The sequence below is a fragment of the Eretmochelys imbricata genome, chromosome 18 (genome assembly GCF_965152235.1).
Source record: "Eretmochelys imbricata isolate rEreImb1 chromosome 18, rEreImb1.hap1, whole genome shotgun sequence".
Lineage (NCBI taxonomy): Eukaryota > Metazoa > Chordata > Testudines > Cheloniidae > Eretmochelys > Eretmochelys imbricata.
This window is the reverse complement of record NC_135589.1, coordinates 16,629,432-16,699,746: the sequence shown is the minus strand read 5'-3', so window position 1 is coordinate 16,699,746 and position 70,315 is coordinate 16,629,432. Positions and strand designations below refer to the sequence as shown.

The 70,315-nt window shown below is 47.3% G+C and overlaps 3 protein-coding genes across 5 annotated transcripts in view; all 3 read left to right on the top strand.

Annotated features, from left to right (window-relative positions):
* The window catches only part of CCNL2 (cyclin L2), an 11,238-nt gene extending 9,148 nt beyond the window's left edge, over positions 1–2,090 (top strand). Inside the window, 1 exon segment of the mRNA XM_077837048.1 lies at positions 711–2,090. Within this exon segment, the coding sequence (XP_077693174.1) occupies positions 711–1,062 (352 nt within the window). The 3' untranslated portion in view covers positions 1,063–2,090.
* Positions 2,091–31,855: 29,765 nt separating this feature from the next.
* LOC144276909 (C-signal-like) lies at positions 31,856–46,462 on the top strand. The gene is made up of 6 exons (XM_077837350.1): positions 31,856–31,996; positions 42,001–42,052; positions 43,046–43,233; positions 43,919–44,074; positions 45,300–45,410; positions 45,687–46,462. The coding sequence occupies exons 1-6, from the start codon at positions 31,856–31,858 to the stop codon at positions 45,798–45,800; spliced, it is 762 nt and encodes a 253-aa protein (XP_077693476.1). The 3' UTR covers positions 45,801–46,462.
* Positions 46,463–50,926: 4,464 nt separating this feature from the next.
* On the top strand, positions 50,927–58,259 carry AURKAIP1 (aurora kinase A interacting protein 1). Of its 3 annotated transcripts, none has more exons than XM_077837270.1 (4): positions 50,927–50,980; positions 51,578–51,670; positions 53,109–53,560; positions 54,651–54,944. In XM_077837270.1, the coding sequence occupies exons 2-4, from the start codon at positions 51,619–51,621 to the stop codon at positions 54,750–54,752; spliced, it is 606 nt and encodes a 201-aa protein (XP_077693396.1). In that variant the 5' UTR covers positions 50,927–50,980; positions 51,578–51,618; the 3' UTR covers positions 54,753–54,944. The 3 variants fall into 3 exon arrangements, with proteins under 3 accessions (XP_077693396.1, XP_077693395.1, XP_077693394.1); XM_077837269.1 differs by lacking the exon at positions 50,927–50,980 and adding an exon at positions 56,268–58,259 and having other exon boundaries at positions 51,506–51,670; positions 54,651–54,797; XM_077837268.1 differs by lacking the exon at positions 50,927–50,980 and having other exon boundaries at positions 51,506–51,670.
* Positions 58,260–70,315: the final 12,056 nt, after the last annotated feature.

Sequence of the window (70,315 nt, the reverse complement as noted above, 5' to 3'; positions counted from 1 at the left end):
GAACTGAGGTCCAAATTTGGCCTGCAAAGCCTCTTACTGATGGTGATGCTCAGGCTAGGAAATTAGAAGAAAAATCTATGGTAAATTGGCTCAATTTAATCATGGGAACCCCCCCAAATCCATACATCTTCTAAAATTCTTACAGAAAGAAATCAGCTTCATAATTACAGCAAAAGGTTTTGGATTGTTAATAAAGTGTGTTGTGAAAGATACTGTTCAGTATTCCAAAGGATCTCAGTTTTTTACCCATCCAACAACAGATATAATGATTACAAATGTTACCTATTATTTTAGTCCTACAGGAAATTACTTGCACTGTGTTTTAATTCGTTATGGGGTGTGAGCTGGGGAAGTATTCTGTTTGAAGGCAGGTGACACAGACAAAAGCTAAAATCTGTTGTTGAAATAAGTTCTAAGGTTTGCTGGTTCAACTAATCAAATTAGTAGCTCTCTGTTTGGAGAAGCGGCTTTTGCTTGTAAGATCTGTTTTGAGGGCAGTTTTCAACCTCAGTTGTAGCTGACAAGTAAGTAAGGGTAGCATTTTAAAGGACAGTGTCAAATCATTTTCTTCTGAAACCTTTTTCCTTGTGTTCCAAGTAGCACCTAAGATTATAGTAATCTGTCTTGCTTTTAATGCTGTAAAGTAATCGGGCATTGATTTTTAAAGCACTCACTGTTTGTTCTCGTCTCCTCCTGCTTCCCTGTCTTAGAAAAAGTGAAAGCTACTCGACATCGAGTGGTTCCAAATCCCACAGCCGCTCCAGGAGTCGCAGTGATTCTCCCCCAAGACAGTTCAACCATAGTGCTAGTTACAAAGGCTCTAAAATGAGGAGTTACAAAAAGTCAAAGGACTACAAATATTCGACACACAAGCCGAGGAAGTCCCGCAGCAGGAGCTCATCACGTTCCCGAAGCCACTCGCGGGAGCGTTCTGATCATTCTGGGAAGTACAAGAAAAAAAGTCACTACTACAGAGAGAGACACGAGCGTTCCCGCTCCTATGAGCGTGCAGGTCATCGTTACGACCGAGACCACCCTGGCCACAGCAGGCACAGGAGATGAGCGCTACAAGGGCTTCTCCTCTGTCCTTGGGGATTCAGAGTGGAGCCCGGCTTCCCCCATTTTGCCCTTGTAGCATAGGGTTAGCCTGAGTCTAAACCACTTAGCAGCAGTAATCTTTTCTAACCTTGTGCTTGTTAGCATGATCCAAATACAAAGACACTGAACAGACATGATGATGTGGAAGACTTGATCTGGTAGATGGCTTGGTTGTTCTGCTGCTGGAGTGTCTCTTAGGAAACACTGAAGAGCCTCTCTATTGTAGTGGCTGCTCCTATGCCTGCTCTTTGGGAATAGGTATATTTGCATACTGTAGTGCAATGGTGTTAGTATATTTCTGGACTTGGAGTACTGAGAGCACCAATTTCCTTGCTCAGCAATTAGAGAATTCTGCTGAACCAGCCCTTCCTGGTGGAACTAGAAGAAAGCTCAAATGTTTCATGAACACCATTAGTGGCTTGGTGCTAACAAAGCTGTCGTTTCATACTGACTCAATTATGTTGTACAAATGTAAGGTGATATTTCTAGAACTGATGCCTATATTAGGTTACACTTGTGTATATATTTTGCAGTGTTTAACAATACAATATGGGAATATGGCCTTATTAGCCCTTATACTTTCTCCACCATGTAAATAAGCATTTGTTTAATACAAGTGAAAGCTATATACTGAAAAGTCAAAACTTGAATTCTATCAATTTAAGATTTGTTTAGAGAATTCTGATAAATGTGAAAGTATTTAGCTCTGTGTATTGAAAGTAGTATATTTTTATCCGTGCAATGCTGTGTGCAGGCCACCAGCTCATAGAGAAGTTTCATATATATACATTTTTATGTGTTTTGAAAACTCTATACTCAGGATCTTTGACACTCTGAAGAATTGGTAGTTTGTCAGTCTGCTTGCTTGTTTAAAAACAGAAGGTGTAAAAAAACAGCCCAAGTACACAGCTCAGAGGTATCCGTTTTAGTGGTATATCTGAGCTGTTCCTGTGCTCCCTAATTTCATTAAAGTATTTGATTTTGTATTTAAACTCTATGATGTTACTGTCTATTGTAGTTCAGAGACTTCTAAGTTGTACTGCCATGCTAATCAAAAAGGGGACAAACAACCTGACTTTAAATAGGGGTAAATGAATAGGTTATAAGGTTTTTATTTTTAAACTGGCGTATACCATTGCAAATATAAATACTGTTTCAGAGTAATTTTGTAGCACATGGTTACAGGGGATGCGAGTAATGGTAAAACAGATCTCTTCCTTTCCCGCGGGAGGGAGTTAAACGCTGTGCAACCTAGGTCCATAAGAGTTTTCATCAGTGCAGGTGTAATAGAGGGTTAGCTGCCTGAAGTGGTGTGTTTTCCTACCCTTGGAAAGAAAGTAATGGTGGCTGCTGATAGGTTGAAGTGGTTCCTGTGAATTTCAAGCCACTGAGGGTATGTCGACACAGCCCGCAGCAGCGAGCTCCTGAGCCTGGGTTGACCGGTTCACACGCTGTAGCACTAAAAATAGCTGTGTAGACATCATGGCTTGGGCTCTGAAGTCAACAGCATTATTTTTAGTGCAGTAGTGAGAGCCTGAATCTGTTGACCCAGGCTTGGAGGCTCACAGCCAGAGGCTGTATAGACATAGCCTGATACAGCATAGATTAGCTTTAGTTGCCTAGATACTAAAGTGAGGGTGGGGCAAATGCCCTCATATGTCTTCGAGGGATCTGCTGGCAGGCTCATCCCAGGAGCATTTACAAAGATTTTCAGTGTCCCATCAACAGGTGTGCACAGCATGAGGGGTGAGTCAGCCATTGGTATGGCATTAAAGTTCCTTGTTCCTGTATCCCAGAACAGAATTGTGCAAGCAGTGCAGTATAACATGCAAATTTGCCTTGGAAGAAGGGTGCTCCTGGGTTCCACCCCACGAATCACAGTTGGGTGGGGGGGGGGAATAAACAAAATGCTGTAGTTTCTAGAGCTGAACAGCAGCAGCCTCCCCTTCCTGCTGTTTTTGCCCTGGCCCTTCTCACGCCCTAATGAATCTCATGGCAGCTTCTTCATGTTGCCACCGTTTCCCATGTACTGCTCTGGAGCAGGGGAAGCAGAGCAACCACAAGGACCTGAAGCAGGGCTGTTCCCGGTGGATCACCTAGGAAGTGCTGAGCACCCCAAGCTCTGACAATCAGGCCTCCCCAAAGTGCCTCAGATTGGGATAAAAGGGGAGGCACCCAGAGTAACTCATCACACATGCTGCCCTGCGTGTGCCACAATGTATCGTGAACGTTGCTGTCTATCACTGCAGCCAGGGTTAAACGTTGCTTGCTCTGCCATCTGACCTCAGTGAGTTTCTAAAAAAAAAAAGTAATAAAAATCCTTTGTTTTTAAAGCAAAATCACTTGAAACTAATTGAGCTGACCACTGAGGTAAACTAGTGGGAAGAGACTAAACAGTGATGGTGCAGTTAAGCCCCGTGGATAAGTTTATTGGCATGTTAGACTTTTTCCTCGAGTGTTTCAGGTTTTTTTTTTTTCTTGTTTGTTTTTCTCCATTGGTTCAGAGTTCTGGCAATGCTGCTACTTACACTTCACTCTGATCTGTTTTTTTTTTTAAACTTGACCATAAACCCCCTAAAGAGGCTTTACTCCATCCAGCAAGTCACAGCCCCTCCAAAAGCAATACTGGGACAGGAGAAACTTAAGCATTTGGTATAAGGAACTTTAATCTTCTGTAAGGATATGATGTCCACGTGGAGAAAATGACTGGTCTAGCTATACCAGTAAAACTCCCCTGTGCCTGCTTGTCTTCCTGAATAAGAGTGCTTGTTTTCTGATATTTATACTGCTTTCAAAGCAAATTAAAAATCAGAAAAGAGCCTTCCTTTTTGGGGATACGAGTGTCCGTATGGGGAATTCTACCACTCTGGCTATGCTAGTGATCTTCCCTGTGGAGACCAGCCCTCAGTTGAATGCCATTTCAGAATGTTGGGGGGGGGAGGGCGCTATAGTCACCTCCCACATACATGAAAGAGCTGCTATCCCTCAAACAGCATATGAGCTAATTTTGGACATGACGTGGAAAGGGTGACAGAAGTTTGAAGTCAATGAGGACAAGGGTTACAGTAAGGTCCCAGAGTTACCTAGCTTTGCATGTAGCTGCTATATGGTTCCATAACAGTGGCTTTTATATGTAACTCGCTTTTTGCTTATGATGATCTATTACTTTACATTACTGGTCAAACTTGAGGGACTTTAGTCTTTAGGTATCTTCAGCGCCTGTTTCTCAAGTATGCCAAGTAGAAGCAGTTGTCTGTAGGCTGAGACATGGGAAAACTCTCTAGAGTTTGTTAGGATTGTGCAGTGTCAAGGAATATAACTTGAGAGTGTGAGGAGGGGAAAGATACTAGCATGGAGTTATGCTAACTGGTTTCAGCCAAGCTGGTCTCTTCTTTCATCTATTCAAAAGCCAGCAAACTACCTGCCTTTGCCTGTATTTTGCACACATGGAGGGAAACTGAAGTAAGTTCACACTTCAATGGCTATTTGGATTATTTCATATACATTGTCTTAAAGTAACAAGCTCAAAGCAGTACATCAAAGTAATCTTGACCCGTCCAAAGTGTTACACTCTGTTTGGATTAGAAAGAACAGAAGAATGGCTCTACTCAGTCAGACCAATGATCCATCTAGCCCACTATCCTGTTGGCTGGCAGTGGCCAGTGCCAGTTGCTTCAGAGGGACTGAATGGAACAAGGCAACTTAACGAGTGATCCATCCCTTATCATCCACTTCCAGCTTCTGGTAATCGGAGCTTGAAGGAAAGCCAGAGCATGGGATTGCATTCCTGATCATCTTGGCTAATAGCCACTGATGGACCTGTCCTCCATGAACTTATTCTTTTTTTAACCCGCTTATACTTTTGGCCTTCAAAATGTCCCATGGCAATGAGTTGACTGTGCACTGTGTGAAGAAATACTTAAGTTTGTTTTAAACCTGTTCCCAAATTCATTTCATTGGGTGACCCTTTGTTCCCGTGTAATGTGAGAGGCCAAAGAACACTTCCTTGTTCGCTTTCTCCACCCCATTTGTGATTTTATAGACTCTATCATAGCCCCCCTTAGTGGTCTCTCTTCCAAGCGGAACAGTCCCTGTCTTTTTAATCTCTCCTCATATGAAAGATGCTCTGTACCCCTTCTCTGTACTTTTTCCAATTCTAATCTATCTTTTTTGAGATGAGGGGACCCGAACTGCATGCAGTATTCAAGGTTTGGGCGTACCATAGATTTATCGAATGGGATAGATAAGGAAAATACACCCTTTCCGAACGGACCCTAAGATTGTTTGCTCTGTTTGCTGCTGCTGCTGCATAGTGAGCAGATGTTTTCAGAAAACGATCCATGATGATTCCAAGATCTTTCTTTAGTGGTAACAATGAATTTAGACCCCATGTTGTATGTATAGTTGAGATTGTTTTCCAATGTGCGTTACTTTGTATTTGTCAGCATTGAATTTCATCTGCCCTTTTTGTTGCCCAGTCACCCAGTTTTGTGAGACCTCTTTGTGGAGTAATCTTGTTCTGCCCAGAGTCTGCATGTACCCTCTGTCCTTACTGCCTAATGTAGCTGCAAAGGGATCAACCAGGTGCATTTAGCAGAGTAAAATGCATCTCTTTGCTCATCCCAGTCTTTAAAGGGGGGGGGGGGGATGGCCTCTTCCTTTTATCATCAGCTCAGCTCTGTTAGTCATTTCAAATATGAGGGCTTTTATCGTCAAAGGTGCCTATTTCCCATTGACATCAATTGGAGTTAGGTGCCTAAATTCCTTTAAAGATCTGGGCCCAGAGGCCTCCTCTCCAATCCCTTAGAGAAACAATCCTTCAAAGGATTGTGATGGCTGCACAAGGGGAGCAAGTTCTGCAGTTGAAACGTCCACCTGATGCGTTTTGCCATCGATCTCTGAGTTAAAGTGGGAGCCCGTTAACTGGAATGCTCGGAGTTAAACCTCTGAGTGCATTTGGGAAAGAGGGCTCCAGAGTAGTCAGCAGCCCCCGTCTGGGTAGGGGTTTCTAGATATACATTACCTCATTTGGCGTGAGAGGCAGCAGCTGTTTTATATCAACCGCTGCGCAAATGCACAGCGTTGAATAAACAGTAATACTCCACTTTCGGACATGCTTGAAGCCAGAGAGAGAAGTATCTTGGAACCTCAGCCCCTGTATAAAACATAGCTGAGCGCCTAGAAGAAAATGTGTGTATAGGGCCCCAAACCAAAGGGATTATGTCCTGGGATTAAAAGGGACATCCTGTTCTAGAAGAGAACAACATGTTCTTACTGAGAACCCCCCAACCTCCCCGCCCCCCCCACCCCCCGCATGGATAACTAACAGCGTCTTGTCAGCGGCCTAGAACGGAGAGAGTCTGCTGCAAGGTGGACCGAGAGTACAAGATTGACAAAGCAGCTGAAGTTCAGAGGTCCGGTTCTCAGCTGCTGTAAATCAGAATAGCTCCACTGACTTCAGGTGAGCTGTGTCCGTTTCTACCAGCTGAAGCTGTGGCCTGGGTCTGTCGTGGAAGGAAACAGGCTTTGACTCTGCTGAAAGAGCCGCAGACTAGAGCCGATTCATATTTGTCTAATTTATTTGACAAATTTCATATAACTTTTTAGATGAGTGGTTTTTCTCCAGTATCTGATCTTCATTTGAGAGTGAACTATTCAAAGAATATGCCTTCCCCAACCCCTCGTTATCCACCCAGCTGTGCCAGAGCAAGGGACAAAGGGCCGCACCTCTAATTAGTCATGCCAATGGGCCTTGCTTCCAAGCCTGTTTGTTTTCAGGTGGGCACAAGGGTCTGAGTTCTGATCCAATTGCAGGAGTGGTGCCAACGTGGTTTGAACAAGTGCCGTAGGGAAGATTTCTGCTGAATGTGCGACCCTGAAGCACCAGTGGATGGGTTCTGGGGGGCTGGGGCTGGCTTGTAATTGGCAGTGGCTGATGGGAAATTTAACATTTTGGCAATTCAGCATTCAGTCAGTTACCAAAGACACACGGCCAGCCCTTTGAAAAGGCAGCTTGCTCACCTGAATGGCCAAGAATATTTCAGACAGTGAAATGAACTCCTGGCCCCTTGCATGTGTTTTCTCAGGTGATTTTTGCAGCTTTCTGCTCCTGCGATCCCCAAGTGATTTTTTGAACTGTTTGTTCCTTGGTGTTTTCCAGCCCATAACCTATGAACTGGCCTGAACTGAATCAAATAATCACGGCAGTGCCTGATCTCAAAGCCTGCTCCACTCCACTGCTCAAGGGAAATCCAAAGCAAGCTCAGCTGTGTGAATTATCGCATCAGAGGGGAAAGGTCTGGTCTGATGGAACCAAAATTCTAGTGCTAGAACATTCACAAGGCCTGATATTTCTCTCCCACACACGCTTTTCTTCATGCCTGGGAGCACAGCTGGGCCCTGGTAACAGGCTGTGAGGGTTTGTGGGGAGAACCATGGTGGGTCAGTCGCACTCCATTCTGTTCCAGTCAACCCAATAGCTATGGCAAAGGTGGCATGGCATTACACCCATAGCCTTCAGAGATATTGTAATGATATGATTATGGCTCCATGTGCGTCACGGCGGTCATGGACTCCATGACTTTCTGTGACCTCCATGACTTCCGCAGCAGCCCATGCAGATAGCCCGGGAGCTGCCTGAGCAGCTCGAGCTGCCCCTGGGCCAGTCGCCTCGGGTCCCCCTAGCAGCAGGGGTTTGAGTGGGGGAGGGCTGAGGGTTGGGGTGCAGGGCAGTGCTTACCTGGAGAGGGCTCCTCAGAAAGGCCACAGGAACTCTGCTCCACGTGCTGCCTCTGCCTGCAGGCGCCACCCCCGCAGCTCCCATTGGCCATGGTTCCCAGCCAATGGGAGCTGCAGAACCAGGGCTTGGGGTGGAGGGGAGACAGCACCTCGAGCTAGGAACTGGAGATCGCTGCTTCCCAGGAGCTGGGTAGGGAACCTGCCCCACCCCCCTGAGTACCCATAGCACCCCCCAGGCTGTGCCTTCCCTCCCCATCCGAACACCACTGGAGTTTTAAGCTGCAAACAAGTGCAGTTTGCCTTCAAGAATCTCTGTAATCTGCCTAAAACAACATTTAGGATGAGAATTTATTACACATATCCAATTTCTTTCCTATATTAAGCTTAGGTTGCATGTTCGTTTTATTTGCTAGGTAATCTGCTTTGATCTGTTAGATTTTAAGTGATTATAAGGGAAAACCATCTTTTGTAGTTTCATAGATATTTATTTAGGTCAGAAGGGACCATTATGATCATCTAGTCTGACCTCCTGCACAACGCAGGCCACAGAATTTCACCCACCACTCCTACAAAAAAAACCTCACACCTATATCTGTGCTATTGAAGTCCTCAAATTGTAGTTTAAAGACCTCAAGGAGCAGAGAATCCTCCAGCAAGTGACCCGTGCCCCATGCTACAGAGGAAGGCGAAAAACCTCCAGGGCCTCTTCCAATCTGCCCTGGAGGAAAATTCCTTCCCGACCCCAAATATGGCGATCAGCTAAACCCTGAGCATATGGGCAAGATTCATCAGCCAGATACTACAGAAAATTCTTTCCCAGGTAACTTGGATCTTACCCCATCTAAAACCCATCACAGGCCATTGGGCCTATTTACCATGAATATTTAATTACCAAAACCATGTTATCCCATCATACCATCTCCTCCATAAACTTATCGAGTTTAATCTTAAAGCAAGATAGATCTTTTGCCCCCACTACTTCCCTCGGAAGGCTATTCCAAAACTTCACTCCTCTGATGGTTAGAAACCTTCGTCTAATTTCTAATCTAAATTTCCTAGTGGCCAGTTTATATCCATTTGTTCTTGTGTCCACATTGGTACTGAGTTTAAATAATTCCTCTCCCTCTCTGGTATTTATCCCTCTGATATATTTATAGAGAGCAATCATATCTCCCCTCAACCTTCTTTTAGTTAGGCTAAACAAGCCAAGCTCCCTGAGTCTCCTTTCATAAGACAAGTTTTCCATTCCTTGGATCATCCTAGTAGCCCTTCTCTGTACCTGTTCCAGTTTGAATTCATCCTTCTTAAACATGGGAGACCAGAACTGCACACAGTACTCCAGGTGAGGTCTCACCAGTGCCTTATATAACGGTACTAAAACCTCCTTATCCCTACTGGAAATACCTCTCCGATGCATCCCAAGACGACATTAGCTTTTTTCACAGCCATATCACATTGGCAGCTCATAGTCATCCTATGATCAACCAATACTCCAAGGTCCTTTTCCTCCTCCGTTACTTCTAGTTGATGCGTCCCTAGCTTATAACTAAAATTCTTGTTATTAATCCCTAAATGCATGACCTTACACTTCTCACTATTAAATTTCATCCTATTCCTATTACTCCAGTTTACAAGGTCATCCAGATCCTCCTGTAGGGTATCCCTGTCCTTCTCTAAATTAGCAATACCTCCCAGCTTTGTATCATCTGCAAACTTTATTAGCACACTCCCACTTTTTGTGCCCAGGTCAGTAATAAAAAGATTAAATAAGATTGGTCCCAAAACCGATCCTTGAGGAACTCCACTGGTAACCTCCCTCCAACTTGACAGTTCACCTTTCAGTAGGACCCGTTGTAGTCTCCCCTTTAACCAATTCCCTATCCACCTTTCAATATTCCTATTGATGCCCATCTTATCCAATTTAACTAATAATTCCACATGTGGCACCGTATCAAACGCCTTACTAAAATCTAAGTAAATTAGATCCACTGCGTTTCCTTTGTCTAAAAAATCTGTTACTTTCTCAAAGAAGGAGATCAGGTTGGTTTGGCACGATCTACCTTTTGTAAAACCATGTTGTATTTTGTCCCATTTACCATTGACTTCAATGTCCTTAACTACCTTCTCCTTCAAAATTTTTTCCAAGACCTTGCATACTACAGATGTCAAACTAACAGGCCTATAATTACTTGGATCACTTTTTTTCCTTTTTTTTCCTTTTTTCCACTTTTTTTTTTTAGTTAATAAACATTACCTCGGGGCAAAAGCTGTTGCATCTCTTCCTCCACATGGAGGGATGGGGTGAATTTCGTGAGCTTACGCTGTACAGATCTCTGTGCAGTGCAAGGTGGTATCATTTTGGGTTTATCCTCTAGAGGGGGGTGTGCACTTGAGTACTGGGTAGTTCCTTAGCTGAGTCCTCCCATGCACAGCTGATTTCAGTGTCTGTGTGTTTCTGCAGCAGGGTGTGTCCCTACCTCTGTGTGTGCTGGTAAAAGTGCAGTGTGAAGCCTGGGGGAGGGCTTGGCAGGCTGCACAGCCAGAAGTACAGTGTAAAGAGAGTCCAGGCTGGTGGGCCTGGGGGGCTCAGTGGTACCTGCGTTCCAAGTGGCACCCCGGGGGGGCAGGGAACCTGTCACAGGTTGATAGCAAGGCACAGCTACTGCCCCACTTCTGTTCATGGGATAAAGGAAGGCAGTGAGGTTCCTGTCAGGCCCCAGGAAGGTGAGTTCGTCCTGTTATCCTAATGAGCATGTGTGCAGGAGGGGAGACGCTTCCCTGGCAAACTCACATAGGCCGGAGTGAGTATGAGCCACTTGTAGGTAGTTGTAGTTCTGATTGCCCCGGGGGAAGGGACCCAAAACTTTCTTCTTTTTGTTTACCTGGCTTTGACCCCAGGCCGAGTGAACAAACACCAGCTGGAAGAGGGACTTCATTAGGACCCCAAACAGCTTCGCCGTGAACCTCTGGCTGCTCACGGCCCCTGTAGACCCATTGCTCTTCATGGCTACAATTCCTGCAGGTGTTGGCCAGCAGAGTCCCTTCCCAAGCTCCTGCACTTCCCATGGCTCAGTCAGCTGGAGATGGCTATTGATACCGGCTGGCCTCTCTAATTTGTGCAGTCGACCCTCCGCGCTCTGCCTCTTGTCCGTTCAGGATGGCTTTCAAGTTCATCAGCAGATGCTGTACAACTAAAAAAGAGAAGCTCCAGGGTGCTTTCCTCACCACTTGTATTTTACCCGAATGTCATCATGCCTGGCTCTACCTGGAGCCATCACTGGGTGCAATTCGACATTGCAGCACAAAGCGGTGTGGTCTGAGCTCAGAAGTGGGAGTCAGGATCTCTCAAGTCTAATCCCAGCAGGGATGACTTCCTAAGCAGGTCTTGGGTAGGTCACTGTTTCTCACTCTTGTCCTGCTTTCTCTATCTTGGAATTTGAGAATAATAATTTTTACTTCCCCTCCTCACAGATGGGTGGCCAGAATTAATTGGCTCATGCTCATGAAGTGCCTTGAAAATGAAAAATGTGCCAAAATCAAGGGCAATCTCCTGGTTTGACTGATGAGAGCTCAAGAATTGGCTGTGCCTAACATCCACCACCCTGGCACTTACCTGCATCCTTTGCACGGCATAGCTGACGACCACCGGCTAAAGCAATGTGGGAACGGGGGGTCTTCCTTTAGCACGTCTCCTTCTGCAGAGCAGAGTGAACGAGCCATCAACATGGGAACAATTCTGGCTTCCCAGGCCTACGGGTTAAGGACAGTAACTCCATCTCTCAACACAATCCCTTTGGAGTCTTCACTCTTAGGATTTTAAAGCCTGCCACTGGGTGGAGATCTGAGAAGCCACAGTTCCTAATGAGCCCAGTAAAGCCCCCCACTTGTATTTAATGGCAAGCTGTCGAGGCTGTCTACATTCCAATGACACTCCACCTCCTCTGTTTGCTCAAGAGGGGTTGTAAGGGGTTCTTCTGAAGGTCACTGAGGGTTTAGAGTTCCCTAATATTCTATTCAGCCCTGAAATAATCTCGACTTGATTCACCTGAGCTGAACGTACACCAGCACCTACTCTCTTTTATGTTCCTTTCAAAGGCAGGTTTTTACTGCATGGGTTCCAGGTAGTTGAAAATCCTTTTGTTTTCATGTGACACCAGGAAGATCGATCCAGCCACAGAAAGGGTCCATGGGCATATCTGTGCTGGTAGGTGACCCAGCAGCAGTCAGTTTTACTCTCAGCCTCTTTTGGGGCTCTAAGGGTCTCTTTTCCCTGAAACAAACACTGGTGTTTTGACAACCCTACGTGAGCGATTCAATGACATCATAGAGATGGGCGTGGTGCTTGGGAATGGGCCTGGAACCTTTCCACCGGCGATCTGAAATCAATACAGGCTAGCTTGAAACCAAGCCCAGCTTCTCAGACCTTAGCCCAGCTTCGCTGCAAGATTTCAAGAACACTTTTCTGAATCTGGCTAAAGTCCTTCTGCCTTTTTTAAAACCGAATTGCAAAGATCGGCGCTGGATCTGAACTGTTGCAAAATTCTGAGGCAACTGGATCTGGGTCTTTGGTTCGGTTTCTTTATGAATCCTCAATAAGGATCCATAGCCGCAAGATATAGTCACAAAGTTTGGAACCAGATCCAAATGTTCTCAAAGTCTCAGGCAGTATTTGAGCCAGGGAGTTGGTTCAGGCCTCTCTTCAGTGTGTAGCAAACATCTTGTCCAGCTCTACATGGTACACATTGTGAGGGAGAATAGGCATTCCACTTACTAGCTAAAAATGTAGCCGGAAGACACCAGCTGAGTTTCCAGCATTGCTCTGCGTATGGCCCTCCACGCTAATATGTATTACATGCATGACCTTACCACTCTGCACATTACAGCATTGCTACCTAACCTTCGTCTATGGTAAGCTGTATAAACGTGGCTTGAAATATGCTTTTCCCAGAATGCTCTTCACTCATGCTATAGTTGAGCCCTGCTCTTGGCACAAATACAAAATCTGTCCAAAATAAGAAAAATGAATAGTATGTCCTGGTACCTGCACAGCCTCCAGGTACCTGAAATGTGGAATTCAAAACTAAGATAAAGAAGGTACAGAAAGACAAGACAGGTTGGTGGGTTGAATCTTGGGTGACGATTAGCTTTCAGCTTGTAAATTACCACAGGTAGCCCTGAGCACATACTTTGGAACCAGTCCTTCGACATAAGGTGAATGCCGTGAGATTGCTTTGTCTTTGACTGGTAAACTGATTACGCTTGGCTATTTGGTCTCTTAAATATTTTTACTGAACCATAAATGTAGCCAAGTAAGTGGTTATACGTAGTGTAGGGATAGTTATGCAATTAAAAGAATTAAAGTTAGCTTAAGTTTGGTAAAGAACACAATGTCTGCTTTATGGTTTGTGGCCAGTAAGGAAAAGGCCCCAATCAGCAAGTAAAAGAAGGCTGTGAGAATAAAAAGGTACGTATTACTTGCACTGTGGGAAGGATGTGTAGTTCAAAAAGTCAGTAACTGGCAATGACATCACTTGTTTGTTGAAGAGTATAAAAAGTAAACTCTTAAAGGGTTCATTGCTAATACCTGCCTGACCGCACTGGAGCTGACCAGTATGGGTTTAAGCACCTGTGGGTTTAGCCCATTTGTAAGTAACTTGAGCAAATGCCTACTGTTTGGGTGTAATGACTGCTTGGTTTTTGGCTGTTAGGCATGTTTAAAGCCATTGTATAAAATACCATTTGTCCTTTCGACTTAAAGGAACATATGGTTAAATTAGTGTCTGCTGGTTTCCCATATTAATATTAATAATTAATAATTCCAACATCTAGTTTTGCTCTCGAGCGGGGATGGCAATGCTAGTCAGGTCTTGTCTTCTTCCCTTGCAAGATGATTAATAAACCCCACAGGGAACAGATACAGTTAATATCTAGGGATTACAGAGCCATGATTTATGAGACTCTGTTATGTTTGTTTTTGAAGCAGAAAGACACAGGCTCTTTATAATGCCATGTCATTGGAAGTGGGGAATATGGACCAGATGCCAGTTCAGCACCGGGGCCTGCTTATGGTAAGGGGCATACCATAAGCCCCTTTCAGGTTTGTTATCTCAGACAGGAGAAACGAAGGACTGTTTGGAAGAAGCTGGGGAATAATATGTGGACAACAGACACAGCAAAGAGACCCACTACCACATTAATGGGACACAGTCCCCACACTAAAACCTTCTGATCTCACAGACTAGGTCACTCTCTGCATGCAGGACCCTGCAGACATTCTAGGGAGCGGTATTGCTGGCTCTTCTTCCATCAAGTCTGTTGAAGCCAGGCCCCGCCATGGTGTGAAAGGAGACACTTTTCTTCCAGGGGTGCCATCCTCTGGCCGAGTCATTGTGCTGTATTCCTGTGGATAAACAGAGGGCTTTGATATCCAGGTCACTCTCAATCCAGCACCTCCCACTGGCATTAAACCCACCTGGGGATGGACTCTGGACTGGGGATGTGAAAGTCCCATTTAAAAAAAAAAGAAAATTAACCTTAATTTTAACTGTAACCAGCTGCCAGAAAATCTCCAGAGATGCCAATTTCTGTGAAATTCATGCAAAATCTATTTTCTTTTCCTTATCCAAAGAGCCCTGGCAAAGAATTAGCCCTAGACACACAGAAAAGAAAGGGAAAGTGGCCAGGTGCCAGTTCACAGGATGTGAAAACATTTCAAAGCGGATGAGCATCAGGGCCGTTTTGATGTGAACCAGACAAGGGGAGCTGCCCAGGTGGCTCTGGGAGTGAACACTGCTGAGGATGGGTGAGCCAGGAATTCCACGAATGGAGTTTACACAGATTCTTTTCTTGGCCCTGTTTAGCATTTGTTCACTTAATCTTTTCTAAGCACAGTTCCAGCAGTGACTGCTGAGTGCCCATGACTGGGCACAACAGTGGGGGGAGGAGGGGAAATCATCCCAGGGATTTCAAAAAGCTGTTAAAGGAAACGCAGAGTTAAGTCATATTAAGTAGCATTCTCTTGACTCCCCCCATGTTGCTAGTACTCTCTGACAAGCCTGGTTTTTGTCTCTTTCCATCGGGCTAGCGCAGATTGTTTTCCCCAGGTCTTTCAAATAGAACTGAAATGAACATAGCTCCCTTTTTGTTCAACAAGAAGAACAACCAGCCTTCCCGTTCAGGTCATTGGGATGAATCTAGCCTGCCTCAGGAGTGATCACGAACCATTGATGTTTGGTGGCCCGCATGGGAAGAGACTTATTCAGGTCTCAGCCCCATTCCTTGCCCGCCTCCCAGAAAAACCCTCCCCCAAATTGCTAGGCTTCTGGGCAGCCCCTGCTGACTAAGTGGGCGTGGAGTCTAAGCTAAAAACAGCGGCTGAGCAGTTAACTGTCCATGAACAAATGGCATTGGTTCTGAGTCAGAGATTGGTTTGACTTGCTTTTAGTTTTTGAATGTCCTTCAGCTTTTCTAACCAGAATCGGAAACAGAGTCAGTCCTGTTGGAGGCAGCTCAGGGCTCCTGCATTCTTTTGCTGCTCATTTGAAGAGTAGGTTCAGCTATTTCAGCCAGTTGTTGCTAGACTTTGTCAGTACTGGGTTCAGCACACAAGTTAGGGGGTTGGGAATGTCCTACAGGCCTTGTTAGTTCACGTACACGTGACTACTGGGCACTCCCAGAGTAAGTGAAGCTGGGTTCCCACCTGGCCATAGTTTTCCCAACATAAGTGTGAACGGGGCTTGCATTGTGGTTGGAGCTCCTTCGACTTATCAATGGAACATTCCAAGCATCGCCAGCTCTTCGGATGTTTGGTATTTTACTTAGAATTCCATTTCCAGGAGTCAAGAAATGATGTGAGAATCTCAAAATAAAGTTTCTAGCCCTCATGGCTGTGTAGAAAAACCTGAGCTGAGTGGAGCCTAAAGGATCAACAAACAGGAGGCAAGGAACCCAAAATTTACCTGAAAAAATTACTTTTTTACATCAGTCTTATAACTGGAGGGTGGGAGCTGGCTGATTTTTGAACAGCTGAGGCTGGCCATGCTGCTCTCCATAGTCAGACTTCATCCCAGGTGTTTCTGTTGGTCCCAGCTGCCCTGTCAAGGTTCCTTCCCCACTCTGAACTCTAGGGTACAGATGTTGGGACCTGCATGAAAGACCCCCTAAGCTTCTTCTTACCAGCTTAGGTTAAAAGCTTCCCCAAGGTACGAACTTTGCCTTGTCCTTGAACCGTATGTTGCCACCACCAAGCGTTTTAAACAAAGAACAGGGAAAGAGCCCACTTGGAGATGTCTTCCCCCAAAATATTCCCCCAAGCCTTACATCCGCTTTCCTGGGGAAGGCTTGATAAGAATCCTCACCAATTTGTACAGGTGAACACAGACCCAAACCCTTAGATCTTAAGAACAATGAAAAATCAATCAGGTTCTTAAAAGAAGAATTTTAATTAAAGAAAAGGTAAAAGAATCACCTCTGTAAAATCAGGATGGTAAATACCTTACAGGGTAATCAGATTCAAAACATGGAGAATCCCTCTGGGTAAAACCTTAAGTTACAAAAAGACACAAAAAGAGGAATATACATTCCATCCAGCACAGCTTATTTTACCAGCCGTTAAACAAAAGGAAATCTAACGCATTTCTAGCTAGATTACTTACTTGCTTAACAGGAGTTGTAAGGCTGCATTCCTGATCTGTTCCCAGAAAAGCATCACACAGACAGACCGAACCCTTTGTTCCCCCCACTCCAGATCTGAAAGTATCTTATCCCCACATTGGTCATTATGGGTCAGGTGCCAGCGAGGTTATCTTAGCTTCTTAACCCTTTACAGGTGAAAGGGTTTTGCCTCTGGCCAGGCGGGATTTTATAGCACTGTATACAGAAAGGTGGTTACCCTTCCCTTTATATTTACGATCTGCCCAATTCTCCAGCCCCTGTCTTGCTCTGCTCTCCTCTTCTGCCCACGGGGCCTGAGAACTGTGTGTTTTTCTCTGTGGCAGCAGGAGATTTTTCCTATCTTTGTAATGCTTGTACAGTGCTTTGCCTTGGAGAATGTATTTTGGATGCAGGTCCTTTTTGGGTGTAAATAAATAGAGCTAGATCCTCAGCTGGCAGCATCTTGTACTTTTCCCTGCTGCTGATGGGAATTCCTCTCTTGGTATTGCTAGCTGGGGGCTGAGGCAGCATGGTCTGGTGGGCTGGGAGTTAGAAGGCATAGGTTCGAATCTTAGCTCTGCTACTGAACTAGTTGTGACCTTGGGTAAGTCGCTTTCTCTCTCCCATCTTCTGCCTTGTCAATTCAGGTTGTGAGCTCTTGGGGTCAGAGACTGTTTGTGCAGCACCTAGCACGGTGGGCCACTGTTGTCATGCAAATAAAAATTAGATCCCTGGGGTAGGAGCCCAATGGGGGCAGGAGTCTGCCTTCCTGGACTTGATCACAGGAGTAATTTATCCGATCCCTAATGCTCATTAAAACCCTTCTTTTCAGATTCACCATGCCTCAGATCATCACAAAACATGAAGGATGCTTCTGACCTCTTTCCCCTCCCCGCTGCCAACTTCAGATGACCCAAGCTGAGCAGCTACTGGTCTGAGAGTTTATCAGTATTGTTCAGTGTGGTTTTTACCAGGAACAAAGTGTCAGCATTTCTCACTACAGGTGGTAGGTGTGTTTGCCAGTTACCGTTGCCTCCCTCTTTGTGGATGAGAGAGCAGGTTTGTTTAAATAGTAAAACAAACAAATTAACTCCCTGGTCCCACCTCACCCACTGCCCCCTTTGCAACCTCAGCAGCAGCCCTGGGTGTGGCACCAGCTAGAGAAAGACCCTTTCAAAACTATCCATTGAGGTCATATCAGTGCATTGGAAAGAAGAAAGTCAGAATCTATGCAATGTACAAACAGACAGCAGTGCTGCGATCCACAGAGCAATTGTGCTGGGCTTCCAAGCCCTGATTATTGTCATGCCTTGGGATAACAACTCCACCAGCTCTCACACACAGCCACCACAAAGAGCCCAGCCGCATTTGCTTCCTCACGTCTTTAAGAGCTAGGGCAGCAGTGGCCAATGGAAATTGGATGCTAGCCACACTTGTGGTTTTGAATTTTTCTTATAAGCCACAGTATAAAAAAGCCACATGCATTAGCCACAATTCACTAGGCTATTAGCCACATGTGGCTAGTGGCGAACGTATTGGACACCGCTGATCTAGGGGGTTTATGGCACTTTATGGTGTTGCTAGGGGAACTATGAGGTTTAATTTAATGTACATAGAGCAGATTGAGTTATTTCAAGTAAAGGTGTGTTAGGAGTAATAATATTTAATAGTGAGATAGCACCCCTCATCTGTGCACTGTAATGTGCTTTACCAAATAAAGTGCTCCCTTCCTTAACACGGTACCTTGCAGAATGACACCTGACACTTCCTAGTGCTTAGCACTCGTAGGGAGGGATTTTCCAAAGGAATGGCTACCGGGAGGTAGCCAGCTTTGAAAAATTCCACCCATTGAAGTCAGCAGCTAAACTCCCATTGAGTTCAATGGGGCCAGGATTTCACGTTTAATCTTTAAAATGCTGTCCAAACATGGCAGTGGCCAACGATTCCCAGAGATGCTGAGCTCCCCTGGCCGGCAGTGGGGTTTGTGCATGCTCAGCCCCTCTGGAAATTGAAGTAGGAGGCAGAGCGAGTGTAGAAGTGAGCAGCCAAGAGATCATCTGTCACTGCCAAAGCAAAGCACCCAGACAAGAGAAATCAGCAGTCGGTTCCAGGGTGCCATTCAGAGCCAGTGACACAGGAAACACAGCCCTGCCCCAGCCTCCATGACAACATGCCACTTACGGAACAATGCAGTTGGTCAGAACAGAGACTTCACCACTGGGTCATGCTTCCTCCTCCACAGGGTGCTGAGAACAATGTAACTTAATCTGCTCAGGTTGTGGACCTACCTCGGAAGTGTGATCACCAGCCCACCCCACCGGCACCACGGTTTCCCTTTTTCTTAAAGAACAAGCCAGGTCTTTTGCGTCACCTTCTCATATTATTTGGCACAAAATATTAAGACTGACAATAAGATGCTGGGTTGTTTTGTAGCCATGCAAGCCAATTCCCACTCCCTCCTCCACTGCATTCACTTCCCTGGGTAGAGTAACAACAGGCATGCTGTATGCTACAGATAAAAGCATGCACACGGGACCGCTGCCAGCTCCCTCCGTGGGACCTTTCCCCTCTGCCTTAGGTATCCCTCAAAAAAGAGGAGCCAAGTGACAATCTGTGATGATTGATTATTGGTATTCCTGTATCACCTAGGAGCCCTATTTGTGGGCCGGGGCCCCAATGTGCTAGGAGCTGTACGAACACAGAACAGAAAGACGCGCTCTGCCCCAACTAGCTTTGCACTGATGCCCTAGCTCTTTACCCCTGCTGGCTCTGAAGTGAACTGAGTCCCCTCTGCATTTTGCCCATCAAACAAACCTCTAATTTGCCATGCCTTGGCTGCCGTTGCCTGAGAGCTCGGTCTGGAATAGCAAGGAGCAAAGTGAACTGGCAGAGCTTCTGGGGAGAGCCAAGGCCTGGAAGAGCAGCGGTGGGGAGTCTGGGACAGAGGCGCCTTGGCAGAGCTGCGTACAGCCCTGACCTAGCCAAGGGCTGTTACCTTTCATAAGCACCGGCTTCACCTGAAACCTTTTCAAAGGAACACTATGCGCTGATGTCACCGGCCGCGGGGAGACCCGTGGGAGAGGAGGTTGGGCTCAGACAAATTCACTTGTTTGCCCTCGCGTATTCCTGTCCTCCTCCGAAGGGCTTTGGCAAAGCGAGCACAGGCAGCGAGCTGGGCAGTGGCCCTATGCACTTTCCCCAGTGGGCTTCAGTTCTGGCTGCAGGAGTCCTGCTCTGGGCTGTGAAGGGCGTTCACTGTCTCCCTGGCCCAATGTGTCTTTGGTCCCTGTGCCAGCAATGGGTCTTGGTTCGTGCTGCTGCCCGCGGTACGATGAGGACTAGGGGATTGGCTGAGTCCCTCCAGCCCATGACGTGTGGGACGCTACAGATGTGTCAAGCGGCAGTGGCCTTCCTTCGCTCCTGCCCTGCATTGGGATCAAGCTGGGGATCGCAGTGTGAAAGCTACTATGGCAGTGATGGAGGAGCGCGTGGTACCTGACTAGACAGATCCATATCTCAGCTGTACGAGTTTTGCTGAGCCATGAGGGTCCCTCCCTTAGGATTAGCCACAAACCAAACAGGACAAACAAACAAACAAGGACTGCATGGTGTCAGTTCCTCCTCAGCGGTTTCCGACAGGAAATGCCCTTGCAGATGCAGGGAGGGAGGGGCACTGGTTCACTGCTTGATCCATCCAAAGAATAGAGGCTGGGCCCAATCCAAAACCCCAGAGCCCCGATCCCGGTGCTTATGAAATCCATACTTTGTGGCCTGGGCCCATCTCTCATGAGCTCCTGTCCTTGCCTGTAAGGGGTTCAAGTAGCAGCCTCTGCAGGTATGGTCCCCCACTGCTGCATCCCATGCTGCTGGGCTAGAACAAGATGTGCTTCCCTCCCCTCCCACATTGCTACACCTGCTTTTCTGTGGACACAAGGGGAGAGATTTGGGGCAGGCACTTCGGCCCCATTAACTGTGTTCTCATGATAACAAAAAGAAAAGGAGTACTTGTGGCACCTTAGAGACTAACCAATTTATTTGAGCATGAGCTTTCGTGAGCTACAGCTCACTTCATCGGATGCATACCGTGGAAACTGCAGCAGACTTTATATACACACAGAGAATATGAAACAATACCTCCTCCCACCCCACTGTCCTGCTGGTAATAGCTTATCTAAAGTGATCATCAAGTTGGGCCATTTCCAGCACAAATCCAGGTTTTCTCACCCCCCCCCACCCCCATACACACACAAACTCACTCTCCTGCTGGTAATAGCTCATCCAAACTGACCACTCTCCAAGTTTAAATCCAAGTTAAACCAGAACATCTGGGGGGGGGGGGGGGGAAACAAGGGGAAATAGGCTACCTTGCATAATGACTTAGCCACTCCCAGTCTCTATTTAAGCCTAAATTAATAGTATCCAATTTGCAAATGAATTCCAATTCAGCAGTTTCTCGCTGGAGTCTGGATTTGAAGTTTTTTTGTTTTAAGATAGCGACCTTCATGTCTGTGATTGCGTGACCAGAGAGATTGAAGTGTTCTCCAGTCGGAGAACAGTGAAGAACACTTCAATCCCTCTGGTCACGCAATCACAGACATGAAGGTCGCTATCTTAAAACAAAAAAACTTCAAATCCAGACTCCAGCGAGAAACTGCTGAATTGGAATTCATTTGCAAATTGGATACTATTAATTTAGGCTTAAATAGAGACTGGGAGTGGCTAAGTCATTATGCAAGGTAGCCTATTTCCCCTTGTTTTTTCCTACCCCCCCCCCAGATGTTCTGGTTTAACTTGGATTTAAACTTGGAGAGTGGTCAGTTTGGATGAGCTATTACCAGCAGGAAAGTGAGTTTGTGTGTGTATGGGGGTGGGGGGGTGAGAAAACCTGGATTTGTGCTGGAAATGGCCCACCTTGATTATCATGCACATTGTAGGGAGAGTGGTCACTTTGGATGAGCTATTACCAGCAGGATAGTGAGTTTGTGTGTGTGGTTTTTGGGAGGGGGGTGAGGGGGTGAGAGAACCTGGATTTGTGCAGGAAATGGCCCAACTTGATTATCATGCACATTGTGTAGAGAGTTGTCACTTTGGATGGGCTATTACCAGCAGGAGAGTGAGTTTGTGTGTGGGGGGGTGGAGGGTGAGAAAACCTGGATTTGTGCTGGAAATGGCCCAACTTGATGATCACTTTAGATAAGCTATTACCAGCAGGACAGTGGGGTGGGAGGAGGTATTGTTTCATATTCTCTGTGTGTATATAAAGTCTGCTGCAGTTTCCACGGTATGCATCCGATGAAGTGAGCTGTAGCTCACGAAAGCTCATGCTCAAATAAATTGGTTAGTCTCTAAGGTGCCACAAGTCCTCCTTTTCTTTTTGCGAATACAGACTAACACGGCTGTTACTCTGAAACCTGTCCTCATGATAACAGGTATTGCAGGCCATGACTTTGCCCTTGGAATGGGCTGTTGTTTGCTGTTCAGAAACGTTTCTGAGCAGCTGGCGAATCCCATTTGCATTTGCTTCAGAAGGTGCTCACCTTTTTAGTGTCCCAGTGCTCCTGGGACATAGGAGATGATGACACTAGCTCCCTTGACATCTCCTGCTCACGGGGGGCCGCTCTCGTGGTCTTCAGTGGGTGTTCTGCCGGAGGATGGAATGCAGGTTTTTCCATCCCTCCTGTCCCGTTAAGGGGAAGGAGGGGAGGTTGGAATGAAGTGAACTTGGGGCCAACCTATCTTAGCATGGGCCTGCCAGCAGCAGATCACCAGGGTCCTGATCATCCCTTTAAATGTGCAAGATCCCGCGGGCAAAGGGCACACAATGTTCCCCGGCACATCTGAGAGAGAGCGCAGGAAAGTTCAATTCCAGTCGGCCCTTAAGATGACCTCATAGTAGATGGCTTTATAGTGCTGGCCCAGCCAGGATTCACTCTTAGGTTACCTGGCCAGGGTTCATTAACTGGCCTGTCAGGCCCCCGTTAACCCTATCAGGGCTGGAGTGGGGTACACACCTCATCACATTATCCACAGTTTTCCCAGCTTGTCCACTTCTGCTTGGTCAGCACAGAAAGTGGGGTGTGTGGGGAGATGTTGATGGCAATGCTGGTCAAAGGACAGTCCCAGACCTGAGGGCAGGCAGTATTTATGAACCCCATGGAGAAGAGAGCTGACAGGTTTGGGAGTCTTTTGCATAGTCCCAGAATCAAGGACGCTTCTGCTCTGAACCTGGACATTCAACAAGCTGAACAGGGCCAGATCAATTTGCTCACAGAGCTGAAGGAATGTGCAAGCTTCCAGCTTTTCCTGCTCTTTTCCTTCTGTTCTCCCACTCTCCTGTCAGATTCGTTTCTTCACAAAGCCAGAAAAATCTCACATAAGGCTCCTCCCCTCGCTCCCCACTGATTTTGCTGTCTGCAGTTAAAATAATTCCAAGCACTGAAAAGTCAGGAAGTTCCAAAAGTTCAGGCTCCTACAATGTTAACTTGGCCCCGTTGCATGGATGTGGGATGTTCTGTTCCTGGTTTCGCTTGTTTTGCTTAAATGTAAACTTGGATGCAGCACCATGTCTGTGGAACATGGTTCCTTGCTAAAGGTAGGAGCCAGAGCCGTCCCTTGGGTAGGGCGAATCGGGGCGACTGCCCTGGGCCCTCTGCTTTGGGGGGCCCCTTGCTTTGATAAAATCAGGACTGTCCCGATATTTAGCCCTTTGTCCCGCATCCCAACCGATGTCCGATCGGGATGCCATTTGTCCCGATATTCAGGTGAGGAGGCGGGCAGGCGAGCAAGGTGAGGAGGTGAACAGGGAGGCGCGGGACAGGTGGGCAGGCGGGAGGGGGGTGAGGAGGCGGGTGGGAGGGCGGGCACGCCGTGTGGATGGCAAGGAGACTAGGGAGGGCCCTGCACCGCCCCAGGGACAGCCCTGGTAGGAGCAACCTGCCTTTTTATTTTTTTCTCTTTCCTGACTTTTGCAGGCTTGGTATTTTGAATGGAGAGTGGATGTTATTCTCAAAGATCTGCTCTGGTTCAAACAGGAATTAATTCAGGGAGGTCCTATGGCTTGTGCTCTGCAGGAGGTGAGACTAGATGATCACAATGGTCCTTCCTGGCCTCGGAATCTATGACACGTGAACATTGCGTTTGGGTTTTGTATTGACTCACTAGTGAAATGTGCTCTTGATGAACGGCGTTCTTTTTCGATTGGCTTCTGGTCCGTAATGCTCTGACTCTCCACAAGACAAGAGCCAAGACAGCCTTTCCCATGGGTGCTGTGATGTACAGGAGAAGCAATACAGGGCAGCAGTTTCCCCATCTATAAAATGGGGGCCAATGATCCTCATTTTAGCAGAGTGCTTGGAGACGTCTACATGAAAAGTGGAGTACAAACATGCTCCTGCCAGGTGCTGAGCAGTCTGGCCCCAATTCAGCAAAGTACTTAAACATGTGCTTACCTTAAACCATGGGAGTAAGAGCCTGATCTTGCCCCATGGAAGTAAAGGGGAGTTTTGCCATTAGCTTAAATGAGTGTCAATTAAGCCCTAATTTCCCTGGAAGTCAGTGGGGCTACTCAAGTGTCTAAAGTCAAGCAGATGCCTAAATGCTTCGCTGGGTCACAGCCAGGCTGCTTGGCACCTGGCAGGACTGAGCACCGAGAGAGAGGTATTAACAGTTAATATCAGTACTAGTGACTTGAAGAAGAAAACTCAATGTAAGTGCTAATGGTCATTAATAACATTTAGTGGGCTGTGCTTAAAGGGCTTGTCTGTGCTAGAGTTTGTAACTGTGTCCTCGCACGTGTTAACTCATGTGACTGTGGGGTGCAGTGCAGACAAGGAATAAGCATTTCCTGCTCGTCATGTTTAACCCAGGCCCAAAGCAGGAGATCTGGCATTCAACTAACACCAAACAAACCACCTCATTGATCATCACTGAGATTGTGGGCTATCAGTGGTCCCACAGATAAGACTTTCTCTCCTGAGCTAAGGGCTCCTGTGTCAAAGGAAAATATTTAACCAGGGTTACTTGGCTGATGTTTCCTAATAAATGGATGCAGCAGCTGTGACTGTTGTTGGATAGGCAGAAGTTCTTGTCCTCACACCTATGTTTGCTCTAGATCAACAAAGAAAGGAACAGTCAACAAAGAACATATTTTCCCTTCTGGGTGAGTGCAACAGAATAATGTCCCCAGACAGTGTACTCAAACAGGAAGTGTGTAACAGTGAAAGGGCTGTTCTTAAGGGGAGATTTGCAGAATAACAGGCCAATTGGTGACATAGCACATGGATTCGAATAACATGGGCTGAGGTTTTCAAAGTCTCCGAAGGCAATTGGATGTTTGATCCTTGTTGATTTGAAGGGTAATTGGGTGCCCAAATCTCTCAGGCAACCTTGAAGACTTCAGCCCTACTGTATAAATGAGGATCAGAGGGCCCCATAAATTATCCAGCATAGCCCAAATGCTGCTCCCGTTGAAGCCAATGGGAGTTTTGCCAATGATTTCAATGAAAGCGAACAGCCTGTGGAAATGTGTTGTGACAGTTGCCCATTTGGCCAATAAAATGCTTGCACCTGACCCTGAAATCACATGAAACTCACCTCCGTTCACATTTTCACTGAAAGCATGAAGCAGGCCAGATGTGCTGAAAGGTTCAGTAACGTTTGGGAACTCTGAGAAGGACAGTTCATGGCTTTGCATCCATGCCCAATACAGGTTGTTGTTTCTCATGGTTTTGCTGAGTTGAACTGGAGTGTTGCCGGCACCCAGTGCCAGAGGCGAACAACAGCAAGGTTCGTTGTCCGGTGTGCATCACCCAATAATCACAATGGGGTGGAGAAGCAGAAAAGTTTATTTGAAGCTTCAAAAAGGTACAGGGAGAATAGAATCTCAAATCCTGCACCCAGAGCAGGAAGTTACACAGACTTTTATACATCCTTTCTTCAGCATACTTATCCAATAGCAAGCTGCCCTAAGTATCCATATAGCCAGCCAATCCAGTTCTCAGCTAGTTCCCTTGTTCTCTGTACCATCTGTTAAACCATACATAAAGCTGCTTTATTCAGCATTGTTCTGCCATATCTGCCTTGTTTGGCCTTGTTTAGTTTCAGGCAGCCTGACTGTGCAATATATTGTTGCAGATCCTCAGCATAACTGCTGTGAGTGCCTCCAGGTGGGGGGGCCAAGGACACTTGGGCCTAGCGTGAGGGGGCTTCATCGACACTTGTGGTCTTCATTCCCCTCGAGTTACCTAGTGGCCATGCTCCCGTGTCCCCAACAGGAGGAAGCACGTTCCGTGGAGTTTTGCTTAAGCTTTGGGTTTACTTGAAATGAAAGAAAACATCTGTATAAACCCCTGTAAAGCAAAATTTCAGTGATTCACGAACCGCTCTCTGTATATGAGCCATCCCAGCCTCGTAGCTAATGCAAGGGCCTGGGAGTTCAGGACTCAGAGCTGGATTCTAATCTCCGCTAGTGAGCCTCCATGTAGCCTCGGACAAGTGACTTCACCTCTCTGCGCATCATTTCCTCCAGATAATACTTACTGACCCTCACAGGCAAGCCGTGAGGCTGCAGTTGTTAATATTTCTCAAAGGCTTTGTGATCCTCAGATGAAAAGCGCTTGAGGAAGGCAAACTATTATTTACAGTTCTGTGTACAGTACTCTGAAAACGTACACTGAAAATGTTTCTGACCCTTCAACTTGGGTGGCAGGCATGGCAAAGATCTCCAGGAATGTATCCTTCATGAATGTAGAACAGAAATACCAGTATACACATTCACCCAGAGGATGGCTGGCAGGCCATGCTCTGCTGCTGAATCCACTCAGTGGTGCAGCACTCCAGCGATGTCTGACACCGATGGCCTGTCCAGACAGCAAGGGCTGAAAAAAGGCACCCACCAAGACAACAACTGAGAAACGTTAAGCATGAAGGGGAGTTCTCGAAAATCCCCCAAAGCCACAAAATGCCTTTGTTAATGCACAGAAAGTATTGTTCCCAAATCAACACATCGATGAAACAGATTAGAGCGGGAGAGGGATGCGCCTGGAACATAGTGCCTCCAGGGGCTTTGTTTGGTAAGGAGAAGGTGCAGGTATCGGTACACATTGTTGCTTCACTGTTGGGTCATACCACATCCCGTCTGCACAGGAAGAGGAATCGCTCCCTTCCATTTGCAGGGAGCAGTAGAATCTAATCCCAGGATCCACCTTAAACAAAGCATGTTGAGCACACCCAACGTTGGATTGTTTGCATGGTCTGGGACCTCTTGAAATTGGCCCCGGCTGTTGGTTTGTGTGTGTGTGCGTGAGCGGTTGCCTTTATGCATGGGTGAGTATGTGTTTGTTCCTAGCTCCCTGCATGAAATCAACCCCTTATCTGCAAGACTGAGTCAAGCTTTGATAAGCAACTATATTACCCATCACTGTCAGGGCATTCAGTCCCCAGGCATTACTATTTCCAAAGTCACTGAACCTTGAGTAAATCCCGAGCCTGTAACTCACTCACTAGGCAATCTTGCCACCGGGGAGCCAACCCGACAACAGAGAAATGTCAATGGACAACATTCGGATACAGCCTTGAAACTGATGTGCCTGAAAGGATGCTAGAGTTGAAAATCCCTCCCTGAGGGTGCTGTTATGGAGGATCACTTACAATCTGTCTATGGTACTCACAGTAACCCTGTTACCATGAGCACAGCTCTTTAATGTATTGGTCCTCACAACACCCCTGTGAGGCAGAGCAGTGCTATCCTCCCCATTGTACAGGTGGGTGAACTCAGGCACACAGAGACAAGGTGACTTGCCCAAGGTCACACGGGAAGCCAGGAATTGAACCCAGGTGTTTCATGTCAATGTCCTAACCACTAGCTCATCTTTCTTCTCCAAAGAATGCAGAAGTGCACACATCAGACATTCTCTGAAATCAGCCAAGAGCAGAACTTGAATTCATAAACAGCAGGTGGCCCTTGGGTCCAAGGATTGTTGTCCATCCCCCTGTGCCTCCGAGTGACTGTGGGTGTGTCTACACTGCAATAAAAACCCCACAGCACTGGGTCTCAGAGCCCAAGTCAGCTAACTCCGGCTTGTGGGGCTCAGGCTGAAGGGCTAACTAGAGCAATGTAGACATTTGAGTGTGGGCTGGAGCCCAGGATTTGAGACCCTCCACCCGGCAGGGTCTCCGACCTCAGGGTCCAGCCCTAGGCTGAATGTCTACACTATAATTTTATAGTCCCAGAGCACAGCCTTGCAAGCCTGAGTCAGCTGACTTAGGCCAGCCACAGCCATGCTGCAGGTCTTTTACTGCAGTGTAGACATGTCCTATAAGGCGCATGGTTGAGAGGAAACCTATGCCTGTACAAACTGCGTGTGAAGTTAGTTAGCCCAGTCTTAATGGATGGAGAGAATAATAATTTATACAAAGACAGATTACGGTGAGTACACTGGAAGGAGAGGACATTTCTTGTGGCCTCTCCCAACTAATCCATGTGTATAGGGCAGCCCTATAGACTTGACCCAAAGCCTGTTAAAATCAAAGGGTGTCTTTCCCTTGAGTCAGCTCATGTCCCATATGCACATGGGGAGCATTCCATTTTATCCACCACCAACATGCGGCCCCTGCTGCAGGATGATGGATGTATTGATAATTATTAGGGGGCAGAGGCTCAGATCTTGTGAAATGACACAGCTCCACTGGCTTCAACCTGTGGGCTAGAGATATGGGATCCGCCTTTCGCCCCCAACTCCCTGATTTTACGCTCTGCCAAATAAATCCTTTTGGTTGAATTTTGGATTGTGTTTAAGAAGAAAGGCAGCTGGATAAGGTTGCTAGCTAGCACCTGGGACAGGGACAACAGAAACACCTGTTTCTAGTGAGGCTGCCTAGCAACAATCAGCCGGGAATACTCTGAACCAGGTCACCTACTCCAACTTAGGTCGGGGCAGCTGATGTTCTGCATGGGAGCTATGGGCCAGCTTCTCAGCTGGTGTAAATTGGTGAAGCTGCATTGACTTCAGTGGAGCTATGCTGGCTTACACCCACTGAGAATCTGGCCCTGTGTCTTTAATTACACATTAACTTGAAAGCATTTGAAAACCCCATAAAGCTCTGTTCAGGACTGTATGCTCTTTGGGGCAGGTAACCTGTCTTATGAGGATGTATGATCCAGCACATAGAGCACATCACCGGGAATCAGGGACCTGGGGTCTATTACCATCTTTGTCACTGACTCACTTTATGCCCTTGGGCAAGTCACTTCACCTTTTGCCTGTTTCCCATCAGCACAATGGGGCCAGTAATGCTTTCCCACCTTTGTAAAGTGCTGTAAGATGTATCCATGAAAAGGGCTATTCTGTGCTAGCTATCACTCTGACTGTATGTTTATGAAGTGTCATATGTATTTGTGATGCGATAAAAATACCACAATTTAATACACATAATCTAATGTACTTTTCCCTGCACAATCTGCCCTGTTGGAAAGAACCTTCTACTTCTCAGAACTTGTCCTTTTTTTTGCTTAAAGTTAGCACATGGTTCAGAGCTTTGTTGAAGCAGGGCCTGACACTCTACCCACAGTATCAGTAGCTGCCTCCATGAATATGGAGACTATTCCCAGTACTACAGTTCGGCAGGATCTGTCTCCTTTCACTCACACAGAGTAAATCAGCTGGGTATTTTGGACATTGAATGTTCTCTGACTGATTTTGACAGGCCTGCAAGCAAGTAATAGGAAGATGGAAGCCTTGACGTGGTTCTGATGTTGTGTACAGAGACTTAGCATATAAGGAATAAACTGGCTACCATACCTATGTGCCTCTTTACATGAGACAGATTCAAAGATCTCATGCAAGAGGCTATCTGACTAGTCAGTGCAGCTTTTACTCAAGCCCTTTCTTGTGTTGAGGTGCCTTAGATATGAGAAATCAGAAATGAGCTCCCCACCCACCCCAGTACAGGTGGAAGAAGATCTTGGGATGAATAAATTAATAACAATCCTTCTCTCGGGCTGGCCAGCAATGATGAAGATTTGCAGATCCCAAACATTATTTAGAGCTATCAGAGTGGTTTCTCTTAAGCAGAAATAACAAAGAAACCAACAAAGAACGGGTTGGTGCAATGCAGGGTGCTGAAGTCAGAACTCCCGGGATCTATTTCAGCTCCACCTAACAGAGAATGCAGGCAAGTTATTTAACTTCTTTGCACCTCAGTTTCCCCATCTGTAAAACGAGAGGAGAATAATACTGACCTACATCACTGGAGAACCAGGGGTGGGTAGGGAATGGAAGGTAGCTCCCCGGGGCCCTATCCTTGGCTGGGGCCTTTAATTGCTACTGTAATATAAATATTAATGCTGAATGGGTTCACCATTTACCCCACTTGGCAGCCGGACGCCTCAGCCCGTCACAAAGAGGGGGGTTGTGACCCTGAAAGAGCAGAGAGAGGGAGAGAAAGCTTTCCATGGTGGGGAAGAAAAAAAAAATTCTCCTTCCTCCATGGAAATCTAATCAATTCCTGAGCACATTTGTTTTTTCAACAGAACCCCTCCCCCCCAGGCCGACCATTCATTTCTGATTGCATTGCCCAGGGGCCTCCTCTTTGGTTACAGTGGCCCCCAAGACCAAACAAACGGCTTCATGCTGAGGAATGTGTTTTACTAGCTGCAGCTGCAGCACATGTGTTGGGAACTGATCTTTTCTTTACTTTTCAGCCTGCGACTTTTCTACTTGACCAAGCGCTCTCAGCCCAGGGGCTACCCATGGAAAGGGCGAAAAGACAGCAGAGAAATGGCATCTCTGGGGGAACGGGGCTCTCTCTATGGGGACACTGGAATGATGATGAGCTGTCAAGCCCTCGTCTCACCCCACTTACTGGAGGGGAAGGCCTGGGGAGGGGGGCCAGGATGGGATAAGGGCCCTGGGGAGGGAAGTGCAGCTCGCAAAGCAGGACGGGGAGCAAATGGGATGAGGGGCCCAGCAGAGGGTGTGGGGTGGGATGAAGGGCTGAAAGGAGAGAGGGGGCAGTGGGTGGAGATTTTCAAGGGGGGCTGGGGAAGGAATGGGTTGCGCTGGTACCCCGAAAGGTGAATGGGATTGGGATGAGTGGGGTGGGGTGGGGGACCCTGGGAGGGGAATAGGATTGGAATGAGTGGGGTGGGGTGGTACCCTGAGAGGGGATTGGGATGAGTGGGGTGGGGTGGAGGACCCTGGGAGGGGAATGGGATTGGGATTGGGATGAGGGGAGTGGGGGTGGGGGAGCCTGGGAGGGGAATGGGATTGGGATGGGTGGGGGACCCTGGGAGGGGAATGGGATTGGGATGACTGGGGTGGACTGGGACCCTGAAAGGGGATTGGGATGAGTGAGGTGGGGTGGGGGAGCCTGGGAGGGGAATGGGTTTGGGATGAGTGGGGTGGGGTGGGATCCTGAAAGGGGATTGGGATGAGTGTGGTGGGGTGGGGGACCCTGGGATGGGAATGGGATTGGGATGAGTGGGGTGGGCTGGGACCCTGAAAGGGGATTGGGATGAGTGGGGTTGGCTGGGACCCTGAAAGGGGATTGGGATGAGTGGGGTGGGGTGGGGGACCCTGGGAGGGGAATAGGATTGGGATGAGTGGGGTGGGGTGGGGGAGCCTGAGAGGGGAATGGGATTGGGATGGGTGGGGGAGCCTGGGAGGGGAATGGGATTGGGATGAGTGGGGTGGGCTGGGACCCTGAAAGGGGATTGGGATGAGTGGGGTTGGCTGGGACCCTGAAAGGGGATTGGGATGAGTGGGGTGGGGTGGGGGACCCTGGGAGGGGAATAGGATTGGGATGAGTGGGGTGGGGTGGGGGAGCCTGAGAGGGGAATGGGATTGGGATGGGTGGGGGACCCTGGGAGGGGAATGGGATTGGGATGAGTGGGGTGGGCTGGGACCCTGAAAGGGGATTGGGATGAGTGGGGTGGGGTGGGGGAGCCTGGGAGGGGAATGGGATTGGGATGAGTGGGGTGGGGTGGGATCCTGAAAGGGGATTGGGATGAGTGGGGTGGGGTGGGGGACCCTGGGAGGGGAATAGGATTGGGATGAGTGGGGTGGGGTGGGACGGGGCCCTGGGAGGCGATGGGGCTGGGGTGCGGCGGGGCAGCTAGCGGGCGAGATGCCGAGATCCCCTGGGGGCAGGGAGCGGGAGGGGACCCTAGGATGGGATTGGGGGATATGGGACCAGCAGCTGGTGGGAGTGAGGGATGGGACCCTGGAGGGGAGCAGCCAGGGGGTGGGGCCCTGGGTGGGCGGGGGCGAGGCCCCGGTTCCTCCCCCCCCCCCCTCCCAGACCCCGGGCTGGGTTTAAAGCCGCCCCGCCCGCAGCCGGCCGGCCCGTGTCCTCGGCGCCCGCCCCCAGCATGGCTCAGCAGCGCTGCCGCTCCGTGCTCATCACCGGCTGCAGCCGGGGCATCGGGCTGGGGCTGGTGCGGGGGCTGGCGGCCGCCAGCCCCGCTCCCGACTGGGTGATCGCCACGTGCCGCTACCCGGAGAAGGCGCAGGTAAAACGGGAGGGGCCCTGCCGAGACACCCCCCTCCCCCGGGGCCAGCTCGCCTGGCCGGTCCCGGGGGTGTTCGCGCACGTGCACCGGGGCCTTCTGCAGCCCAGGGAGACAGCCCTGGGGCAGAGGGGCTGGAACTAGGGGTGCGGGGGGGGGCTGCTGCTGCACCCCCTGACTTGAAGTGGGGTTTCCATCATATCCAGGGTTTACAGTTTGGTTCAATGGCTCTCAGCACCCCCCCCCCCCAGTATACAAATTGTCCCAGCACCCCTGCCGGGGGTGGGGTGGGGGGCTCTCTGTTCCCCATGGGGCTCCGGGGTGTGGATCAGGGCAAAACCCAAGGATCAGTCCTGGGGGGGAGAAGTTCCGTGTTTGCCGCGTCCCTGGTGCGGCACAAGTCCTCTTCTAAACGATCAACCTGCTGGGAAACTGGCTATACTCCCTAAGGAGTGGGTGGGTGGGTTTGGTTTTTTAAACTTTCTGCTTGATATCTAACTCCGAGGTGGGTCGGGATCGTACAAAAGCTCCCATTTATGCATTGGGGAGCTACTGACTTGATTAGTGCTTGTAACACTCCACCTTTCCTGGGCACAAGACTCAGACGTAATTAACGAGGCATTCCGAGGGCTCTTGTACATTCCAGAGCTGAGGCCAGAGCTCCTTTCTTAGCCGGAAGGCACATCTGGAAAGCAGTCTACTTATACAGCTGCCCCATCTCAAACCTCCCTCAAAGTCACTAACCTTGTTCCCTCATTCACTCAAGGCTGGATAGGTAAATTCCTGCTAACTGTCCCTGATTCCTGAAAGCCTCCTCAACCAGTACTAGTCTCCTGGATCTCTTCTGTTGCACTGATTCCCTTGCCTTTTGTGTGATGTGATTTTTGCTCCGCTAGAAAAAGAGTTTATTGCCTTGGTGTATTTCAGTCTTGCTTCATGTCTATATGTCAGTGTTATTTTTGTTTTTTTAATCCCTCTTTCCTTCAGGTTGGGATCAGCTCACTTATCACTACCCAAATGGATTCATTTGTAGACTTAAATCTGTATTCTTGAAACCTTCTCAGCCAATTCATTAGATTCCTCTGCCCCCCTTTCAATTGGCATTCCTATTACAATGTTGTGGATATAGACTTGACTTCTTTGCCCAGGCACTCTCCAGACTTCATTTGTTGCAAGTGATTACTAATCGTAGCTTTGAGGTATCTAACTTGCAAGTGGGGTAATAATTTGTGGCCTACCCTGTTTTCACAGAAGGGGGAGGGGGGAACCATTCTGGTGGAAACTTCACAGCGTATCTCTCTGGTCTGCCCTTGCCTTTTGGAATAAGTCCTTGAACCTGCTAATTGCAAGGTCAAATTCTGCCCTTGGCTGACTTCAGAGAATGTCTGGTGTGTGCCTTTCTGCATTCTTCATGCATATAAAATGATGGGGTCTAAATTAGCGGTTACCACTCAAGAAAGATCTTGGAGTCATTGTGGAGAGTTCTCTAAAAAAAAATCTGCTCAATATGCAGCAGCAGTCAGAAAAGCAAACAGAATGTTGGGAATCATTAAGGGATAGATAAGAAGACAGAAAATATCATATTGCCTCTATATAAATCCATGTACATCCACATCTTGAATACTGTGTGCAGATGTGGTCGCCCCATCTCAAAAAAGATATATTGGAATTGGAGAAGGTTCAGCAAAGGGCAAAATGATTAGGGGTATGGAGCAGCTTCCGTATGAGGAGAGATTAATAAGACTGGGACTTTTCAGCTTGGAAAAGAGATGACTAAGGGGGAGATATGATGGAGATCTCTCAAATCATGACTGGTGTGGAGAAAGTAAATAAGGAAGTGTTATTTACTCCTCCTCAAACACAAGAACTCGGTGGCACCCAATGAAATTGATAGGCTGCAGGTTTCAAACAAAGGAAGTATTCACACAACGCACAGTCAACCTGTGGAACTCTTTGCCAGAGGATGTTGCAAAGACAAAGACTATAACAGCGTTCAAAAAAGTACTAGATAAATTCATGCAGGCTAGGTCCATCAATAGCTATTAGCCAGGATGAGCAGGGATGGTGTCCCTAGCCCCTGTTTGCCAGAAGCTGGAAATGAGTGACAGTGAATGGATTAGTTGATGATTACCTGTTCATTTTCTCTGGGGCACCTGGCATTGGCCACTATCTGAAGACCAGATACTGGGCTAGATGGACTTTTGTTCTGACCCAGTATGGCCATTCTTATGATATGCCCTCTTGAGAGGGTTGATAGGGCATTAACTTGGGAGATGGGGCTTCAATTCCTGGCTTTTCCCCAAATTTCCTTTGTGACCTTGGGCACAGGGATGCGGGAGAGGTAGAGGAGGAGATCTGTGCAGCTTCTGAGCAGTTTTGATTGGCTTCCTAGGAGGCAGGAAGGAACAGCTGACACCAGGCAGTGGGCCACTTGGAAGGCCCTTGCAGGCTGGATGGATCTGGCACACAAGCCACCGGTTGAAGCACAATGCTCTGAGCATTACATCAATACAAATAATAAATATTCTCTCAAGATGGCTTGAAATTAACACTCCTTCCCCCTAGCGAGGGGTGTTGCTAAAAGGTGGCTTCTGAAACCCTACGGAGGAGGGGAAAACAGAAGTTACACGTTACAGAAATTAAGAGAACAATGTTGCCTGCACTAAGCATTCAAAAATCCTGAGTGGGGCCCCTGAAAATCTCAAGACTTTGAAACCTTGTTTTGAATGAGAAGGTAGATGGCACGGCAGCACCTGCAAGGTGTCTTGTCTGAGCTCTTCTTTTCCGGCAGCCCTGAGAGCTAGAAACTCCCTTTTTTCCAACGAAAGGAGAGATTCTCCTGACTTCAGCAGCTGGGGCCTTAAACACCAAACTTGGCAAAACTCATGATAACATCATGGCTTGGCAACAGTATTTGTGTTAACTTTTTGAATGCCAGATATGAGCTCTTATTAAGTAAGTGTGAGCAGAAAAGCAATACTATTCATCGTCTCTTCCTTACTCCCCACTCAAATATCCCGGAGCTCAACTTCTTTTAGTAAAGCAGGAGCTGGAAGTGTTCAAAGCTTCAACCAACAAGATGTTAGAGCCTGCCCCTCCAAAGGCTTTTTTACTTCACTTCAACCTGGCTATAAATAGGAGCCATGTGCTCTTCTTTGTACCCATGGAGTAGATCTATGGGAAAAGTCATGTTTATCCAGTTCAGGAACTTCCCCCCGCCCCCCCCCCCCAAAAAAAAAAAAAAAAAAACCACCTAGGGCCTGATTCTCCACTGTTCTGCACCTTGTGTAGCCTTACGGTTGAAAAGTGGATGTAAAAAAGCTAACCAGACTAGAATGGACTGATCCTAGTGTCCTCTCCTGAGCTGGACGATGAACTTGTGTGGAAATGTCTGAAAGGCCTCCCTAATCTGGACTTGTAAAAATCCAATTACAGGAGACCTGAGTTGCTTCCAGAACGCACCTGAAAAGGTGGAAAAGAAGCTGCTACTGGCTTTTAAAAGCCTGTCTTGTGGACTTAAATATTTTGCTTGATCTTCTTGTAACCCTCCCCTCTGTAGGCTCACTGCCAGCACACACCCAGAGGTACTTCTCCTCCAGTGACCTGGGAACACATTGGATCCCTCCACCCAACCCTCCCAGCTACAGAAGGCAGCAAATGTCTTTCTTTCCTGTAACTTGCTGACCCCTGGGATAATTGAGAACAGTTGAAGACTTTTATATGTGAGTCTCTGCCGGCTTAGACTGATTTGTGCTGAATAAATCCTAGATGTTGTCTACAGAGTGTGCATAGCAAATGGACTTCTGAGGATAGAGAGCCTGCAGGCAGTCTATTACCCCTTCTCTTAGGAGTACAATACCCCACTTCAGCATGGATTTGTCTGATTCGGAACTGTTCAATGTATTTTTTTAAACTACCTGCCCATTGCCCTAGTTACGTGAGCAATAGAAATGGCTACAGATCTCTCACCAAATCAATCCTGAATTCCAGCTCACTCATTCAGGATTAACAAAACACTTGTGCTGTTCTGGAAAACATGAGCGAGCAGTTAATGGTCAGTTAAGCATGCCCTGAAAGCCAATGGACCTTGGTTTGTTGGAACTCCTCCTATTCTACCCTCCTCAAAACCTGGGGTTCAAAGTTAAGGACCCTGCACAGAGAATGTCCTGGTGGGAGTCCCTCACGTGCAAATAGGCTTGGCAGAATTTAATTTTTTATTATTATTTTGATGGACGATACTTAAAAAATAACTATTTTCTTATTTTTACCTATTTAAACTTTCATGGTTGTGGGAAACAATGGGAGGGTGTCGTACAACAATTATTTAATCAACATTGAGATTCACAAAGTTAAAGCTTTGTAACTGTCAAAAGACAAGTTGTCAAGATACAAAATATCCTCATTTCAGAGTGTTTTAAATTCTCAAGCAGCCTATTTCTTTACCTATCTGTAAACTCCAATTAAGGGAAACAATTGGTCTCTCCACAGTGAAAGTTCTATTTTTAAATAATAAATGTCAATAAATTTCACCCTTCCAAGCCTACATATAAACCAGGGGTCTGCTGACTCAGTCAGGCGCCATAGCTGGTGAGTTGTTGCACAAGGTGATTCTTGGCTAGCTAGATCCGTAATCAGCAAGGATGGAGGGATCTCCAACTTGAAGACATGCATGATCCTTCCAGACCACTCTGAATATAGGACACTTCTCTTTCTAATTAGGTTCCCACATTCAAAGCTAGTCCTTCTACTATGGTCCCCTCTCCTGCAGTGTGTCCCTATGTGATAGCACATTTATCACTAGAAGAACTCCCGTCCAGGGAAAAGTGAAGGGAGGGACAGTGGAGGGCTATCACTCTGGCTTTGCAATAGCAGATGCTGGTGCTTAACAGTTCCCTTTGGTCACTGCAGCCTGTAGCGAACTAGGAAACTGGACTGTTCCTTTTACATAAAAACTTTGGCAGATGAAGAACTCTGTAGCCAGCAGGACCCACTAAACAAAATGAAGAGTCAACTCTTTTCTGGGACACTGAAATATCTCAGACGAACACAAAGTCTCTAAGACAAAAGCTACGTTCTGGAAGGCTTTGTAACTTGTTACATTTTGTGGTGGAAAATTAACCACGTGTTGTGTTTGAAATCAGAAATGCCTGAGGAACTTTATTCAAGTATACGTATACAGGGAGAGTCAGCCATAGCAGCTCTGTGTAAGCAGAAAATACAGGAGTTAATGTAGCTGAACACCACAATTTGTTAAGCACACTTCCTTTAACAGCATTTTCCCTTATTTGGCATATAGTACAGGCTCTAATAGTAGTTTTCCTTATTTGGGATATAGCAAAACAAGCTTTTCCTGTTATTGACAGGTTGTTCTTTGCGGTTAGTGAGTCTTTCCTAATTTCTAGCTGTTAGGGTTACATTTCCTCAGCTGTTCTGTTGCAGCTGCCCCACAGTGGAATTTTCCTCAGCCTCTACTTATGCTTTTACACATACAGTTAGCTTGACCAAAGTTTTAGGCCTACTTAGAAGTTTAGTCCTACTGGATTTTTTCCCCACAGATAGCTAGCACCAGCTTGTTTAACACAGGCCACTAAACTGCCATCAGACGGCAGCAACTCAGTGTCTCTGGCGAGAATAAGAATTGCTTAAAGAATTGCCTGTAAATCGAGCTTGCGCTCTTTCTTTCTTTCTTTCTTTCTTTCTTTCTTTCTTTCTTTCTTTCTTTCTTTCTTTCTTTCTATATAATATTTAAAAGCGCTCCCAGAGAAGCTGTATTGTAATGTAGAATAACTATCAGGGGTTCTCAAACTTCATTGCACTGTGAGCCCCTTCTGACAACAAAAATCACTTCACGACCCCAGGATGGGGGACCGAAGCCTGAACCTGCCCAAGGCCCACTGCCCTGGGTGGAGGGGCCACAGCCTGAGCCCCACCGCTCTGGGCGGGTGGGTGTGTGGCAAAGCTGAATCTCAAGGGCTGCAGCCTCAGGCAGGGGGCCCGCAACCTGAGTCCTGCCACCCAGGCCCGAAGCCTGAGGGCTTCGGCCTCGGGCTTCGGCCCTGGGCGACCCCATTCAAAGGGGGTCACAACCCGCTTTGGGGTACCAACCCACAGTTTGAGAACCGCTGGAGAGGTATTTGGAGGCTGGGACTGCCCAAGAAACTTGTTTAAATACACTTGTGCAATCACTGCAAACACACTTTCATGGACAGTGCAGCCCTATTAAATACCTGAACACCCCTCTTCAGAGAATATCTTTCCTCATACACTTGTATGGTGTTCTTAATTGAGGAGTCCAGCATATTTACTCTGAGCCCGTTATTAGGGGGTTCATTACAGGTGCATGTAAATAGTCTCAGGGCCCTACCATCAACGAAACCCTAACCCTGCCCCATGACCCCTTAAACCCTGCCCGCGTGTCACTGGAAGTCCCACCCTATGGGGATATTACTTCCGGGGTCAAGGCGGCCACGTGGCCAGAAGCAAGGTGTGACATGTGACCGCTCTAAGAACTCCTCCCACCTCCCTCTACCAATCAGGAGGGGTTTCAGCCACATAGGACCGCCCCGAGAGCAGATTTGACCAAAATAGGGCAGGTTCTGGGATGGGGTGAACCACCCAGAAGAGGGTCAAGTGACCCCTCTAAGAACTCCTCTGAGGACCCTCTGCCAATCAGAGCACAGCACCATCACCCCATAAGTCCTGGCGCCAGGCAGAAGAGGCCATCTCTTACCAAGAATGCGTGTTTTAGAACTTTTGGAAACATGGACTCCTTTACCACCCCCGTGAGGACTTCGGACTTTGTTTTAGCCCCGAGAGTCTTTGACCATCCGTGGAGAAAGCGCTACATCAGCAACAGTTCTGAGTAGGAGGCAGGAGAGACCGAGGGGAGCCCTTTGGCCCAGCCATTGATGGATATGCCGGAACCTGAACCTGCAACCCAACCGCTTGTGAGACACCCCAATGAGCATGGTGGCCTCTTGTTGTCCACCCCCCTGGAGGAGGAAGGCGAACGCAGCTCGGGGGAGTCACCGGCGGACAAGGTGAATGGAAAAGATGTTGCTCAGGTAAATGAATGATTAAGAAGTGATGGATGAGCATGGGGTGTAATGGGTTAGGAACCAGGGGTTGTGTAAATCTAAAAACAAGCAGTGGGAACTTACACTTGTTTCTTGTCTGAAAATCTCTCAACAGCTAGATGACGCCTTTCTAGAGGACCTGGAGGTCCTGGACAGCGTCGCATTAAGCAGCGAAGATGAACCAGGCCCACCTTGTTTTTGCTCAACACCGATACAAATTGTTGAAGAGGACTCCAAGAATGTGGCTATGAGGAGTTTAGGAGGAGGCTTGGCATGGAACTGACTGAGCCAGTGCCACGTCGTGAGCGTAAAGAAGCCATGCGGACTATTGTACGCGTTGCTGTCTATGCTGTCCTTAACCACTGTCTCAGGAAAAAGCTTTTTGAAGATTGTGAGGGCTGTGTCATAGACGCACCAGTCCAATGTCGCCATGACTGTGTGACTTGGACTTCAGTGGATATAAACTGCAAGCTCCAGGGCCTGTGTGCAGAGCTGGGTTTGGAAAGCTTATTAAACACTGTTATTGCCAAAGGTTATGCTGTGCAATGTCTGTGCCTCACCCAAGAACATTTAGCACAAGGGGTGACCTTGATAAATGCTGCGCAATTCAGTGGCGATCCTGACCGTGTTCTAAAGAAAATGACCAAACCGGAAGATGCCTGCTTACAGCTTTATATTGACCATCTGGTCTGCACAAAAAGTTACAGAACCCTGCTTAAGAAAAAGACTATTTATAAGAAATCTAAAAGGATTAAGTTGGAGAATGGTGAGGGGACAAACATGCGATATAAAACTCTAGGGGTTCTGAATATGTGCAAAAACACACACAGGCATCTTCCGGTTTGGCCATTTTCTGTGACACAGCCCTCACAATCTTCAAAAAGCAGTGGTTAAGGACAGCATAAACAGCAAAGCGTACAATAGTCCGCATGGCTTTTTTTTTCGCTCGCAATATGGCAGTGGCTCAGTTAGTTTCATGCCAAGCCTCCTCCTCCTAAACAAGCTGCTACTTGCTATCAGTCTGATTAGTGATTGAATCAAACAGAACTGACCCTCTTGTTGGCAGCCTCAGGGTGGTGAGCGATGGAAAAAGCCATGGAGACTTCAGTTCCCTCCACAGACATCTTGAGGTGACCCTTACAGATAAGGCACAAGGCTTGTCGGCTGGGAACCTTGCCTCGATATTCCTCTTGAACTCCTAAACAAGACTTGGGCCTTTGGTATCATCCTGGCACTTTTCACAGATGGTGAATTCCACAGACTTTTGTGACCACTCACTGTCACTGGGTTGTGTTTATTTTAACAAGTTCGAGTTAAGATACCGTCAGCTGCGCCTACTCCAGGGTCAGTCGTGACTTAGGCAAAGCCAGGATCAGTGGTGTTGCCTCCACCCCAGATTGAAATGTAACAAGTTACAAAGCCTTCCAGAATGTAGCTTTTGTCTTAGAGACTTTGTGTCTGTCTGAGAGAGACATTTCAGTGTCCCAGAAAAGATTTGACTCTTCATTTTGTTTAGTGGGTCCTGCTGGCTACAGAGTTCTTCTTCTGCCAAAGTTTTTACGTAAAAGGAACAGTCCAGTTTCCTAGTTCGCTACAGGCTGCAGTGACCAAAGGGAATTGTTAAGCACCAGCATCTGCTATTGCAAAGCCAGAGTGATAGCCCTCCACTGTCCCTCCCTTCACTTTTCCCCGGACGGGAGTTCTTCTAGTGATAAATGTGCTATCACATAGGGACACACTGCAGGAGAGGGGACCATAGTAGAAGGATTAGCTTTGAATGTGGGAACCTAATTAGAAAGAGAAGTGTCCTATATTCAGAGTGGTCTTGAAGGATCATGCATATCTTCAAGTTGGAGATCCCTCCATCCTTGCTGATTACGGATCTAGCTAGCCAAGAATCACCTTGTGCAACAACTCACCAGCTATGGCGCCTGACTGAGTCAGCAGACCCCTGGTTTATATGTAGGCTTGGAAGGGTGAAATTTATTGACATTTATTATTTAAAAATAGAAATAGAAAATCATATCCTTACTAATAGCTACACTGTATTGTATGGGCTTCCTGAGCAGTCTCTAGGCAGAGCTTAGCATTCTGAGCCCACCCTGGGGGGAGCACCATGTGGCAGGTTTCACCCATCCTGTTGGTTTCATTTGGCTAGGATTTACACCCTGCTTTGGGGCCTAGCAGGGACAGTGTTCCCCCAGGATCTATCAACCTGAATCTGACACTGCCTAGTGGCAGCTAGGTTACCATTGCAATTGTGTTCCTGCTAAAAGTTAGTGACTCCTTCTTGTTTCCCTAGACAGTTAAACTTCAGTCTTTAATTTCACTGTGAATGTCTTGTGGAGAACAACTGAACTGTAGTGCATGGAACTGAAAAGAATTCAGTCTCGAGTCTTGCACAATAAAAAAAACTTCCCAGTGATTGCCCTTCTACCGTCTCAAACATCAAATGCTCCTTAAGCTAGTGCTGCTTTTCTGGGCTGCTGCCAGCTGAGGTACCCTAATCGTAAATGACTAAACACCTTATTTTATAATGGGGGGGAGGGGTGTGTGACTCAGGAGCTGACCCCCTGAGTGGGAAGCGGTGTAATGTCTGTCCAGCAACTGCATGCAATAGAAGTCACAATATCCTGCTATCAGAAGCCCATCGCAGGATGGGGCTCACCAGTGGTGTTCCATCTGATGGCTAGACTGGCTGCATACACGCTCTGCATGCTAGCCTAATGGAGAGCCTGAGCGGGGTGCCCTCTTGGTGTGGGGCTGCTAGCAGCTTTACTAAGTGAGTCACTAAGAGCTTGATTTCTCAGAGATGGCCTGTGCCTTCACTCCCATGGAAGCTAACTAGACCGGAGTGCTCCACATTCCTGAAAACTGAGCCATAACCACAGGCAGACGAGACCACAACTCGCTTTTTCCTTCTGTTTCTAGGAACTCCAGCAGCTCAGCAAGCAGCATAGCCACATCAAACTACTCCAGCTTGGTGAGTGAAAGGGCCTCCTAACAAACTGAACCATGTGTTACCATAGCAAGGTTGGGTTCCTTTTGAGACATGGGAGTGGAAGATCAGAAGTCATGTCTCTTCACAAATAACGTAAAGCCACTCCCCAGATCTCTGGTACTGTACAGGTTTCTTATAACTCTCTTGTGTGAGAGTCTGGTTCCTTCTAGTGTTTGAGAAATGGTCCATGCTAATACTTGGCTTTCAGGGTTCATTTACTTGTCTGTCACAGGCTGTATACATTTAACTGAAACTCACTGTTTCTGAGATCAATTTTGACATCTGACTACTACCTATTGAAGAGAACTCCTCTTTCCCCTGTGTCCCCCCCCCCCCCCCCCCACACACTAAAGCACGCCAACTTATTGTCAGTCTCTCACTAGAGTGGGACTGAGGCGAAACTCCACATTCAAACAACCTCAGAGTTTGGATCCACACTTTGTCTGGATCTCATCTCTATGTAGAATGGCTTGCGGGGGTGGTGGTGGTGGGGGAACCCAAACTCTCAGCTCCTTCTCTCTCCTTTAGCTTGTATTTGATCACACTGTACTAGTCCTGGTGCTGGATTGAGATCATACGTCCTCTTCGTACCCTGATCTTGATGTGACAAACATGAAATTGTGGTGCACTCAGCCCCTTCTGGGCATGAAGAAAAACTGAGCCTAATCAAGCAAGAGGACTGGCCATGCACGACCAGATGTGTATCAAACTGGGGTGAGGAAGCCCTTATTTCCCACCTTCATTAAAGGGAAGACACGTGGTACAACATAGACCATGTAACATTCCTCTTGCCTAAATGTTCTGCCCATGCTTGTTTCAGTGGGACTTAAATTTCTACCACGTGTATTTTCTACACCTATCCTGAGCCAGACTGATGCACTGGCTTTGCATTTCCAGCCCATACTGGACACACAGACTCTCACTGTCCTACAGAATTCACTTCATTGCTGGTGTTTCCTTTCCTCCCTGTGGCAGATGTGGTCTGTGAAAACAGCATAAAGAAAGTAGTCAAGGAAGTGGAAGAGATCTTAGGAGACAAAGGGCTGAACTGCCTCATTAACAATGCTGGTATCAATGTGGTTGCTTCCCTGGAAGAAGTGACTGCTGAAACAATGCTCACCATTTATGAAACCAACACAGTTGCTCAGTTGATGGTCACTAAGGTAAGACCGGGACATGGGTTTACTTTGTGAAAGAGACTAAAAAGGCTCTGTCCTTTCTGTGCTGCCCATATAAGTCGTCTTGAGCCCCACCTATGCCTCTTTACATTGTACAAGCCTGGTGAGTCTTCCAGAGACAAGCTAATGCTTAACTGCATGGTCACTGGCTAATGCTGATTCTCAAAGCTCTTAAACTAGTCTGGAGAGAGGTCAGTTAGGTAAGTAGGCCAGTCTCAACCCTAGCCCGGAGTGTGTCACACTCCACATAAAGTTTGACCATGCCCTCTGGTTTGAGTAATGAACAGTACGTGGTGGACTCCTCAAAGCCAGCTTCTAGCCTTTCTGTGGAATGCAAATCTCCCTGTCTTGTGGGACAAGAGTACTTTGTGTCTCTTCGGCAGTACATAGTGCCAGGACCTGAGCAGACTCTGGGACTGTAAATAAGCAAAGGATTAAATTGAGAAGCCGCTTGCTTCATATGAATGATAGGTCTGTGGTGGTTCTAAAGTCAGCATAAATCAGTAGCTAGCTCTGCAGAGGGTCTACTAGTCTGTTAGTAGCATAACACTGTCACGGCTGTATTGCTCTGTGCTCTTAACAGAAGAGTGTGTTTAATCCCAAATTGGTCTTGGTCAGGCTGAGACTGAAATTTTAAGTTTAAATCAAATGAACCCTCTTTCTCTTGCAGGCCTTTCTTCCCCTTCTGAGGAAGGCAGCCCAGTTGAGCACCGGTATGGGTTGTCACCGAGCAGCCATTATCAATATGTCATCGCTTGCTGCCTCCATGCAACTGGTCACGGCAAATGAGATGTTCCTCAAAGTCTATCCCTATAGAATAGCGAAGGTGGGTGTCTTCCAACGCTGTGCTCAATTGAAACCAGGCAATGCTCTGAGCTAAGGGGGATCCTAAACTGGTAACTATCTTAGAAATAGTGGTTAATTCGATATGCTGTATAAGATGACTTTACTAGGTAAAGACTTGCTAGTCAATATAAAATAAGACTAGAGAGAGCTGTTGTAGTCCTCCTTTCTGCACAAAGCTCTCTTTTACCGCAAACGTCTCCATCAAGAATATGGAACACGCTGTCCTTAACTAACCACTACACAATCCAGGTAAGTGCCTTGTCAATAGTCCTTCTAAATTCACCCAGCATTCTTCAGAGAGCTCCCTAGACTTATGACATACCTATTCCCGTAGTGCAAGGCGTCAGCAAGGTGGTCAATATTAAACTGATTGCAAGGAGTGGAAGTCTCTCAAGTTGACACTAATCACAGTAAATGGATTTTTAACATCTACACATCCAGGGACTGTGATTGATCTGGTATTGGTTTCTGTTATCCAAGGATGGATTTAATATAATACTGGCTGCTTGGGTTAAATGACATAAATGTCCCTTATGGCAGACATTCTTCCTCCTCCTTCCTCCCCTCTCCTGCAACAACATGCCCTTCTCAACTCCTAAGGTGCTAGGACCTTGCTGCTTTAGAACTAAATGGAACATTATCTGTTTCTTCAGACACTCAATACAACCATGACTGCTCCATTAAACTCATCTAGGTATCCTGTAGGCTGGGAGGGAAGGAAGAGGTTACCTTTTCTTTCTCTTTGGTCTTAAATGCTTGGATGGAAGTGTCTTGTAAATATTCTTAGTTCAAGGGTTCTGAAAGGCTGTATCTATATACTCACAGGCCCCCAACCTACTATATAAATACAGCCTTTCAGAACCCTTGAACTAAGAATAATTACAAGACTCTTCCATGTGAGTGTCAAACTGTACTTCCAGATCCGTCAGAACTTGACCAAAAGATTGGCACCTGATTCTCCTCTCACTTGCACCAATCTAGCTCCATTGACTTTTTTGGCCAGCTCTTGATTGGCATCTTCTAGGTGAGAGGAAACTGAAGTCCAGTGTCTGAAGTACATCTTCTGGATGTGACCTTTCTACAGCTACCTGACTCATCAAGTGGGGGGTGGGGGTGGAAGCAAGGTACTAACTGGGTGGCCTTCCTTCCAGACCTCAAAGTTGATATGTGAAACTGACCTACTGATACCATCTTCACTCTTCTAGACTGCACTGAATATGATCACCAGGTGTCTTGCTGCAGACTTGAAAGTGGATGGTATCCTTTGTATTTCTCTGCACCCAGGCTGGATTCAAACTGACATGGGAGGAGACATGGTTAGTGATGTCACGACACTCTCTTTATTTTTTTAAGTAGGACCAACCTTGTATTTCAACACCTTAAAATATGCTGGCTTTCTAGTTCATTCTTACAATACACTAATTGTAACTGTTGAAGGCCCTGAAGAGCCAGTTGCCTTAACACATCTCATTAGCTAGGAAACTATATTAAGTGCAACGTTAAGGAAGCTCTTTCACACCCTTAAGTAGAATTCTGTTGCTTGCCTTTCCCCAAGGATACTCCTAATAATTCTTTAATCTTGATCCTCCTAGGCTCCCTTGCAGATACAAGAAGCTATCCCAGGTATCCTCTCAGTTCTGGCTAATCTCAGTGAAAAAGACAACGGCTCCTTTCTAGACGGGCAAGGGGGAACACTACCATGGTAACCCACACCATGGACTACAGGATGAGATTGCCAACCAATATTTAACTTCTGGCATTAATGTTTTCATCCAGATCTTTGACTATTTCAACTAGTATATTTAAAAAAAAAATCTGTTATCCAACATGTACAGATATTTTGAAGTTTTCAGCTCTGTTATGTAATGGTATTGCTATGTTCAAATAACCTCTGCAAACCCTGAGAAGGAAACGGGACATGGGGAATGATATCTTTTAGCAAACACTCCAATTTACCAAAATTACAGCTAAGGGGGTGGGGATTATTCCTACTGGATCCCAAAACCAAATCCGTAATAAGACCTACTCTATGGGTAAGAGTTGCAGGTGAGACCGTTCCATTCAGTGGAGTTGGGCCTGTTTACAGCAGGTAAAGGGGTTGTTACAGTCCTTGCTCCAAGCTGGAGGGACATGTCTGGATGGCTCCTGCAGGCTGAACCATTCTGGTGACTCTTGTACTGTAAATCAGTTTAGCAGGTCAGGGCTGTTCAGGTGGGTAAAGACTGAAGCTTTAACCCTGGCCACTGCACTTCTGGAGATGTGTCCCCCTGGTCATGGCACAAGACACTTGTTTCCTTCCTTGCTGTGACCAATCCCCTGGTCCATGTAGGGGTGGGGTTTGCACGTTTGACTCCTAGATTGTCTTTAATAAAAGCTGCTTTTGTCTAAGCAAAAACCACTTGTTTACTGAACTACTTCAGAGGCTCTCTACTGGACCTAGCTTAGGAGTCTGGGCCTCTGGCTCAAGGTGCATGAGATCAAAATTCCAGCTGAAAGGCATTGCTCTCTGCCCAGTGCTACTTGAGGGTGGCTGTTAGAGGCTGGCTCAGTTCACTGGTAGTGCCCAAAACATGGAGAGCAACTAATTCTTGGGTACAAAATATTACCCGTAGCTGGGATAGAGCAGAGATCTCTGAATGCTGACTGAGGTAAGGGTGGAAGCAAAGACTTGTTGCAGGGACTACGACTTTTTTTTTTTTTTTTTTTTTAAGTTTTTCTTTAAAACAGTACTTGCTGAGGTACTAATTCCTTAGGTCAAGCTGCCTAGTTACTTCAATGGTGTGCTGAAGAATAGCTTCCTCTGTGTGATGAGGTGTGATTTTAATAGCAACATGGACAAGGGTCAAAGCTATGAGCTGTCTCTTCCTGGACAGAAGATATTCTTCAAAACCTGCCCCAGTGCAATCTTGCAAGCTGGCTTAAGATACAGATCCCATGTCCAGGGACCTTGCTCAAGTTTTCACTCTTTTTTCCCCTTGTTCTCATGCCAGAGTACCAATGGCAGATGAACCATAACTAAGTCCCACTGAACCAATTGCTGTGGGAGGTGCAAACTACCTTCTACATCATGGGTTCTCAATATGCTATAAAAACTCCACGGCCCACCTAGGCCACAATAATGGCTTTTCTGCACATAAAAGCCAGGGTCAGTGTTAGAGGTTAGCAAGCAGGTCAGTCAGCTGGGGCCTTGTGCTACAGGGGCTCCCACAAAGTTACATTGCTCAGGCTCCGGCTTCAGCCCTGGGTGGTAGGGCTCAGGGCCTGGGCTTCAGCCCCATGTTCAGGGCTTCAGCTTTCTGCCCTGGGCCCCAGTGAGTCTAATGCTTGGTGCGCCTCCCCCTCCCCTCCCCCAGGGCGGCCTCAGGCCCCTGGATGAGAACCACTGTTCTACATCTCATTAGGGTGTTAATACCAGCATCTGACCTCCTGAAAGAGTGCAGGAGCCCCTACTCACTTCCCCCCAAGCAGAAACACTGCCAGCTAGTGGGATACGTACTGGGGGCCCATCCCTGCCTTCCCATGAAGGCAGGGGCACTAGGGGTGCTTGTGGGGAACAAATGGGGTCAAAGTCTGTTGTTTCCACCACCCCTTCAATGCGGGGTGGTCTTGGCAGCGGGGGAGGCAAAGGGGGCTAAGCTAGTGTGGGGGAGCTGGCATTGTTGTGGTGTACATAGGGCCTGGGGTTGCCTTGATCCAGTTCTTCCTGGAGTTTCCCTGGGTGCTAGAGCCATAAACAAATACTCCCCTCCTCCTGCAAAGGTGGGAGGGTGAAAACAGAAAGCCTTTAGATGACTCAGCTCCTCAGAGACAAAAGAGGCTTAGGAAACAAATCTGGCACTGCAACTAATCACTCTGTGTACACTGAATTTCAGTGTTAAATCTAGCCGGGGCATTACAGGTGGCCTGGGCTACTCATGGCTCTTCTATGGCTGAAATAGCTGTACTTTACACCTATGGGACACTTTGTGTTAAATTCCTTCTTGCTATGCCCATGGGGTGGGGGTTCTGCTGCTGCAGCCCTCTCTGGACATGCTACATCTGCACACTGTCTAATGTTCTCAGTAGTCTCAGAGAGACTTGCGATTAGGTGCGTTCTACAGCTGCCCCTACAAGTGCATCAGGGCTGTCCCTAAATTACAACTCCTTCCTTTGTCCTCTGCCTTCTGCACTTACACCCTTCCCCCAGCTGGTGTAACTTCATCACTTCAGGTGATGCAAACTCTAAAATCTTGGTAACTACCCCCAATGTGCTTGTCATCTAGGCTGCCAAACTATTACTGGATGGCACCGATGGTCAGTTGCTACTGCTCAGAACTACAGTCGGTTAAAGGCTCTGTGCTGTTAATCCAGTCATTGTAATGCTCTTCATAGTCACCTGAGGGTGTTTCAGGGGTCGAAATAGAAGCTATTTTTTAAACTCAGTGTAGTTACAGCTTTTCCCTTCACAAACACTCCCTCCTGTTCAGACATATCTAATTCTGCTACCCATTCATGCTGCCTTTTAGAGGGGGAGAAATGAAGCTACTGGTTGAAAACTGGTTCATAACCTGCAGCTGTGTGTGGTGGCAGCATGTCTACGTTCTGCTCCATAGACCCCTCATTCCTTTGGCCGCCACTGGCAATCTGGAAGTGTCACCATATCATAATGACCTGTCCATGGTCCAGTGCTGTGATGCACCAACCAACTTGCTGATGGAATGTGTGTTTTTGCTTTGATTCATTTGAAGGAAAGGTGCAAAAGAGAAACTGTGGGGTGGGTGGACAGTGCTTTTTTTCATGCCATGTAAAGAAGGCGCACACAGCTTGTTCTGCCTCCTCTGCGCCCCGCCCCGCCCCGCCCCAACCCTCTTCCTCTGATTAGCATGGGTATTTCTTGCCTTTAGAAATGTAGGTCTTGTTGACCCTGGAAGAAGCAACGTTGACTAAAAAACTAGTGCAATCATATCCTAAGAAGCTAGAAGCTGCTGCAGTTAAGAAGGGTGTTTTAGTTGAAGGGTTTGGCAGACAAAGCCATGGCACAAATGAGGGATATCAGCCCACAGTGTTGCATCCAGGGCCAATTAATATGGAGTACTGACGTTAACAACAGAGAGTCGTTCCTGGTCTCTCCAGTATCAGTTTAAATGTGGACAGGCTTCAGCCAGTCTGGGTTGCCAAACCCATCTTGGAGAAGAGCTTCCATGTCGGAAGCTGCCCCAAGGCTCTTGCTGGGTGGCCTACTGGTTGAATGTTAGCTCTGGACACAGCACCCTGGGCACGCTGGGTTACAGAAATCCAGGCCAGCAGGTGCTTTAACCGCTTCAGCATTTGGGTTTCAAACACCTGTGTGCATGTGTATGTCTGGGGCTCAGCCGTGTGTGTTCGTGTGTCTCTCTACTGTTCACCCGCGTGTGTCTCTGAATGGATGTGAATGTGTCTCTGTGACTCAGCTCTGTGTGTGCCTATATGTGCATGCATCTGTGTCCATGCATCTCTCTAGGGCGCTCACCCGGGTGTGCATGTGTGCGTCTGGGGTTCACCTTTGTGTGTGTGTGTGTTACTGTGTCTGGGACTCACCCTTGCGTGTCTGTGTGTGTGAATGTGTCTGGGCTCACCTTTGTGTGTGTGTGTTGGTGTGTCTGGCACTCACCCTTGTGTGTCTGTGTGTCTGGGGCTCACCTTTGTGTGTGTGTGTTGGTGTGTCTGGGACTCACCCTTGTGTGTCTGTGTGTGTCTGGGGCTCACCTTTGTGTGTGCGTGTTGGTGTGTCTGGGACTCACCCTTGTGTGTCTGGGGCTCACCTTTGTGTGTGCGTGTTGGTGTGTCTGGGACTCACCCTTGTGTGTCTGGGGCTCACCTTTGTGTGTGTGTGTTGGTGTGTCTGGGACTCACCCTTGCGTGTCTGTGTGTGTGAATGTGTCTGGGCTCACCTTTGTGTGTGTGTGTTGGTGTGTCTGGGACTCACCCTTGTGTGTCTGTGTGTGTCTGGGGCTCACCTTTGTGTGTGCGTGTTGGTGTGTCTGGGACTCACCCTTGTGTGTCTGGGGCTCACCTTTGTGTGTGTGTGTTGGTGTGTCTGGGACTCACCCTTGTGTGTCTGGGGCTCACCTTTGTGTGTGTGCGTTGGTGTGTCTGGGACTCACCCTTGTGTGTCTGGGGCTCACCTTTGTGTGTGTGTGTTGGTGTGTCTGGGACTCACCCTTGTGTGTCTGGGGCTCACCTTTGTGTGTGTGTGTTGGTGTGTCTGGGACTCACCCTTGTGTGTCTGTGTGTCTGGGGCTCACCTTTGTGTGTGTGTGTGTTGGTGTGTCTGGGACTCACCCTTGTGTGTGTGTGTGTGTGTCTGGGGCTCACCTTTGTGTGTGTGTGTGGGGGGGGAGCTCACCTTTGTGTTTGTGTGTGTGTGTTAGTGTGTGTGAATGTGTCTGGGGCTCACCTGTGTGTGTGTGGGGGGGACTCACCTTCGTGTGAGTAAAAAGAACAGGAGGACTTGTGGCACCTTAGCGACTAACCCATTTATTTGCGCATGAGCTTTCGTGAGCTACAGTGTTAGTGTGTCTGGGACTCACGCTTGTGTGTCTCGGGCTCACCTGTGTGTGTGTGAGTGTGTCTGGGGCTCTCTGCTGGGTCCTGTCTGTCCATCCGTCTGGGTCTCGGGGGGGCCAGCCTGGCCGTGTCCCCCCGCCCCGGACAGCGGCCATCCGTACTGAGCATGCGCAGTACAACCTAGGGCGCACACACGGCCAGGGGGCCGTTTATGCTGCTACACCGGCCGGCGGGCCTGGAACCGCTGGGGCCGGAACGCGGGCGCTGGGGCGCGGGGCCGGGCGGGCCGGAGCGTCGCCGGAATTTCCGGGAACCGCAATGAGTGTGGGGGCGGGGCGGCCCGGGCGGCGGGCTTGAGATGGTGAGTGCGTGCGGGCGGGCCCGGGCCCTCCCCGCTGGGGGGGATGGGAGGCCGGGCCGGGGCGGGCTCGGCTCGGGGAGCCCACATGCAGCGCGGGGCGGCGGCCTATTCCCCGGGTCCCCGTAGTAAAGGGTCATGGGGGGGCCGCGGCGGGGTGGCGGGGTGGGGGGGCGGTGGCGGCGGGGGAGCGGTTGGGGGGGCCGTGGTGGCGGGGGGGGGCCTGGCGGGGGAGCGGTGGGGGGGTGGCGGCGGCGGCGGCGGGTGGGAGCCGTGGCGGGGGGGGGCCTGGCGGGGGAGCGGTGGGGGGGGTGGCGGCGGCGGCGGCGGGTGGGAGCCGTGGCGGGGGGGGGCCTGGCGGGGGAGCGGTGGGGGGGGGTGGCGGCGGCGGCGGCGGGTGGGAGTCCTGGCGGGGGAGTCGTGGGGGGGGGAGGGGGCCTGGCGGGGGGGGACCCTGGCGGGGGAGCGGTTGGGTGGCGGCGGCGGCGGCGGGGGGGGGGGGCCTGGCGGGGGAGAGGTTGGGGGTGATCAGGGTGGGTGCCTGGTTCAGTTCCTTCCAGTTTTGTGTAGTTCACTGAATGAATGTTCTTATTTTGGCAGTCCTTACTGGTTCTCACAGAGGGAAGAAATCAGTAACAAATATGTTGATATCACGACTAACTTCTCAATTAGCGAAGGCCTCACGATTTGCAGGTAAACAGAACAGTGAAACTAAAATCCCCCTGAGTGCCTCTGTGTTAGAACTGCTAGTGCAAAACCTGATTTTGAAGTTTTCAGCGGTAATTAGACTTCCAGAGTTTCTTTTGCCCGCAGGCATTACAAGTCAGGAGAGTCAGTCGTTTGTGCTGAAGAACAGTAGGTCACTAATCCTGCTGATTGGTGTGTATTGACACTATTGTGAGGTTTTGCCTTAACTTCATACATGATCTTAAGGGGAATTAATGTATTTGGGAGCAGGAGGGTTGAATGCTGAGATCTTTTCAGGTTCTTAGGATCTTTCTAGATCTGACTTTTTTCCTACTCTAGATGCGGGGGTAACCTCTTTGGCTTAATTTTAGCTGGTTGAATTGTACCCTTTTCCTTAAGGTAAAGTGCACGTTTTGCCTTAGTTCAGCTCATGGGTAAATTACAGTTTAACGTCTGCATTCTTTAGTGTTAAACTGTTTTTGAACATAGTGGTCCAAATAATTATTTGAAATTTCCTGTGTATTTGAACTATGGGTCCACAAAAGCAACATCAGTAACTATATACTGTAGTTATGCCACTGTGGTACATTTAAGCCAGGTTTTTCCCTTTCTGCCCCTCCCTAGCCAAACACATGCCATGGGCCTGATTTGTCATCCATCCCCTCTCTTGGGTGCACCACTAGGAGCTCCTCCAACACCTGAGTGAGGGAGAGAGACAGAGTTAGGCTGGGATCATCCCATAACCCACCCCGATGCACTTGGCCCCAGCATTCCATTCTTTCTTCTGGGGAAACCATGAGATGCAGGAGTCTTCCATCTCCTGAGGAGTGGGAGGGGAAAAGAGATGGACTGGCCTCCCCTCAACAAGACCCGCATGCCCATATCTTCCCAGAGACAACATCCCACTGCTGCTGCAGGCTACTGTAGTAGAAGTCTGTGTTGCAATCCTGAAGGTTCAGGGTTCAAACCTGGCCAGTGGCGCACGATTTGTGGGTTGTTACAGCTGTACACAATAGAATGTGTTTGTCTTTTTCTTTTGAATAAACAAAGTAGTTTTTTGTATGCAATTTTCTATGTTAACCTAAATTACTTTTTCTTGCAAACTCACCCACTCAGAAGTTAAGAAATGCCAGTTTTATGCCTCCCAATGCACTTTAATTTGACCCCTTGTGCATATACATTGATACAGTCTTTAATTACGTGATTACGCACTATGTTTTCCACATGACCCCTACCTCATTCAGTGAACAGAATGGATGCACAAGGGGTGGAATTACAGTTGCACAGGCGAGAGTAAATTTGGCTTCCAAGTGCTTGAATTTGCAACCTAAATAACTTTTAAAGTAGCTTTTTGGGTGTAATTTTAGTATTTAGCTATTTTAAAGGTAGACATTCATGTTATGTGTTCTTCAAGAAGTTTAAACAAAACTCTTGTTTTTTTGAGGACATTTTTTGCCAAGATCAGCGTCTTCTGTGCTGTGCTCTGGTCCCACATCTGCAAATTACAGCACACAACCCTCTAATAAGAATGGAGCCCAACCTCAGCGCTGGTATGCACTGGACCCTGAACTGGAAGAAATTCTGATCCCCAGAAAAATGTCCATCAGCCCTTTAGAAAGCTGGCTGACTGTTAGATACTCCCTCCCTAAAGTGGAGATCATCAATGTTCATGAAAAGCTAGGTTATGAGCCTACCCAACAATATGACTGTCCCCCATGTGAAGGGGGAGCTGATGTGGAGGAAGAGGAAGGAGAAGTCAGCACTAACAAGGTTGAGTGTAAGAATGTGTTGAAGATCCGCAGGAGGAAAATGAATCGGCATAAGTACAAAAAGCTGCTCAAACGAACGCGTTTTTTGCGGAGGAAGGTACTAGATGGTCGCAGGAAGAAACGTCAGGTGAGATTGGGATCACCAGAGGCATATTTTCAAAAAGTGGCTGGCACTTTCTTTAGATATGGCTAGCAGTTTATGTGGTGCTTTTAATCTAGAATTGACTTGTGAAAAACAGCAGCAATCTGATTGGAGCAATTCCAGTGCATTGGGCTGGTGGCTTTGCAGGTCATGCTGGTTTCAGAACCCTCTGAACTTTTTGGTTTGTTTTTTGACCTGGATGTCCTTGGCCAATTATTTAAAATTTGTGTAGCTGGAAAGAGATGTATTAAACTTTGAATGATACATCGCTATGCATGGTGATCTATCTTGACATTCAAATAATTTGAAAAGATGAATGGTTACGACTTCTTCAGTGGATAAAAATAATCTCTTGACATAGGCACCAACAAGTAGTACACATGCCCAAGATGTGTTTGGATAGTTGGTGTAATAATCATCTTCTACCTGTCTTGCCAGCATCCTCAACTGATGTGCACAGAACAGCCAGTGTCAGCAGCTGTAAGGAGAAAATATCACACTGCACTCCTGCCCAGAAGCATTTTACTTTCTAGAATGGGGTAGGAGGGAAGGACATGGGTCCACATTCAGACTGGTGGAGGCAGATGCAACTCCATTGGTTGTATGGGCTACTTAGCTCTGCCTTTCCATAGCCCACAGTTCTTCCATGCTTCAAATTTTCATCCCTGTTCTAGTCTTTCTCCCACCACACCTGTCCTTAGAAGGTGTTTGTGTCTTGTTAGTCCCAGTTAACCCCTTCAAGTTTAAAGAGCCAGTCTTAAAGGTCCCATTTCCTTTCTTGATCCCTACTGGATACTAGTTTTTTTTAACATTTGAACTCGTTAAATATGTCTCCGTTTTCAGTATTTCTAATGGAACATTTCTAAAATGCAGTTATACGGCATTTGAAATGCATTTTCTGCGATAAGAACTGGAGCATATTCTGAGAAGCGGGATAGGCTGCCTAGGTAATGTACTGCTTCCTTCATACAGATAACACCCAGCTTCTCTTTAGGATACTTTTTATGCAGTGGGGTGTCTTGGTTTGAACGTGTCACTTCCAAGAGAGCTCACAGTCGTCCCTTTTTCTTTCCAGGCAAAGTTTGAAAAAGATCTGAAACGCATCTGGAGGAGAGCTGGGTTGAAAAAGCCTTCTGAGGGCTGGCAGCTGCCCAAGATATTTGTGAGAACTAAATGACTGGAACACCTCAAATGTGTTTTGGCATTTAATTGTAATTAAAAGGTATTTAAAATAAGTCAAAGTTCTTTTAACTTTGTTCTGAATGATGAGTCCAGAGGTGTGTAGATGTTTAAAATCTTGGTGAGGAGATCATTCCGAACCCTGTGCAATACTGCTGTTGAAATAATAAAATGCCATTTGCTGAAAAAAGCCTGTGGGCATAGTAACTAAAAATGACCTGAGTTAAAAATCAATTTGTGGGTTCATTTTCTCAAATCAGCCCTCTGTCTCCCAGCACCAGCCCCTGTATGTAGCTGCATGGAGAAGAGAGGGGAAATAGAGCAAGTAAGGTTCTGAATAAAATGACCCAACCCACAGGACTTGCCAGTTCTGAGGAATATTCTCATGGAGTTCCAGTGAGAGCCAGATTTGGACTAATTTGCTGTGAGGGACTGAAATCAAAGCTGATCCAGCTGTTCTCAGTTTTCTTAGTGCAAGGCATAAGGCAGAAATGATTCTGCACATACCTTCCTCCTAGATCAGGGCCTTTTTGTATTGGTAATAAGTCCTTGAAGTGTAACCACCCTAGCACATAGTCTCCAGTCCCAAATGGGGGTATGAATGTGGTAGGCTTTGTTACCTTGGTGGAGACGGAATGAGAGAGTCACAAGTGTGATACAATAGTCTTAATGTGATGGAGGAAAGCATTCCCTGCTGCACCAATGGCCTCTGAGTGTGAGAGGGACTGCACCTCATACTGGTGCAGAAAACAGGGTCATTTGACCATCACATATCAAATGTTCCTGCAGGAGAAGCTCTGTGTTGGTTGTAAAATAGTGGCATACTGCCTGTTACATACCTGGGAGGCTTAATGTCTCATTCTCATCATACATCCTGCTACTTGCTTCTCAAGACAGCCTGTGAACAGCATTATTTCTGTAGCAGAGTTGGGGCAGGAGTGGAAGTTGCATTAATCAGCATTACAAAATACAATGCAGTTCCACTCGCTTGAAGCCTCAGTGTGCACCTTCTTCGAGCGAAAGCATTCAGCAACAGTCCTGAAGAGAAGAAGCAACTAAAGATTTTTATTTGTATTCTCTGAACCATTTTTAGTGGGGGTCCAGAGTCCTGGTTTCTGGTTTTGGCCCTTCTTTGACTTGCACGGGGGCAAGTCACTTTCCTTCTCCATGCCTCAATCTTTCCATCTGTGAGGTGAAATACCATATCCCACCAGAGACAGGTGATGAAAACAATTAGAGGTGATGTCCTATGAAAAAAGATGGAAAAGACTGAGGCATTTGAGTTTGGAGGGGTTATGTTAGAGGTATACAAAATAATAAATGGTGCATAGGTGATAAATTGCATGCTCCTGTTCCTTCCTTCATAATCCAAGAATAAGGGGACACCTGATTAAACCAAAAGGCAACAAAATTAAAAGGCAATAAAAGAATATACTTCTTAAGTACATTGGCCTGTGGAACTCATTGCTACAAGGTAACATTTTTGATTAATTTCTGTTGTATCCTTCTGTAGGTCATCTGCCAATACAACCAAAAGACACCTGCTACGCTTCTTGCTGTCAGTAGATGGTAGTAGAGTCAAGGCTCTCTGAAACGCCATAGGAGTTGTAGTAGGAACCTGCTGGCTAATTTTCTAGTTCTTGTATTTTAAAGAATTGGTGTGTGTGTAAAAATCATTATTCTTGACAGAAACATATTGCTATAATGAGAGGTTTATTAAATTGATCAGAGGGTAGCCATGTTAGTCTGTATCCACAAGTCAGGAGTCTGGTGGTACCTTTAAAGACTAACAGAATTATTTGGGCGTAAGCTTTTGTGGGTAAAACCCCCCATTTCTTCAGGTTAAATTGAAGTGACCCCTGAGAGACATGCAGAACTAGAACATTGCTACGGTTGGTGGGTTTTCCAGACTATAGGCTCAAGTCTGGTATTAGCAGGTGACTTTGATCAGCGCTTTAAAAACAACCCCCTGCCTCCTCGTAAAGCTTTAAAAAGGGCTACAGCTGCAGTTCTTTTTAACCAACTCAAATGGGGCTTTTTTCAGACTATTCCTTCAGGGCTCCAATCAACAAGGGGAGCACTTAACTCTCTGCCTTAAAAGGTCCCTATATATAATGCTGGCTCTAGACTTCAGGGGCATGGTTAATATTCAGCAGGCACCCAGGGGTCACTAAAGAGTCTGAATGTGTTACAGTGTAACTGCACAACAGTGCCTTGCTGTCGGGTCCTTTCAGTCTGGCCTCTCTCTGAGCAGGCGCCTAGAGTATTAGCTCATTTGGAGTGAGGCCCTTGGGGTTTTTTTTATCCCTTCATGCTCATTCCTATGGGCTGTGTTCACAGCTCTGTCACTCCCGTTCCTGCTGCTTTTGGGACTGGCTCTTAGGCCTCTCGCTTATTGCCCTCCTGTCTGAACAGTCAATCTGTGTGTTTCTAGGGTGCTGGTTGCTGTGGTATCGGGGTGGGGAGGTCTTCAAAATTATAAGCAAAAACCTGTTCCAAAAGACTAGCTGCCTCCTATGCCTCATTTAACACAGCTGTGCTGCTATGATGTTCTCTGCTCTTGCCAGCCTGAGCAGACAGAATCCTGTGACTCCTGCTTTTAATCCAGAAACACTGATATGCCATCCCATCTTCCAGCCTAATGGGTGTGTGAGTGATTGGAATGTGGCACCTGGTGTGAGGTGCGTGCGTCCCTGACTTTCCCTGTGATAGTCTGTGGAATATTGATAGTGGTGCCACAAACACGGTTGTACTCTCCCCGTTTTTGTAACTCGGCAGTGAACATACGGAGACTGGCCATGTACATCAAATACCCATGGCCATCTTAACCAATTCCCCCTCTGCCCCCATTTTACTACTTCAGGGGGTGCAGAGTTGGGGTCATGGCTTTGTGGGTTGTTCTGATCTCACTCTACCTTGCAATCTACTGGGCATGCCATAGGAAAGAACATAACATGCAAAGCTCTTTAGTCTTTGGGTAGGAGAGCAATGTCTGTCATTGTTGCACTGCCTGCAGTAGTCACTCTGGAAGGCTGTGGAACACAAAGCAGTTCACTGCAGTCATGTCTGGTAGCTCAAGAGTGGAGGGAGGGGATGTGTCATATTCTGGGATCAGCCCAATAGCATTAAAGCCACCTCTTGGTATGACAACCCAGTTCTTTAACACCGAATCAGCTGCTAGGAAAGAATTCTGAAACACTTGAAGTTCCATGGCACAGACCTCATGCAATTCTTCCTCACCTAGGAGAGCTGGATTGTTTCGTTACAGGGCGGGCACCATGTTACAGCTGGAGGTCTCTGTAGTGAATTCCATCTCTTCACTAAGTATAAGTCTGATTATATCTGCCCTCTAAATCATAGTTCAGCACATATAGTCATCATCTTTACATCTACTAAACGTAATGGCAGCCTAATCTGCAGGTATATGGAAGTACTGTGTAATTTGCAATGGTGTTTACAAATAAGCCCCAGTATGTTCCTATATAATTAAAGGCTGGGGACAAGACATTTGTGCCCTGCTTTTAGTTGTGTATTTTTTTTCTAGGTGGGGTCGTATGGTTAAATCATGGTTATCCTAAAGCAATGGTTTTCAACCTTTTTGCATTTGCGGACCCCTAAAAAAATTCAAAGGGTGGTCCGAATCCTTTGGAAATCTTAGCTATAGTCTGCGGACCCCAGGCTGAAACTCACTGTCGTAAAGCATGGTTGAAGTCTCTCATGCTGTTTCAGTGCCAGACACTATAAGGACACACACACACATTCACACTCTCATTCTCTCTGTGTAATCCTCCACCAAGATTAAAATCACCATGTCCTAGCTCGCTCAATCACAGATCAGGTTTTCTACTCTAATACAGCCCTTCATCCTTTGGGTTAACCTCGTCCTGCTCTTGTTGGGGAGGAATAGATGAAAGAGAGTTCCCCATATTTGTCTGTAGGGGAAGCACCAGCACATAATATTCCATTCTGGAAACGTTATGAACTTCTACTGGCTGGAAATATGTATACACCTATATGTGTATGCAGCTATATGGTAAAAAGAAAAGGAGTACTTGTGGTACCTTAGAGACTAACCAATTTATTTGAGCATGAGCTTTCGTGAGCTACAGCTCACTTCATCAGATGCATCTGATGAAGTGAGCTGTAGCTCACGAAAGCTCATGCTCAAATAAATTGGTTAGTCTCTAAGGTGCCACAAGTACTCCTTTTCTTTTTGCGAATACAGACTAACACGGCTGTTACTCTGAAACCTGGCTATATGGTAGCAGCTGAAAGCCTGTGGAAGGACATGCTTTGACCTTTATCCGACTCAGATAAATCAAGAGGTTTCAAGGATTCTTCCTTCATCTCCCTATTATGGTTGAAAAACAGCAGGAAGCTGCCAGAGGAACCCATACTAAGTATTCCAGAGACTGGAGCTATCCAGGGAAGACAACGTGATGGATGTTTGAAACTGGGACTCAGACATTGCTCAGGAAGGAGCTCTGAAAACTGGAATATGAAACCAATTATACGCATGGACCCTCCTTCCCCCCCCCCCCCCCCCAGTGCTTGGGTTATGTGTGCTTGAATACAGAGAGCAAATTAGACTGTTGAGCAGAATATTGTGTCTCAGTCAGTCTGGTAGTTTTATCGTCTGGCTCAACGTGATTACAGAGCTACCTGGTTTGAACTGAAACCATGGTTTGGATCTCAGATAGGAATACGGTTGTTCTCCAAAGAGATATAAAGGGGCTGTATTTTGTTCCCCATCAGTCAAAGCAGTGTATAAACCTCACACAGACGGCCTGCTCCCTTCCCAGGACACAGCAAGATGGTGGCGTTAAACAGCTGGGATGGGCTGAATCTGCTGCAAAACTGGCAGCTCATAATGGTGATGGGTGAACTTCAGAAGGGCTGGGAGTGTGTCTCCATTTAGATGCGTGTGGCTGTTATCAGTGTAGTAATGAGGTGCTGATTGAAATGTATCCCACCTGCTCAGGTCTAGATGCTGAACTGGAAAAAATCTTAGGAGTCCAGATTTGTGTGAGATTCCCAGTGGTTTCTGGTTGTGAAATAATAGCTTCTGCATTCAAGATATCCTGAGCTCAAGATACCTGTCAAATGCTGGGGCAGATCCTCAGCTGGTGTTGATCGATGTAGTTCCCTTGACTTCACTGGAGATACATTGATTTATAGCAGCTGAGGATCAGGCCCGTTATGTCAGTTGACTACGTGGCAATGGGGTAGAGCCCGTGTAGACAGAACTCCTTGCTGGCCACTGGCTTTTTAACCACTGGAGTGTCCGCTCCTGTTCACAGGAGGTCTATACGCTATGGTGAAAATAACTCCACAGTTCCCAGTGGTTTGGCTGCACTAGCAATCACTGCATTGGTAGCAGCAGGAGATTTTTAGGATAAGGCTGGTGCACACATGGCCTGTGATACTGAAATTGTGGGAAGAGTCTATTCCAAGTGTGCTTTTATAAAGCACAAACTGAAATTTCAAATCCTGTCTCATCACCAGTCAAACAGGAAACTATCCATATGTGGAGTAAAGCCTTTTGGTAACGAGGATCAAATTGAAAGGCTGCCTACCGCACTCAAGATTCCCAGGTGGTCTCCTGTTCAAATACTAGCCAGGCCGTGGACGGTGTAGTTTCCAAGGTCAGACAAGATCAGGTGCATTCAGTCCAATATGGCCATGAATATCAAATTGAAATGGATGAAAGATAGCAACAGTTCCACCCCGTGTTAGTCACAACACTGCAGCATTCTCCTTGTGTGAAAACCACACCTGATTCAAGTGATGATGTTACACGTGCTGCATGGGCAGAGCATTAGCTTGACTGACTTCTGGGCAACTTTGACAGCTGGGGTAATTCCTACCATACACGTAGTGATGGGTGAACCTTCAAAGGTGTGGAATTTGGGTTTGAGTCAGAGGAACACAGATTTGAGCTGCTTATCCAAACCGTGGGCTGCAAGTCTCCTGAGAACAGGCTTCTTGGGAATATTTCTGCTCCAGGCTGACTTTAATCAGCTCTCAGCCCATGATTCACTGGGTTATGAAACTCACCAGCCCTGCCAGCAACTCTGATTTGGCTTCCCCTCCCAGTGGCAGAACCAAAGGGAGAGGCCCTGCTCCTGTATGAGCCTTGGAATAGTTCAGGGAACTACTACATACAAGGTCATCCTCAAAATACCAAGAAACCAGCCTCTTGCGTGTGTCTGCACCAAGCACCGCAGTGCAAGGCCTGGATATAATGGGGTAGGGAATGTGCCCGGAGTTCTTTCAAAGTTTTGATCAAGGCCTGGTGTTGGTTTGAGTTGTGTGTGAAGGTTCAGGTGACCCTGCGCTAATCTGAAAGCACCAGAGAGAGCTGGGAGAAACCCGCTTGCCAGTTTATGCTGGCGCTGCCCACATAATGGAGCCTTGTCAGGGTAACACGCTTCCTCCAAACAGTATGAACTGAAACAGCTCTTTATGGTGTATATTGGCAGTGAGTCCTGCTGTGATCTCATAGGAGCAGGCACGTGTGTCTGAAGTGCTGGGTACAGGCTGCGGGGTGCCCAGTAGACCCAGCCGTGTGTGGCTGTAAAAGAAAATGTGAAAGGAAGTTATTCTTCACAGTGTTGTATTGACTGCTGGAAGATTTCACCAAGCTGCAAAGCAAATTTCCTTCTGTTTGCACCCTGAGGGGTTCCATCTGTGCTCAGTGCTAAGACTCTGATGCCAGGGGCCAGGTTCCTAGTGTGTATTTTGGGCACCATCCTCTTCGCTTGAGTCATTAAGGCTCCAGGGCAATCTCAGACGAAGGGGCACATGCCAGGGATCTTTTCTACCCCATCTAATTCCCACCTCCACTGTGTCCTGGAAGTTTTACGAGCGGCCTGTGAGCAATGCCTACCTTTCAGAGAGTGAAGCGCCGAGCTCCCCTGCTGTTTATCAGCTAGCTGCTGATTGGATTTATTAAAAACCCAGGGGTACTGCAGCCCAATAATTCCTGAGCAAAAACAATGGGGGCGTTTACACCGGTGAGCTAATAGGGACACTGCCAGGTTAAAAACAATGGGCCAAATCTTTAGCTGGTGTAAATAGGCATGTTTCCGTTAACTTCAATGGGATTGAGCTGAGGAGGACCTGGCCCCATGTATTTTAAAAGTAAATGGTCCTAAGCTGCTGTAAACTGGTGGGGTTCCAGTGGAGTTAATGAAATTGTGCCGATAGCATCATCGAAAGATCATTTGCGCCAGATCCTCCATCGATGGCAAACAGCACCGTAGATAATGAAACCTGATTGTGAAAAAAAATATTTTAATAAAGTCCTGCCCTGGACTTTGTGTATTGAAATGCTGCGGCTGCTGAGTTAGGCCCAGTCCTGCAATGTGCAGAGGAGGACTGGTCAAAAATGACATGGATTTTCCACATAAAATTCAAAAGAAACAAAGCCTTTTTTTCTTTTTTAAATTTCAGGCAGAATTTTTCAACTTTTCATCTAATTGTAATGAGAAATTTCATGTGCATTTGCTCTGAAACAAAAACATTTGTTTTGATTCTATTCAAACCAATCAACCAACCATCTCTTTCTCTCTGGGGAGCTTTTAGCACTCCTCTCCCTGTCTTTCTTTTTCCCCTCTTGATGGGAGAGAAGCTGGCGGGGGAGGGAGAAAGAGGCAAAAACCGGAAGTAATTTGGTTTCAATTCAAAGTGAAAGCTCTCGTTTTATTTTGATGGAACAGCTGAACATTTCAAATGATACGACAAATTTACAGGGATTTTGTTATCATCCAAAAAGTCATTTTTCGTCACAAAATCTTTAAGGGAGCTCAACCAGCTGTGGTGCTGGGTGAGTTCTGGTGGGGCTGAGTTCTCTGCCTTTTCACTGACATGAACAGCACTTGGGAGGACTCGCAGCATCAAGCGCTCAGTAAGTCCTGCGAATAGTCCTGGAGTGACTGAGCGCCAGGGCGCTAAGTGGGAAAGCCCTCCCCGAGGATGTGGCAAGCTCCATAAAAATAAAGATTTTGGAAATATTTAAGACTTTATATTTGAAGTGGCTTTGCAAAACTTGGCAGAGGTTTCACAGCTGAACTGTGACCCAAGCCAGCGGTGGGGGTGAGCTGAAGCAGAATAATGATCAACCGGGGACAAAGCGTGCCAGAAGCGAGAACAGTAAAAGAGGCCTGAGGTGTGGTTATAGCCAACAATGTGACTGTAGGTTAATGGCACCGTCTTACTCAGCAGCTCTGCTCCCTGGGTGACTTTGAGTCAGATCCGTTTCTTCTACTGACAAAGTGTTCTCACTCCTGCTAGCTTTGCAGGGCCAGCTCAGCCATGAGAGAGCCAGCTGAATTCAGGTCAGACTTGTCCTCAGGGCAGAAGCTTTGAGAAAGGTCATCATGGCAGCCTTCCCTCCAGACCAGACCGCCCAGCTTTGGCTCCTCAGGGCATCCGTACTGTTCCAATCAGGGGTGTTGGAACAATTTTTATAGCAAAAAGAAAAGGAGGACTTGTGGCACCTTAGAGACTAACCAATTTATTTGAGCATAAGCTTTCGTGAGCTACAGCTCACTTCATCGGATGCATAAAAGTGGAAAATGCAGTGAGGATGTTTTTTATACACATAGACCATGAAAAAATGGGTGTTTATCACTTCAAAAGGTTTTCTCCCCCCACCCCACTCTCCTGCTGGTAATAGCTTATCTAAAGTGATCACTCTCCTTACAATGTGTATGATAATCAAGGTGGGCCATTTCCAGCACAAATCCAGGGTTTAACAAGAACATCTGAGGAACGGGGGTGGGGGGGTGGGGTAGAAAAAAACAAGGGGAAATAGGTTACCTTGCATAATGACTTAGCCACTCCCAGTCTCTATTCAAGCCTAAGTTAATTGTATCCAATTTGCAAATGAATTCCAATTCAGCAGTCTCTCACTGGACTCTGATTTTGAAGTTTTTCTGTTGTAATATAGCAACTTTCATGTCTGTAATCGCGTGACCAGAGAGATTGAAGTGTTCTCCAACTGGTTTATGAATGTTATAATTCTTGACATCTGATTTGTGTCCATTTATTCTTTTACGTAGAGACTGTCCAGTTTGACCAATGTACATGGCAGAGGGGCATTGCTGTCACATGATGGCATATATCACATTGGTAGATGAGCAGGTGAACGAGCCTCTGATAGTGTGGCTGATGTTATTAGGCCCTGTGATGGTGTCCCCTGAATAGATATGTGGACACAGTTGGCAACGGGCTTTGTTGCAAAGATAGGTTCCTGGGTTAGTGGTTCTGTTGTATGGTATCAGAGTAACAGCCGTGTTAGTCTGTATTCGCAAAAAGAAAAGGAGTACTGGTGGCACCTTAGAGACTAACCAATTTATTTGAGCATGCTTGGTTAAATTGGTTAGTCTCTAAGGTGCCACCAGTCCTCCTTTTCTTGTTGTATGGTATGTAGTTGCTGGTGAGTATTTGCTTCAGGTTGGGGGGCTGTCTGTAGGCAAGGACTGGCCTGTTTCCCAAGATCTGTGAGAGTGATGGGTCGTCCTTCAGGATAGGTTGTAGATCCTTGATAATGCATTGGAGAGGTTTTAGTTGGGGGCTGAAGGTGACGGCTAGTGGCGTTCCGTTATTTTCTCTGTTGAGCCTGTCCTGTAGTAGGTAACTTCTGGGTACTCTTCTGGCTCTGTCAGTCTGTTTCTTCACTTCCGCAGGTGGGTATTGTAGTTGTAAGAATGCTTGATAGAGATCTTGTAGGTGTTTGTCTCTGTCTGAGGGGTTGGAGCATATGCGGGGCTGCTGCTGATGGAAACTATATATATGGTGTTTGTTATTTCTACTTCAAGCCAGGGTGTGCGGCAGCACCCCTCGTTCCAGCCCCCCTAGTTCCAATTATTGTCCAGAAGTTGTTGCTGCTCTGCAGCCTCAAACCTGCTTAATGTACGTAGCTTAACAAGCAGCCTTCACAGAACTGCCATTGTCTGAGCAATTTTACCTTTCTTGTGTGTGAGGAGGGGAATGACCTAGGTTGTTACCAGCCTCCTGCCATGTGTAAGGCAATATCCCTTGGCTTGTCCTAAGTTAGGGAGAGCTAAATATCCTACTTTTGGACAATACTAGCCATTCCTTGTGGAAGGGATGTGGGCTGCTGGGCCCTCCAGAAAAGCAGAAAACTTTTCCTCACCAGGAATCCATGGAGCATTCTTGCCGGGGTCCACATTTGATCTGGAGAGGAAGAGGGTGGCAAATGAGGATGCTGTCCCAACACACAGGGCGGGAGTGGTTTTCATTATTATATAGTGGGGTTGCAGAACACAAGGGAGGGTGAATGAAAACGTACAGGCCAGCAAATCATGTCTGCATAGAGAATGCACACAAAGAGGGCTTTGTCTGGCCTATGGCGTCTCTCCATCTCCTCCACAGCGCGAGCTGCAAAATTCAGATCCAAATTTAAAGTCCCCCCAAATCCAGGCTGAGCTGCCCCCCTGTGTTTTGGTCCTTTCATTTCTAGGGCGAACAAAGAGTAACAACTCACAAAACCAGAGCTGTTTGTCGGTAGGTTTGGAAGGATGACATTTTTACTGGTCAGTGTCATTAAATGGCAATGGCATCCACAAACTTATGAAAAAATGTTTCCATTGATAAAAGTTACAGCTCGGCAAAATAAGGAAAATGCTGCTTGAGAACGTCTTTGAGTTTGAGTTCAGGATATCTACTTTATATACGCATGTGATGTTGATCATCTGCGTTTTAACCATTCTAAAGCTTCAGCTTTTTTTTGAATCTCAGCCTCTTCTGTCATTAGTGACTGACCCCTTCCTTGTCTGATCCCCCCCCATAATTTCACATAGAAGTGTGAATAGTTAAATGGATACAAATAAAACAAAAGGGCGTAACCCCTTAATTTTGCACAGCTGTGAAAACGTAAATCCATACCCGCAGAAAAAATGCTTAAAAATAAACTAGCTCATGCTCAAATAAATGGGCTAGTCTCTAAGGTGCCACAAGTCCTCCTGTTCTTGGTGCGAATACAGACTAACACGGCTGCTACTCTGAAACCTAAAAGTAAACGGTTATCCATCAAAATTATTAAAAACATAAAAATGGAATTCTGGCAAGCCTATTTATAGTGCACAAACTCCTCCTACTAATTAGCTTAGACCTGCCTGTGGGTGGGGCTCCTATAAATGGTCTGTCCTCCATTTTGGCTTCTTTCTGCAAAGACTTAGCTTGTGGTGCAGGGAGCAGGTATCAGCAGGTATGATGTCAACAAAAGAAAGAGAAAAGGGACTAGGGAAGGAAGAACCAGGAGGTGGGGAAGAGCCATGATAAAGGCTGGGATTGAGCACATGATCCCTTTCCAGCTGGAAAGTAGGGGAGAAGATAAAAACCCCTAGTTCTGCCTTGGAATTCCCTGGGATAGGAGGCAGGCAAACATGTAGGGCTGGACTCTGATCTCAGTTACACTGGGAAAGCCAGGGAGATGCCACTGAAGTCCTTACTACCCAATTCTATCATCAGTAAACCTGAGATGGAAACTCAGGCACAGAGTGGTGAAGTGACTTGCCCAAAGTCACCCAGCAAGTCAGTGGCAGAGCCAGGAAAGGGACCCCTGGGTCTCTATCCACTAGGCAGCACTGCATCCTGATGTAAAACCAAACTAAACAAGAGGAGAATGAGAAACTCTTACCCTCTTTGTGCCAGTTGGTTCCGCCCATTTTCATTTTTGCCCCAGAATACCCCCAGTTGATACTGTTAGGTTTCAGAGTAACAGTTGATACTGTTAGGTTTCAGAGTTTCACAGCCGTGTTAGTCTGTATTCGCAAAAAGAAAAGAAGTACTTGTGGCACCTTGGGGTATGTCTACACTACGGAATAAGGTCGAATTTATAGAAGTCGGTATTTTAGAAATTGGTTTTATATATTCGAGTGTGTGTGTCCCCACAGAAAATGCTCTAAGTGCATTAAGTGCATTAACTCGGCGGAGCGCTTCCACAGGACCGAGGCTAGAGTCGACTTCCGGAGCATTGCACTGTGGGTAGCTATCCCACAGTTCCTGCAGTCTCCGCTTCCTATTGGAATTCTGGGTTGAGATCCCAATGCCTGATGGGGCTAAAACATTGTCGCGGGTGGTTCTGGGTACATATCATCAGGCCCCCGTTCCCTCCCTCCCTCCCTCCGTGAAAGCAAGGGCAGACAATCATTTCGCGCCTTTTTTCCTGAGTTACCTGTGCAGACGCCATACCACGGCAAGCATGGAGCCCGCTCAGGTAACCATCACCGTATGTCTCCTGGGTGCTGGCAGACGCGGTACGGCATTGCTACACAGTAGCAGCAACCCATTGCCTTGTGGCAGCAGACGGTACAGTACGACTGGTAGCTGTCCTCGTCGTGTCCGAGGTGCTCCTGGCCACATCGGCTGGGAGCGCCTGGGCAGACATGGGCGCAGGGACTAAATTTGGAGTGACTTGACCAGGTCATTCTCTTTAGTCCTGCAGTCAGTCCTATTGAACCGTCTTATGGTGAGCAGGCAGGCAATATGGATTGCTAGCAGTCGTACTGTACCATCTTCTGCCGGGCAGGCAAGAGATGATGATGGCTAGCAGTCGTATTGTACCATCTTCTGCCGGGCAGGCAAGAGATGAGGATGGCTAGCAGTCGTACTGTACCATCTTCTGCCGAGCAGCAATGAGATGTGGATGGCATGTAGTCCTTCTGCAGCGTCTGCTGCTAGCCAAAGATGTAAAAGGTAGATGGAGTGGATCAAAACGAGAAATAGACCAGATTTGTTTTGTACTCATTTGCTTCCCCCCCCTCCCCAATTTGGAGTGACTTGACCAGGTCATTCTCTTTAGTCCTGCAGTCAGTCCTATTGAACTGTCTTATGGTGAGCGGGCAGGCGATATGGATTGCTAGCAGTCCTATTGCATCATCTTCTGCCGGGCAGGCAAGAGATGAGGATGGCTAGCAGTCCTACTGCACCATCTTCTGCCGAGCAGCCATGAGATGTGGACGGCATGCAGTCCTTCTGCACCGTCTGCTGCCAGCCAAAGATGTAAAAGATAGATGGAGTGGATCAAAACAAGAAATAGACCAGATTTGTTTTGTACTCATTTGCCTCCTCCCCCGTCTAGGGGACTCATTCCTCTAGGTCACACTGCAGTCACTCACAGAGAAGGTGCAGCGAGGTAAATCTAGCCATGTATCAATCAGAGGCCAGGCTAACCTCCTTGTTCCAATAAGAACAATAACTTAGGTGCACCATTTCTTATTGGAACCCTTCGTGAAGTCCTGCCTGAAATACTCCTTGATGTAAAGACACCCCCTTTGTTGATTTTAGCTCCCTGAAGCCAACCCTGTAAGCCATGTCGTCAGAAGCCCCTCCCTCCGTCAGAGCAACGGCAGACAATCATTCCGCGCCTTTTTTCTGTGCGGACGCCATACCAAGGCAAGCATGGAGGCCGTTCAGCTCACTTTGGCAATTAGGAGCACATTAAACACCACACGCATTATCCAGCAGTATATGCAGCACCAGAACCTGGCAAAGCGATACCGGGCGAGGAGGCGACGTCAGCGCGGTCACGTGAGTGATCAGGACATGGACACAGATTTCTCTGAAAGCATGGGCCCTGCCAATGCATGCATCATGGTGCTAATGGGGCAGGTTCGTGCTGTGGAACGCCGATTCTGGGCTCGGGAAACAAGCACAGACTGGTGGGACCGCATAGTGTTGCAGGTCTGGGACGATTCCCAGTGGCTGCGAAACTTTCGCATGCGTAAGGGCACTTTCATGGAACTTTGTGACTTGCTTTCCCCTGCCCTGAAGTGCATGAATACCAAGATGAGAGCAGCCCTCACAGTCGAGAAGCGAGTGGCGATAGCCCTGTGGAAGCTTTCAATGCCAGACAGCTACCAGTCGGGAATCAATTTGGAGTGGGCAAATCTACTGTTGGGGCTGCTGTGATGCAAGTAGCCCACGCAATCAAAGATCTGCTGATATCAAGGGTAGTGACCCTGGGAAATGTGCAGGTCATAGTGGATGGCTTTGCTGCAATGGGATTCCCTAACTGTGGTGGGGCCATAGACGGAACCCATATCCCTATCTTGGCACCGGAGCACCAAGCCGCTGAGTACATAAACCGCAAGGGGTACGTTTCGATAGTGCTGCAAGCTCTGGTGGATCACAAGGGACGTTTCACCAACATCAACGTGGGATGGCCGGGAAAGGTACATGACGCTCGCATCTTCAGGAACTCTGGTCTGTTTCAAAAGCTGCAGGAAGGGACTTTATTCCCAGACCAGAAAATAACTGTTGGGGATGTTGAACTGCCTATATGTATCCTTGGGGACCCAGCCTACCCCTTAATGCCATGGCTCATGAAGCCGTACACAGGCAGCCTGGACAGTAGTCAGGAGCTGTTCAACTACAGGCTGAGCAAGTGCAGAATGGTGGTAGAATGTGCATTTGGACGTTTAAAGGCGCGTTGGCGCAGTTTACTGACTCGCTTAGACCTCAGCGAAACCAATATTCCCACTGTTATTACTGCTTGCTGTGTGCTCCACAATATCTGTGAGAGTAAGGGGGAGACGTTTATGGCGGGGTGGGAGGTTGAGGCAAATCGCCTGGCTGCTGGTTACATGCAGCCAGACACCAGGGCGGTTAGAAGAGCACAGGAGGGCGCGGTACGCATCAGAGAAGCTTTGAAAACCAGTTTCATGACTGGCCAGTCTACGGTGTGAAAGTTCTGTTTGTTTCTCCTTGATGAAACCCCCCGCCCCTTGGTTCACTCCACTTCCCTGTAAGCTAACCACCCTCCCCTCCTCCCTTCGATCACCGCTTGCAGAGGCAATAAAGTCATTGTTGCTTCACATTCATGCATTCTTTATTCATTCATCACACAAATAGGGGGATGACTACCAAGGTAGCCCAGGAGGGGTGGTGGAGGAGGGAAGGAAAATGCCACACAGCACTTTAAAAGTTTACAACTTCAAAATTTATTGAATGCCAGCCTTCTTTTTTTTGGGCAATCCTCTGTGGCGGAGTGGCTGGTTGGCCTGTGGCCCCCCCACCGCATTCTTGAGTGTCTGGGTGTGGAGGCTATGGAACTTGGGGAGGAGGGCGGTTGGTTACACAGTGGCTGTAGTGGCAGTCTGTGCTCCAGCTGCCTTTGCTGCAGCTCAGCCATACACTGGAGCATACTGGTTTGGTCCTCCAGCAGCCTCAGCATTGAATCCTGCCTCCTCTCATCACGCTGCCGCCACATTTGAGCTTCAGCCCTGTCTTCAGCCCGCCACTTACTCTCTTCAGCCCGTCACCTCTCCTCCCGGTCATTTTGTGCTTTCCTGCACTCTGACATTATTTGCCTCCACGCATTCGTCTGTGCTCTGTCAGTGTGGGAGGACAGCATGAGCTCGGAGAACATTTCATCTCGAGTGCGTTTTTTTTCCTTTCTAAGCTTCACTAGCCTCTGGGAAGGAGAAGATCCTGTGATCATTGAAACACATGCAGCTGGTGGAGAAAAAAAAAGGGACAGCGGTATTTAAAAAGACACATTTTATAAAACAGTGGCTACACTCTTTCAGG

Excerpts from the sequence above, each read along its gene's own strand:
- LOC144276909 (XM_077837350.1), top strand. The coding sequence starts at position 31,856 with ATGGCTCAGCAGCGCTGCCGCTCCGTGCTCATCACCGGCTGCAGCCGG. Across the intron at positions 44,075-45,299 it reads ATCCCTATAGAATAGCGAAG|ACTGCACTGAATATGATCAC; the intron begins GTGGGTGTCTTC and ends TCACTCTTCTAG. Across the intron at positions 45,411-45,686 it reads CTGACATGGGAGGAGACATG|GCTCCCTTGCAGATACAAGA; the intron begins GTTAGTGATGTC and ends TGATCCTCCTAG.
- AURKAIP1 (XM_077837269.1), top strand. The coding sequence starts at position 51,556 with ATGAATGTTCTTATTTTGGCAGTCCTTACTGGTTCTCACAGAGGGAAG. Across the intron at positions 51,671-53,108 it reads GAAGGCCTCACGATTTGCAG|GACATTTTTTGCCAAGATCA; the intron begins GTAAACAGAACA and ends TGTTTTTTTGAG. Across the intron at positions 53,561-54,650 it reads GTCGCAGGAAGAAACGTCAG|GCAAAGTTTGAAAAAGATCT; the intron begins GTGAGATTGGGA and ends TTTTCTTTCCAG.